This window comes from Uloborus diversus, unplaced genomic scaffold (assembly GCF_026930045.1).
Source record: "Uloborus diversus isolate 005 unplaced genomic scaffold, Udiv.v.3.1 scaffold_188, whole genome shotgun sequence".
Lineage (NCBI taxonomy): Eukaryota > Metazoa > Arthropoda > Arachnida > Araneae > Uloboridae > Uloborus > Uloborus diversus.
In genome coordinates, this window is record NW_026558338.1 from 11,962 (window position 1) to 84,050 (window position 72,089).

Sequence of the window (72,089 nt, forward strand, 5' to 3'; positions counted from 1 at the left end):
TAAACGAAGTGATGTTTTAAGCAGGGTTCCTCAGGGTTCAGTTTTAGGGCCTCTTTTGTTTATTATTTTTATGAATGACATCAATGAAAATATTCCTTTAAGACTGCATTGTTTTACTGATGATGTAAAAGTTATGGGGACCGTACAAAATGAAGAACAGGTAAAACAGCTTCAAAAGGATTTAGATCATATTACTTAGTGGGAGGATAGGTGGGGTACATCAGTTACTGTAGGGAAATGTCAAGTGCTACACTTAGGCCATGAAAATAAGCGATGGATCTATTACAAACAAATCTAGGAATATTTTTCTGCTTTTACATAGCAGTTTAGTAAGACCCCATTTGGAGTATGCTGTGCAGTTTTGGTCGCCTTATCCGATGAAAGATATTTCTGTATTGGAAAGGATTCAAAGAAGGGTAAGTAGACTAGTAAGGGGACTTTCAGATTCAGATTATGATACCAGACCTAATACGCATAGCCTGGAGCAAAGAAGGGTCAGAGGGAACATGATTCAGTTGTTTACATTTATCAAAATGAATGATGTTAATGGATTAAAATTTTGCACGGAAAGCAGGACGAGGGGTCACTGGTTTAAGCTATTCAAATCTCAGGCTAACCTGGAAATTAGGAAAAATTACTTCTTTATTGGGTCGTGGGCACTTGGAATACTTTGAGTAAGTGGGTGGATAGCTTTAACAGGGCCATTGATCTTCATTGGGAACTTATAAATTGACTGGGCCCAGCCTAGCTGAGTCCAGAGCCTGTTGCTGGTCATCACATTTTATATTGTATTTGCAAATGAAAGTGTTTAGTCCTTCGTAATCGAAGTTCAAGTAAACAGAGCCAAAACTGACCATTTATGCTCACGGAGATTGAATTCTGCCTTCACGCTCAGAGCTCATATTAGGTTTTAGAGGCACTGAAAATGAGAGTAGATTTTTTTCAATAAAAAAAAACTCTTTTTTTTTTTTTTTTAATAACACAGGAGAACAGTCGATTTGGTGCCGGGACATCTGGAACTGATTTCGTATGAATTTCGTGAGATGAATTCAAATATGACTGTGGAACTTTTGCCTTGGAGCTCAAATGTCGAAGATATAACCATGTAGTGAAATAGACTTCGCACGGATTTGAGTTACATCCATGGATCAGGCGAGGAAGAAAGAATGGATTTTTTATTAATACCGTGTTATACAAACGCTCAGAGACTGATTACGGTACAAGCCAACTGGGCCATGGAATTTTAACCCCGATTTTTAGTGCCATCAAAATGACTAAAATTTATAGATTTTTTAAAATTGTATACTATTCTTTTTTTCTTGGGCAGTGATCCCCTTAGGGCTGTGCCACTCCCCTCCCGAGTCTGTAGGCTGTGACTCGAACCCAGGGCCACTCGCTTAGCAGCCCAACGCTCTAGATATTAGGCTATTGGAGCTCTGTCCAGCGGCGTCTTAAATATAATAAAAACAAAAAATGCACCTTGGTAATTATTGATTTAAACAGTTTGATATCTACAGGTCTAATAAGTAAACTGACTCAAAATGTTCCTCCCTACATAAATAATTAATATTCGCAAAAGAAAGAAATTGGAAAAAGAAAAAGAATTTTCAAATTAGAAAATAAAAATATACTTTGAAGATTTTCGTTCCAGATGGGACTCGAACCCATGGCTACTCACTTGGAAGCCCACCGCTCTAACCATTAGGTTACCGGAGTTCTCTCTGTCGGAGTCTTAAATATAATAAAAACAAAAAATGCACCTTGGTAATTATTGGCTTAAACACTTTGAAATCTACAGGTCGAATAATTAAACTGACCAAAAAATTTCTTCCCTACATAAATGATAAATATGTGCAAAAGAAAGAAATTGAAAAAAAAAAGTTTTTAATAAGAAAAAAAATTACATTGAAGAATTGCGTTCCGGCCGGGTCTCGAACCGAGGGCCATTCGCTTGGAAGTCCAACGCTTTAGCCATTAGGCTATCGGATCTCTGTCTGGCGAAGTATTAAACATAATAAAAACAAAAATTACACCATGGTAATTATTGATTTAAACACTTTGAAATCTACACGTCAAAAAATTAAACTGACTCAGAATTTTCTTCCCTACATAAATATTTAATATTCGCAAAAGGGAAAAATTGAAAAAAAAATGAATTTTCAAATTAGAAATATACATTAAAGATTATCGTTCCGGCTTGAACTCGAACTCAGGGCCACTCGCTTAGAAGGCCACCGCTCTAGCCATTAGGCTATTGGAGTTCTCTCGGACGGAGTCTGACTGTCTGACTGAGACTGAGTGACTGTCTGACTAAGTGACTGACTGTCTGATTGACTGACGCTAATTGAGTGTTTGACTGAGTTGACTAACTGAACTGGACTTGACTGACTGACTGACAGACGGGACTGACAGGCTGGACTGACTGACTGAACTGACTGGACAGGACTGACTGACTGTACTGGACTGACTGACTGACTGACTGACTCACTGAATGACTGACTGATTGACTGACTGACTGAGACTAACTGACTGAGTGAACTGACTGACTGGACTGGACTGACTGACTGACTAACTCACTGACTGACGGACTGATACTGAGTGACTGACTGACTGTCTTACTGACTCACTGACTGACTTACTGACTGACTGAGTGAATGACTGATTTTCTTACTGAATGACTGAGACTGACTAACTGACTAAATGATTGACTGACAGATTGAGACTGAATGATTGAGACTGACTGACAGACTGAGACTGACTAACTGACTGCCTGACTGACTGAGAGAGAGAGCCTGACTGAGTGACTGACTGAGACAGACTGACTGACTGACAGAGACAGACTGATTGACTGATCGACTGACTGACTGACTGACTGAGACTGAATGATTGAGACTGAATGACTAACTGAGTCTGATTGACTAACTATGACTGACTCACTAACTGACTGCCTGACTGACAGACTGATTGAGACTGACGGACTGACTGAGACTGAATGATTGAGACTGACTGACTAACTGAGACTGACTGACTGACCGGACCGTACTGACTGACTGGACCGCACTGAGTGACTTCGCAAAAGAGGAAAAGTAAAAAAAAAGAATTACCAAATTCGAAAAAAAATATGCATTAAAGATTCTCTTTCCGGCTGGGACTCGAACCCAGGGCCACTCGCATAGATTCCCAACGCTCTCGCCAATAGGCTATCGGATCTCTGCCGACCGGGGTCTAAAATATAATTAAACAAAAAATTGCTCCTTGGTACATATTGATTCAAACATTTTGAAATCTGCAATTCGAAAAATTAAACTTACTAAGAATTTTCTTCCCTACATAAATAATCAATATTTGCAAAAGAAAGAAATTGAAAAAAAAAAAGAATTTTCAAATTAAGAAGGAAATATAGCCATTGAAGATATTCGTTCCTGCTGGGACTCGAACCCATGGCTACTCACTTGGAAGCCCACCGCTCTAACCATTAGGTTATCGGAGCTCTCTCTGTTCGAGTCTTAAATATAATAAAAACAAAAAATGCACGTTGGTAATTATTGGTTTAAACACTTTGAAATTTACAGGTTGAATAATTAAACTGACCCAGATATTTCTTCCCTACATAAAGGATAAATATACGCAAAAGAGAAAAATTTAAAAAAAATAAGAATTTTCAAAATATAAACTCAAAAGATACACTGAAGATTTTCGCTCAGGCTTGGACTCGAACCCAGGGCTTTTCGCTTGGAAGCCCAGCGCTCTAGCCATTAGTCTATCGCAGCTCTTGCGGTCGGCGTCTTAAATATAATAAAAACAAAAAATGCACCTTGGTATTTATTTATTTTTGACATCTGCAGGTCGAAAAATTAAACTGACTCAAAATTTTCTTCCCTACATAAATAATCAATATTTGCAAAAGAAAGAAATTGAAAGAAAAAAGAATTCTCAAATTAAGAAAGAAATATATACATTGAAGATATTCGTTCCTGCCGGGACTCGAACCCAGGGCTACTCACTTGGAGGCCCACCGCTCTAACCATTAGGCTATCGGAGCTCTCTCTGTTCGCGTCTTAAATATAATAAAAACAAAAAATGCAGGTTGGTAATTATTGGTTTAAACACTTTGAAATTTACAGGTTGAATAATTAAACTGACCCAGATATTTCTTCCCTACATAAAGGATAAATATACGCAAAAGAGAAAAATTTAAAAAAAAATAAGAATTTTCAAATTAGAAACAAAAAATATACACTGAAGATTTTAGCTCAGGCTTGGACTCAAACCCAGGGTTTCTCCCATGGAAGCCTATCGCAGCTCTTGAGGTCGGAGTCTTAAATATAATAAAAACGAAAAATGCACCTTGGTATTTATTTATTTAAACACTTTGACATCTGCAGGTCGAAAAATCAAACTGACTCAGAATTTTCTTCCCTACATAAATAATCAATGTTTGCAAAAGAAAGAAATTGAAAGAAAAAAGAATTCTCAAATTAGAAAAGAAATGTATATATTGAAGATATTCGTTCCGGCTGGGACTCGAACAAAGGGCCACTCGCTTGGAAGCTCAACGGTCTCGCGATTAGGCTATCGGAGCTCTGCCAGACAGAGTCTTACTGCGTGACTGAGACTGCGTGACAGACAGACTGACTGACTGACTCACTGACTGACTGACTGGACTGGACTGACCGACTGACTGACTTACAGACTGACTGAATGAGGCTGACTGACTGACTGACTGCCTGAATGAGACTAATTGATTGGACTGAATGAATCACTGACTGTCTGACTGAATGACTGACTGACTGAGACTAAAAGACTGACTGAGACTAAATGACTGACTGCTTGACTGACTGACTGAATGACTAACTCAGGAACTTAGACTGACTGACTGCTTGACTGACTGACTGAATGACTAGCTGACTGACTGAGACTGGCTGACTGACTGCTTGACTGACTGACGGACTGGACTGGACTGACCGACGGACTGACGGACTGACTGACTGAATTCGCAAAAGAGAAAAATTAAAAAAAAAAGGATTATCAAATTAGAAAAAAAATTTTCATTCAAGATTTTCTTTCCGGCTGGGACTCGATCCCTGGGCCACTCGCATGGAAGCCCAACGCTTTCGCCAATAGGCTATCGGATCTCTTTCGGTCGGTGTCTTAATTAATATTAAAAAAATGCACCTTGGTAATTATTGATTTAAGCACTTTGAAATCTACAGGTCGAATAATTAAACTGACTCGGAATTTTCTTCCCTACATCAATAATCGATATTTGCAAAAAAATGAAATTTAAAAAAAAAATGAATTTTCAAATTAGAAACTAAAAATATGGATTGCAGATTTTCGTTCAAGCTGGGACTCGAACCCAGGGCCACTCGCTTGGAAGCCCAACGGTCTAGCAAATAGGCTATTGGCGCTCTGTCTGTCGGAGTCTTACTACATGACTGAGACTGCCTCACTGACAGATTGACTGACTGACTGACTGATACTGACTGACTGACACTGACTGACTGACCGAGACTGACTGACTGACTGCCTGACTGACTGACTGACTGACTGACTGGACTGGATTGACTGACTAACTAATTGACTGACTGACTAACTGACCGACTGGACTGGACTGACCGACTGACTGACAGACTGACTGAATGAGACGGACTGAATGAGACTGACTGAATGAGACTTATTGAGTGACTGACTGCCTGACAGACTGAAAGCCTGACTGACTGACTGACTGAGTGACTTACTGACTGACTGGACTGACTGGACAGGACTGACTGACCGACTGACTGAATGACCGACTGACTGACTGAGACTGACTGACAGACTGCCTGACTGACTGACGGACTGCCTGACGGAAAGGACTGGACTGACCGACGGACTGCCTGACAGACTGAAAGCCTGACTGACTGACTGACTGAGTGACTTACTGACTGACTGGACTGACTGGACTGGACTGACTGACCGACTGACTGAATGACCGACTGACTGACTGAGACTGACTGACAGACTGCCTGACTGACTGACGGACTGCCTGACGGAATGGACTGGACTGACCGACGGACTGACTGACAGACTTCGCAAAAGAGAAAAATTTAAAAAAAAAGAATAATCAAAGTAGAAAAAAAATTTGCATTGAAGATTTTCTTTCCGGCTGGGACTCGAACCCAGGGCCACTCGCATGGAAGCCCAACGCTCTCGCCAATAGGCTTTTGGATCTCTGTTGGCCAGTGTCATAATAATAATAAAAACAAAAAATGCACCTTGGTAATTATTGATTTAAACACTTTGAAATCTATAGGTCGAATAATTAAATTGACTCAGAATTTTCTTCCCAACATAAATAATCGAGATTTGCAAAAAAAAAAAAAAAAAAAAAAAAGAAATTGAAAAAAAGGAATTTTCAAATTAGAAACTAAAAATATGGATTGAAAAATTTCGTTCAAGCTGGGACTCGAACACAGGGCCACTCGCTTGGAAGCCCAAACCTCTAACCATTAGTCTATCGGAGCTCGGTCGGTCGGAGTCTTGAATATAATAAAAACAAAAAATGTACCTTGGTCATTATTGATTCAAACACTTTGAAATTTACAGGTCGAATAATTAAACTGACTCAGAATTTTCTTCCCTACATAAATAATCAATATTCGCAAAAGAGAAAAAGAAAAAAAAATAATTTTCAAAACAGAACAGAAATATATACATTGAATATATTCGTTCCGGCTTGGACTCGAACCCATTGCCACTCGCTTGGAAGCCCAACGGGCTAGCAATTAGGCTATCGGAGCTCTGTCGGTCGGAGTCTTACTGCCTGACTGAGACTGCCTGACTGACAGATTGACTGACTGACTGACTGATACTGACTGAATGACTGATACTGACTGACTGACTGATACTGACTGTATGACTGATACTGACTGACTGACTGATACTGACAGACTGACCGACTCAGTGACTGACCGAGACTGACTGACTGACTGTCTGACTGCCTAACTGACTGACTGAGTGACTGGCTGACTGACTGGACTGGACTGGATTGGACTGGATTGGACTGACTAAGTGACTTAGTGACTGACTGAATGACAAACTGACTGACTGCTTGACTGACTGACTGTCTGACTGCCTGACAGACTGAAAGCCTGACTGACTGACTGACTGAGTGACTTACTGACTGACTGGACTGGACTGACTGACCGACTGACTGAATGACCGACTGACTGACTGAGACTGACTGACGGACTGCCTGACTGACTGACGGACTGCCTGACGGAATGGACTGGACTGACCGACGGACTGACTGACATACTTCGAAAAAGAGAAAAATTTAAAAAAAAAATGAATAATCAAATTAGAAAAAAAAATGCATTGAAGTTTTTCGTTCCGGCTGGGATTCGAACCCAGGGCCACTCGTATAGAAGCCCAAAGCTCTCGCCAATAGGCTATCGGATCTCTGTCAGTCGGTATCTTAATTATAATAAAAATAAAAATGCACCTTGGTAATTATTAATTCAAACACTTTGAAATCTGCAGGTCGTATAATTAAACTGACTCAGAATTTTCTTCCCTACATAAATAATAAATATTCGCAAAAGAGAAAAATTAAAAAAAAAAAAGAATTTTCAAATTAGAAAAGAAACATATACATTGAATATATTCGTGCCGCTGGGACTCGAACCCAGGGCCACTTGTATAGAAGCCCAAAGCTCTCGCCAATAGGCTGTCGGATCTCTGACGGTCGGTATCTTCATTATAAGTAAAACAAAAAATGCATTTGGTAATTATTAATTCAAACACTTTGAAATCTACAGGTCGTGTAATTAAACTGACTCAGAATTTTCTTCCCTACATAAATAATAAATATTCGCAAAAGAGAAAAAAAAAAAAAAAAGAATTTTCAAATTAGAAACTAAAAATATGGATTGAAAATTTTCGTTCCCGCTGGGACTCGAACCCAGGGCCACACGCTTGGAAGCCCAACGAGCTAGCAATTAGGCTATCGGATCTCTGTCTGTCGGAGTCTTACTGCCTGACTGAGACTGCCTGACTGACAGATTGACTGACTGACTGACTGATACTAACTGACTGATAGGGACTGACTGACCCACTCACTGACTGACCGAGACTGACTGACTGACTGCCTGACTGACTGCTTGACTGACTGACTGACTGACTGACTGCCTGACAGACTGAATGCCTGACTGACTGACTGACTGAGTGACTTACTGACTGACTGGACTGGACTGACTGACCGACTGACTGAATGACTGACTGACTGACTGAGACTGACTGACGGACTGCCTGACTGACTGACGGACTGGACTGGACTGACCGACGGACTGACTGACAGACTTCGCAAAAGAGAAAAATTAAAAAAAAAGAATTTTCCAATTAGAAAAGAAATATATACACTGCATGTATTCGTTCCGGCTGGGACTCGAACCCAGAGCCTCTCGTATAGAAGCCCAAAGCTCTCGCCAATACGCTGTCGGACTTCTGACCGTCGGTATCTTAATTATAATAAAAACAAAAAATGCACCTTGGTAATTATTAATTCAAACACTTTGAAATCTACAGGTCGAATAATTAAACTGACTCAGAATTTTCTTCCCTACATAAATAATCAATATTCGCAAAAGAGAAAAATTCAAAAAAAAAGAATTTTCATATTAGAAACTAAAAATATGGATTGAAAATTTTCGTTCCGGCTGGGACTCGAAGCCGTGGCCACACGCTCGGAAGCCCAACGGGCTAGCAATTAGGCTATCGGAGCTCTGTCGGTCGGAGTCTTACTGCCTGACTGACAGATTGACTGACTGTTACTGACTGAATGACTGATACTGACTGACTGACTGATACTGACAGACTGACCGACTCACTGACTGACCGAGACTGACTGACTGACTGTCTGACTGCCTAACTGACTGACTGAGTGACTGGCTGACTGACTGGACTGGACTGGATTGGACTGGATTGGATTGACTAACTGACTTAGTGACTGACTGAATGACAAACTGACTGACCGCTTGACTGACTGACTGACTGACTGCCTGACAGACTGAAAGCCTGACTGACTGACTGACTGAGTGACTTACTGACTGACTGGACTGGACTGACTGAGACTGACTGACGGACTGCCTGACGGAATGGACTGGACTGACCGACGGACTGACTGACAGACTTCGCAAAAGAGAAAAATTTAAAAAAAAAAAAAAGAATAATCAAAGTAGAAAGAAAATTTGCATTGAAGTTTTTCGTTCCGGCTGGGACTCGAACCCAGGGCCACTCGTATAGAAGCCCAAAGCTCTCGGCAATAGGCTATCGGATCTCCGTCAGTCGGTGTCTTAATTATAATAAAAATAAAAAATGCACCTTGGTAATTATTAATTCAAACACTTTGAAATCTGCAGGTCTAATAATTAAACTGACTCGGAATTTTCTTCCCTACATAAATAATCAATATTCGCAAAAGTGAAAAATTTAAAAAAAAAAAAGAATTTTCAAATTAGAAAAGAAATATATACACTGAATATATTCGTTCCGGCTGGGCTCGAACCCAGGGCCACTCGTATAGAAGCCCAAAGCTCTCGCCAATAGGCTGTCGGATCTCTGACGGTGGGTATCTTAATTATAATAAAAGCAAAAAATGCACCTTGGCAATTATTAATTCAAACACTTTGAAATCTACAGGTCGAATAATTAAACTGACTCAGAATTTTCTTCCCTACATAAATAATCAATATTCACAAAAGAGAAAAATTAAAAAAAAAAGAATTTTCAAATTAGAAAAGAAATATATACATTGAATATATTCGTGCCGCTGGGACTCGAACCCAGGGCCACACGCTTGGAAGCCCAACGGGCTAGCAATTAGGCTATCGGAGCTCTGTCTGTCGGAGTCTTACTGCCTGACTGACAGATTGACTGACTGACTGATACTGACTGACTGACAGATTGACTGACTGACTGATACTGACTGACTGACCGACTCACTGACTGACCGAGACTGACTGACTGACTGCCTGACTGCCTAACTGACTGACTGAGTGAATGACTGACTGACTGGACTGGACTGACTAACTGACTTACTGACTGACTGAATGACAAACTGACTGACTGCTTGACTGACTGACTGACTGACTGAATGAGACTGATTGATTGACTGACTGACTGACTGACTGCCTGACAGACTGAATGCCTGACTGACTGACTGACTGAGTGACTTACTGACTAACTGGACTTACTGGACGTGACTGACTGACCGACTGACTGAATGACTGACTGACTGACTGAGACTGACTGACGGACTGCCTGACTGACTGACGGACTGGACTGGACTGACCGACGGACTGACTGACAGACTTCGCAAAAGAGAAAAATTAAAAAAAAATTAATAATCAAATTAGAAAAAAAAATATGCATTGAAGTTTTTCGTTCCGGCTGGGACTCGAACCCAGGGCCACTCGTATAGAAGCCCAAAGCTCTCGCCAATAGGCTGTCGGATCTCAGACGGTCGGTATCTTAATTATAATAAAAACAAAAAATGCACCTTGGTAATTAATAATTCAAACACTTTGAAATCTACAGGTCGAATAATTAAACTGACTCAGAATTCTCTTCCCGACATAAATAATCAATATTCGCAAGAGAGAAAAATTAAAAAAAAAGAAAAAAAAAAAGAATTTTCAAATTAAAAACTAAAAATATGGATGAAAGATTTTCGTTCAGGCTGGAACTCAAACCCATGACCACTCGCTTGGAAGCCCAACACTCTAGCCATAAGTCTATCAGAGCTCTGCCGATTGGAGTCATGAATATAATAAAAACAAAAAATGCACCTTGGTAATTATTGATTCAAACACTTTGAAATTTACCGGTCGAATAATTAAACTGACTCAGAATTTTCTTCCCTACATAAATAATAAATATTCGCAAAAGAGAAAAATTAAAAAAAAAAAAAATTTAAATTAGAAACTGAAAATATTTATTGAAAATTTTCGTTCCCGCTGGGACTCGAACCCAGGGCCACACGCTTGGAAGCCCAACGGGCTAGCAATTAGGCTATCGGATCTCTGTCTGTCGGAGTCTTACTGCCTGACTGAGACTGCCTGCCTGACAGATTGACTGACTGACTGACTGATACTGACTGACTGATAGGGACTGACTGACCCACTCACTGACTGACCGAGACTGACTGACTGACTGCCTGACTGACTGCTTGACTGACTGACTGACTGACTGACTGCCTGACAGACTGAATGCCTGACTGACTGACTGACTGAGTGACTTACTGACTGACTGGACTGGACTGACTGACCGACTGACTGAATGACTGACTGACTGACTGAGACTGACTGACGGACTGCCTGACTGAGTGACGGACTGGACTGGACTGACCGACGGACTGACTGACAGACTTCGCAAAAGAGAAAAATTAAAAAAAAAAGAATTTTCCAATTAGAAAAGAAATATATACACTGCATGTATTCGTTCCGGCTGTGACTCGAACCCAGAGCCTCTCGTATAGAAGCCCAAAGCTCTCGCCAATAGGCTGTCGGACTTCTGACCGTCGGTATCTTAATTATAATAAAAACAAAAAATGCACCTTGGTAATTATTAATTCAAACACTTTGAAATCTACAGGTCGAATAATTAAACTGACTCAGAATTTTCTTCCCTACATAAATAATCAATATTCGCAAAAGAGAAAAATTCAAAAAAAAAGAATTTTCATATTAGAAACTAAAAATATGGATTGAAAATTTTCGTTCCGGCTGGGACTCGAAGCCGTGGCCACACGCTCGGAAGCCCAACGGGCTAGCAATTAGGCTATCGGAGCTCTGTCGGTCGGAGTCTTACTGCCTGACTGACAGATTGACTGACTGATACTGACTGACTGACTGATACTGACAGACTGACCGACTCACTGACTGACCGAGACTGACTGACTGACTGTCTGACTGCCTAACTGACTGACTGAGTGACTGGCTGACTGACTGGACTGGACTGGATTGGACTGGATTGGATTGACTAACTGACTTAGTGACTGACTGAATGACAAACTGAGTGACCGCTTGACTGACTGACTGACTGCCTGACAGACTGAAAGCCTGACTGACTGACTGACTGAGTGACTTACTGACTGACTGGACTGGACTGACTGAGACTGACTGACGGACTGCCTGACGGAATGGACTGGACTGACCGACGGACTGACTGACAGACTTCGCAAAAGAGAAAAATTTTAAAAAAAAAAAGAATAATCAAAGTAGAAAAAAAATTTGCATTGAAGTTTTTCGTTCCGGCTGGGACTCGAACCCAGGGCCACTCGTATAGAAGCCCAAAGCTCTCGGCAATAGGCTATCGGATCTCCGTCAGTCGGTGTCTTAATTATAATAAAAATAAAAAATGCACCTTGGTAATTATTAATTCAAACACTTTGAAATCTGCAGGTCTAATAATTAAACTGACTCGGAATTTTCTTCCCTACATAAATAATCAATATTCGCAAAAGTGAAAAATTTAAAAAAAAAAAAGAATTTTCAAATTAGAAAAGAAATATATACACTGAATATTTTCGTTCCGGCTGGGCTCGAACCCAGGGCCACTCGTATAGAAGCCCAAAGCTCTCGCCAATAGGCTGTCGAATCTCTGACGGTGGATATCTTAATTATAATAAAAACAAAAAATGCACCTTGGCAATTATTAATTCAAACACTTTGAAATCTACAGGTCGAATAATTAAACTGACTCAGAATTTTCTTCCCTACATAAATAATCAATATTCACAAAAGAGAAAAATTAAAAAAAAAAAGAATTTTCAAATTAGAAAAGAAATATATACATTGAATATATTCGTGCCGCTGGGACTCGAACCCAGGGCCACACGCTTGGAAGCCCACCGGGCTAGCAATTAGGCTATCGGAGCTCTGTCTGTCGGAGTCTTACTGCCTGACTGACAGATTGACTGACTGACTGATACTGACTGACTGACAGATTGACTGACTGACTGATACTGACTGACTGACCGACTCACTGACTGACCGAGACTGACTGCCTGACTGCCTGACTGCCTAACTGACTGACTGAGTGAATGACTGACTGACTGGACTGGACTGAATAACTGACTTACTGACTGACTGAATGACAAACTGACTGACTGCTTGACTGACTGACTGACTGACTGAATGAGACTGATTGATTGACTGACTGACTGACTGACTGCCTGACAGACTGAATGCCTGACTGACTGACTGACTGAGTGATTTACTGACTAACTGGACTTACTGGACGTGACTGACTGACCGACTGACTGAATGACTGACTGACTGACTGAGACTGACTGCTGACTGACGGACTGCCTGACTGACTGACGGACTGGACTGGACTGACCGACGGACTGACTGACAGACTTCGCAAAAGAGAAAAATTAAAAAAAAATTAATAATCAAATTAGAAAAAAAAATATGCATTGAAGTTTTTCGTTCCGGCTGGGACTCGAACCCAGGGCCACTCGTATAGAAGCCCAAAGCTCTCGCCAATAGGCTGTCGGATCTCAGACGGTCGGTATCTTAATTATAATAAAAACAAAAAATGCACCTTGGCAATTATTAATTCAAACACTTTGAAATCTACAGGTCGAATAATTAAACTGACTCAGAATTTTCTTCCCTACATAAATAATCAATATTCACAAAAGAGAAAAATTAAAAAAAAAAAGAATTTTCAAATTAGAAAAGAAATATATACATTGAATATATTCGTGCCGCTGGGACTCGAACCCAGGGCCACTCGTATAGAAGCCCAAAGCTCTCGCCAATAGGCTGTCGGATCTCAGACGGTCGGTATCTTAATTATAATAAAAACAAAAAATGCACCTTGGTAATTAATAATTCAAACACTTTGAAATCTACAGGTCGAATAATTAAACTGACTCAGAATTTTCTTCCCGACATAAATAATCAATATTCGCAAGAGAGAAAAATTAAAAAAAAAAGAAAAAAAAAAGAATTTTCAAATTAAAAACTAAAAATATGGATGAAAGATTTTCGTTCAGGCTGGAACTCAAACCCATGACCACTCGCTTGGAAGCCCAACACTCTAGCCATAAGTCTATCAGAGCTCTGCCGTTTGGAGTCATGAATATAATAAAAACAAAAAATGCACCTTGGTAATTATTGATTCAAACACTTTGAAATTTACCGGTCGAATAATTAAACTGACTCAGAATTTTCTTCCCTACATAAATAATAAATATTCGCAAAAGAGAAAAATTAAAAAAAAAAAAAAAATTCAAATTAGAAACTGAAAATATTTATTGAAAATTTTCGTTCCCGCTGGGACTCGAACCCAGGGCCACACGCTTGGAAGCCCAACGGGCTAGCAATTAGGCTATCGGAGCTCTGTCGGTCGGAGTCTTACTGCCTGACTGACAGATTGACTGACTGATACTGACTGACTGACTGATACTGACAGACTGACCGACTCACTGACTGACCGAGACTGACTGACTGACTGTCTGACTGCCTAACTGACTGACTGAGTGACTGGCTGACTGACTGGACTGGACTGGATTGGACTGGATTGGATTGACTAACTGACTTAGTGACTGACTGAATGACAAACTGACTGACCGCTTGACTGACTGACTGACTGCCTGACAGACTGAAAGCCTGACTGACTGACTGACTGAGTGACTTACTGACTGACTGGACTGGACTGACTGAGACTGACTGACGGACTGCCTGACGGAATGGACTGGACTGACCGACGGACTGACTGACAGACTTCGCAAAAGAGAAAAATTTAAAAAAAAAAAAAGAATAATCAAAGTAGAAAAAAAATTTGCATTGAAGTTTTTCGTTCCGGCTGGGACTCGAACCCAGGGCCACTCGTATAGAAGCCCAAAGCTCTCGGCAATAGGCTATCGGATCTCCGTCAGTCGGTGTCTTAATTATAATAAAAATAAAAAATGCACCTTGGTAATTATTAATTCAAACACTTTGAAATCTGCAGGTCTAATAATTAAACTGACTCGGAATTTTCTTCCCTACATAAATAATCAATATTCGCAAAAGTGAAAAATTTAAAAAAAAAAAAGAATTTTCAAATTAGAAAAGAAATATATACACTGAATATATTCGTTCCGGCTGGGCTCGAACCCAGGGCCACTCGTATAGAAGCCCAAAGCTCTCGCCAATAGGCTGTCGGATCTCTGACGGTGGATATCTTAATTATAATAAAAACAAAAAATGCACCTTGGCAATTATTAATTCAAACACTTTGAAATCTACAGGTCGAATAATTAAACTGACTCAGAATTTTCTTCCCTACATAAATAATCAATATTCACAAAAGAGAAAAATTAAAAAAAAAAAGAATTTTCAAATTAGAAAAGAAATATATACATTGAATATATTCGTGCCGCTGGGACTCGAACCCAGGGCCACACGCTTGGAAGCCCACCGGGCTAGCAATTAGGCTATCGGAGCTCTGTCTGTCGGAGTCTTACTGCCTGACTGACAGATTGACTGACTGACTGATACTGACTGACTGACAGATTGACTGACTGACTGATACTGACTGACTGACCGACTCACTGACTGACCGAGACTGACTGCCTGACTGCCTGACTGCCTAACTGACTGACTGAGTGAATGACTGACTGACTGGACTGGACTGAATAACTGACTTACTGACTGACTGAATGACAAACTGACTGACTGCTTGACTGACTGACTGACTGACTGAATGAGACTGATTGATTGACTGACTGACTGACTGACTGCCTGACAGACTGAATGCCTGACTGACTGACTGACTGAGTGATTTACTGACTAACTGGACTTACTGGACGTGACTGACTGACCGACTGACTGAATGACTGACTGACTGACTGAGACTGACTGACGGACTGCCTGACTGACTGACGGACTGGACTGGACTGACCGACGGACTGACTGACAGACTTCGCAAAAGAGAAAAATTAAAAAAAAATTAATAATCAAATTAGAAAAAAAAATATGCATTGAAGTTTTTCGTTCCGGCTGGGACTCGAACCCAGGGCCACTCGTATAGAAGCCCAAAGCTCTCGCCAATAGGCTGTCGGATCTCAGACGGTCGGTATCTTAATTATAATAAAAACAAAAAATGCACCTTGGCAATTATTAATTCAAACACTTTGAAATCTACAGGTCGAATAATTAAACTGACTCAGAATTTTCTTCCCTACATAAATAATCAATATTCACAAAAGAGAAAAATTAAAAAAAAAAAGAATTTTCAAATTAGAAAAGAAATATATACATTGAATATATTCGTGTCGCTGGGACTCGAACCCAGGGCCACTCGTATAGAAGCCCAAAGCTCTCGCCAATAGGCTGTCGGATCTCAGACGGTCGGTATCTTAATTATAATAAAAACAAAAAATGCACCTTGGTAATTAATAATTCAAACACTTTGAAATCTACAGGTCGAATAATTAAACTGACTCAGAATTTTCTTCCCGACATAAATAATCAATATTCGCAAGAGAGAAAAATTAAAAAAAAAAAGAAAAAAAAAAGAATTTTCAAATTAAAAACTAAAAATATGGATGAAAGATTTTCGTTCAGGCTGGAACTCAAACCCATGACCACTCGCTTGGAAGCCCAACACTCTAGCCATAAGTCTATCAGAGCTCTGCCGATTGGAGTCATGAATATAATAAAAACAAAAAATGCACCTTGGTAATTATTGATTCAAACACTTTGAAATTTACCGGTCGAATAATTAAACTGACTCAGAATTTTCTTCCCTACATAAATAATAAATATTCGCAAAAGAGAAAAATTAAAAAAAAAAAAAATTCAAATTAGAAACTGAAAATATTTATTGAAAATTTTCGTTCCCGCTGGGACTCGAACCCAGGGCCACACGCTTGGAAGCCCAACGGGCTAGCAATTAGGCTATCGGATCTCTGTCTGTCGGAGTCTTACTGCCTGACTGAGACTGCCTGCCTGACAGATTGACTGACTGACTGACTGATACTGATTGACTGATAGGGACTGACTGACCCACTCACTGACTGACCGAGACTGACTGACTGACTGCCTGACTGCCTAACTGACTGACTGAGTGACTGGCTGACTGACTGGACTGGACTGGACTGGACTGGACTGACTAACTGACTTACTGACTGATTGAATGACAAACTGACTGACTGCTTGACTGACTGACTGACTGACTGAATGAGACTGATTGATTGACTGACTGACTGACTGACTGTCTGACAGACTGAATGCCTGACTGACTGAGTGACTTACTGACTGACTGGACTGACTGGACTGGACTGACTGACCGACTGACTGAATGACTGAGACTGACTGACGGACTGCCTGACTGACTGACGGACTGGACTGGACTGACCGACGGACTGACTGACAGACTTCGCAAAAGAGAAAAATTAAAAAAAAAGAATTTTAAAATTAGAAAAGAAATATATACACTGAATATATTCGTTCTGGCTGGGACTTGAACCCAGAGCCTCTCGTATAGAAGCCCAAAGCTCTCGCCAATAGGCTGTCGGATCTCTGACGGTCGGTATCTTAATTATAATAAAAACAAAAAATGCACCTTGGTAATTATTAATTCAAACACTTTGAAATCTACAGGTCGAATAATTAAACTGACTCAGAATTTTCTTCCCGACATAAATAATCAATATTCGCAAGAGAGAAAAATTAAAAAAAAAAAAAAATTTCAAATTAAAAACTAAAAATATATATGGAAGATTTTCGTTCAGGCTGGAACTCAAACCCATGACCACTCGCTTGGAAGCCCAAAACACTCTAGCCATAAGTCTATCAGAGCTCTGCCGATTGGAGTCATGAATATAATAAAAACAAAAAATGCACCTTGGTAATTATTGATTCAAACACTTTGAAATTTACCGGTCGAATAATTAAACTGACTCAGAATTTTCTTCCCTACATAAATAATAATTATTCGCAAAAGAGAAAAATTAAAAAAAAAAAGAATTTTCAAATTAGAAACTAAAAATATGGATTGAAAATTTTCGTTCCCGCTAGGACTCGAACCCAGGGCCACACGCTTGGAAGCCCAACGGGCTAGCAATTAGGCTATCGGATCTCTGTCTGTCGGAGTCTTACTGCCTGCCTGACAGATTGACTGACTGACTGACTGATACTGACTGACTGATAGGGACTGACTGACCCACTCACTGACTGACCGAGACTGACTGACTGACTGCCTGACTGACTGCTTGACTGACTGACTGACTGACTGAATGAGACTGATTGATTGACTGACTGACAGACTGAATGCCTGACTGACTGAATGCCTGACTGACTGACTGACTGAGTGACTTACTGACTGACTGGACTGGACTGACTGACCGACTGACTGAATGACTGACTGACTGACTGAGACTGACTGACGGACTGCCTGACTGACTGACGGACTGGACTGGACTGACCGACGGACTGACTGACAGACTTCGCAAAAGAGAAAAATTAAAAAAAAAGAATTTTCCAATTAGAAAAGAAATATATACACTGCATGTATTCGTTCCGGCTGGGACTCGAACCCAGAGTCTCTCGTATAGAAGCCCAAAGCTCTCGCCAATAGGCTGTCGGACTTCTGACCGTCGGTATCTTAATTATAATAAAAACAAAAAATGCACCTTGGTAATTATTAATTCAAACACTTTGAAATCTACAGGTCGAATAATTAAACTGACTCAGAATTTTCTTCCCTACATAAATAATCAATATTCGCAAAAGAGAAAAATTCAAAAAAAAAAGAATTTTCATATTAGAAACTAAAAATATGGATTGAAAATTTTCGTTCCGGCTGGGACTCGAAGCCGTGGCCACACGCTCGGAAGCCCAACGGGCTAGCAATTAGGCTATCGGAGCTCTGTCGGTCGGAGTCTTACTGCCTGACTGACAGATTGACTGACTGTTACTGACTGAATGACTGATACTGACTGACTGACTGATACTGACAGACTGACCGACTCACTGACTGACCGAGACTGACTGACTGACTGTCTGACTGCCTAACTGACTGACTGAGTGACTGGCTGACTGACTGGACTGGACTGGATTGGACTGGATTGGATTGACTAACTGACTTAGTGACTGACTGAATGACAAACTGACTGACCGCTTGACTGACTGACTGACTGACTGCCTGACAGACTGAAAGCCTGACTGACTGACTGACTGAGTGACTTACTGACTGACTGGACTGGACTGACTGAGACTGACTGACGGACTGCCTGACGGAATGGACTGGACTGACCGACGGACTGACTGACAGACTTCGCAAAAGAGAAAAATTAAAAAAAAAAAAAAACAAGAATAATCAAAGTAGAAAAAAAATTTGCATTGAAGTTTTTCGTTCCGGCTGGGACTCGAACCCAGGGCCACTCGTATAGAAGCCCAAAGCTCTCGGCAATAGGCTATCGGATCTCTGTCAGTCGGTGTCTTAATTATAATAAAAATAAAAAATGCACCTTGGTAATTATTAATTCAAACACTTTGAAATCTGCAGGTCTAATAATTAAACTGACTCGGAATTTTCTTCCCTAAATAAATAATCAATATTCGCAAAAGTGAAAAATTTAAAAAAAAAAAAGAATTTTCAAATTAGAAAAGAAATATATACACTGAATATATTCGTTCCGGCTGGGCTCGAACCCAGGGCCACTCGTATAGAAGCCCAAAGCTCTCGCCAATAGGCTGTCGGATCTCTGACGGTCGGTATCTTAATTATAATAAAAACAAAAAATGCACCTTGGCAATTATTAATTCAAACACTTTGAAATCTACAGGTCGAATAATTAAACTGACTCAGAATTTTCTTCCCTACATAAATAATCAATATTCACAAAAGAGAAAAATTAAAAAAAAAAAGAATTTTCAAATTAGAAAAGAAATATATACATTGAATATATTCGTGCCGCTGGGACTCGAACCCAGGGCCACACGCTTGGAAGCCCAACGGGCTAGCAATTAGGCTATCGGAGCTCTGTCTGTCGGAGTCTTACTGCCTGACTGACAGATTGACTGACTGACTGATACTGACTGAATGACTGATACTGACCGACTGACTGATACTGACCGACTGACCGACTCACTGACTGACCGAGACTGACTGACTGACTGCCTGACTGCCTAACTGACTGACTGAGTGAATGGCTGACTGACTGGACTGGACTGGATTGGACTGGACTGACTAACTGACTTACTGACTGACTGAATGACAAACTGACTGACTGCTTGACTGACTGAATGACTGACTGAATGAGACGGATTGATTGACTGACTGACTGACTGACTGCCTGACAGACTGAATGCCTGACTGACTGACTGACTGAGTGACTTACTGACTAACTGGACTTACTGGACGTGACTGACTGACCGACTGACTGAATGACTGACTGACTGACGGACTGGACTGGACTGACCGACGGACTGACTGACAGACTTCGCAAAAGAGAAAAATTAAAAAAAAAATGAATAATCAAATTAGAAAAAAAAATATGCACTGAAGTTTTTCGTTCCGGCTGGGACTCGAACCCAGGGCCACTCGTATAGAAGCCCAAAGCTCTCGGAAATAGGCTATCGGACCTCTGTCAGTCGGTATCTTAATTATAATAAAAATAAAAAATGCACCTTGGTAATTATTAATTCAAACACTTTGAAATCTGCAGGTCGAATAATTAAACTGACTCAGAATTTTATTCCCTACATAAATAATCAATATTCGCAAAAGAGAAAAATTTAAAAAAAAAAGAATTTTCAAATTAGAAAAGAAATATATACACTGAATATATTCGTTCCGGCTGGGCTCGAACCCAGGGCAACTCGTATAGAAGCCCAAAGCTCTCGCCAATAGGCTGTCGGATCTCTGACGGTCGGAATCTTAATTATAATTAAAACAAAAAATGCACCTTGGTAATTATTAATTCAAACACTTTGAAATCTACAGGTCGAATAATTAAACTGACTAAGAATTTTCTTCACTACATAAATAATCAATATTCGCAAAAGAGAAAAATTAAAAAAAAAAAAAAAAAGAATTTTCAAATTAGAAACTAAAAATATGGATGAAAGATTTTCGTTCAGGCTGGAACTCAAACCCATGACCACTCGCTTGGAAGCCCAACACTCTAGCCATAAGTCTATCAGAGCTCTGCCGATTGGAGTCATGAATATAAAAAAACAAAAAATGCACCTTGGTAATTATTGATTCAAACACTTTGAAATTTACCGGTCGAATAATTAAACTGACTCAGAATTTTCTTCCCTACATAAATAATAAATATTCGCAAAAGAGAAAAATTAAAAAAAAAAAAAATTCAAATTAGAAACTGAAAATATTTATTGAAAATTTTCGTTCCCGCTGGGACTCGAACCCAGGGCCACACGCTTGGAAGCCCAACGGGCTAGCAATTAGGCTATCGGATCTCTGTCTGTCGGAGTCTTACTGCCTGACTGAGACTGCCTGCCTGACAGATTGACTGACTGACTGACTGATACTGACTGACTGATAGGGACTGACTGACCCACTCACTGACTGACCGAGACTGACTGACTGACTGCCTGACTGCCTAACTGACTGACTGAGTGACTGGCTGACTGACTGGACTGGACTGGACTGGACTGGACTGGACTGACTAACTGACTTACTGACTGATTGAATGACAAACTGACTGACTGCTTGACTGACTGACTGACTGACTGAATGAGACTGATTGATTGACTGACTGACTGACTGTCTGACAGACTGAATGCCTGACTGACTGAGTGACTTACTGACTGACTGGACTGACTGGACTGGACTGACTGACCGACTGACTGAATGACTGAGACTGACTGACGGACTGCCTGACTGACTGACGGACTGGACTGGACTGACCGACGGACTGACTGACAGACTTCGCAAAAGAGAAAAATTTAAAAAAAAGAATTTTCCAATTAGAAAAGAAATATATACACTGAATATATTCGTTCCGGCTGGGACTTGAACCCAGAGCCTCTCGTGTAGAAGCCCAAAGCTCTCGCCAATAGGCTGTCGGATCTCTGACGGTCGGTATCTTAATTATAATAAAAACAAAAAATGCACCTTGGTAATTATTAATTCAAACACTTTGAAATCTACAGGTCGAATAATTAAACTGACTCAGAATTTTCTTCCCTACATAAATAATCAATATTCACAAAAGAGAAAAATTAAAAAAAAAAAGAATTTTCAAATTAGAAAAAAAATATATATACATTGAATATATTCGTGCCGCTGGGACTCGAACCCAGGGCTACACGCCTGGAAGCCCAACGGGCTAGCAATTAGGCTATCGGAGCTCTGTCTGTCGGAGTCTTACTGCCTGACTGACAGATTGACTGACTGACTGATACTGACTGAATGACTGATACTGACTGACTGACTGATACTGACCGACTGACCGACTCACTGACTGACCGAGACTGACTGACTGACTGCCTGACTGCCTAACTGACTGACTGAGTGAATGGCTGACTGACTGGACTGGATTGGACTGGACTGACTAACTGACTTACTGACTGACTGAATGACAAACTGACTGACTGCTTGACTGACTGAATGACTGACTGAATGAGACGGATTGACTGACTGACTGACTGACTGACTGCCTGACAGACTGAATGCCTGACTGACTGACTGACTGAGTGACTTACTGACTAACTGGACTTACTGGACGTGACTGACTGACCGACTGACTGAATGACTGACTGACTGACGGACTGCCTGACTGACTGACGGACTGGACTGGACTGACAGACGGACTGACTGACAGACTTCGCAAAAGAGAAAAATTAAAAAAAAATGAATAATCAAATTAGAAAAAAAATATGCATTGAAGTTTTTCGTTCCGGCTGGGACTCGAACCCAGGGCCACTCGTATAGAAGCCCAAAGCTCTCGCCAATAGGCTGTCGGATCTCTGACGGTCGGTATCTTAATTATAATAAAAACAAAAAATGCACCTTGGTAATTATTAATTCAAACACTTTGAAATCTACAGGTCGAATAATTAAACTGACTCAGAATTTTCTTCCCGACATAAATAATCAATATTCGCAAGAGAGAAAAATTAAAAAAAAAAAAAAAAGAATTTTCAAATTAAAAACTAAAAATATATATGGAAGATTTTCGTTCAGGCTGGAACTCAAACCCATGACCACTCGCTTGGAAGCCCAACACTCTAGCCATAAGTCTATCAGAGCTCTGCCGATTGGAGTCATGAATATAATAAAAACAAAAAATGCACCTTGGTAATTATTGATTCAAACACTTTGAAATTTACCGGTCGAATAATTAAACTGACTCAGAATTTTCTTCCCTACATAAATAATAATTATTCGCAAAAGAGAAAAAATTAAAAAAAAAAAGAATTTTCAAATTAGAAACTAAAAATATGGATTGAAAATTTTCGTTCCGGCTGGGACTCGAACCCAGGGCCACACGCTTGGAAGCCCAACGGGCTAGCAATTAGGCTATCGGATCTCTGTCTGTCGGAGTCTTACTGCCTGCCTGAGACTGCCTGACTGACAGATTGACTGACTGACTGACTGATACTGACTGACTGATAGGGACTGACTGACCCACTCACTGACTGACTGATACTGACTGACTGATAGGGACTGCCTGACTGCCTAACTGACTGACTGAGTGACTGGCTGACTGACTGGACTGCTGCAGATTTCAAAGTGTTTGAATTAATAATTACCAAGGTGCATTTTTTATTTTTATTATAATTAAGATACCGACTGACAGAGATCCGATAGCCTATTTCCGAGAGCTTTGGGCTTCGATACGAGTGGCCCTGGGTTCGAGTCCCAGCCGGAGCGAAAAACTTCAATGCAAATTTTTTTTCTACTTTGATTATTCTTTTTTTTTTTAAATTTTTCTCTTTTGCGAAGTCTGTCAGTCAGTCCGTCGGTCAGTCCAGTCCATTCCGTCAGGCAGTCCGTCAGTCAGTCTCAGTCAGTCAGTCGGTCATTCAGTCAGTCGGTCAGTCAGTCCAGTCAGTCAGTAAGTCACTCAGTCAGTCAGTCAGTCAGGCTTTCAGTCTGTCAGGCAGTCAGTCAGTCAGTCAGTCAAGCAGTCAGTCAGTTTGTCATTCAGTCAGTCACTAAGTCAGTTAGTCAGTCCAATCCAGTCCAATCCAGTCCAGTCCAGTCAGTCAGCCAGTCACTCAGTCAGTCTGTTAGGCAGTCAGACAGTCAGTCAGTCAGTCTCGGTCAGTCAGTGAGTCGGTCAGTCTGTCAGTATCAGTCAGTCAGTCAGTATCAGTCATTCAGTCAGTAACAGTCAGTCAGTCAGTCAATCTGTCAGTCAGGCAGTCTCAGTCAGGCAGTAAGACTCCGTCCGACAGAGCTCCGATAGCCTTATTGCTAGCCTGTTAGGCTTCCAAGCGTGTGGCCCTGGGTTCGAGTCCCAGCCGGAACGAAAATTTTCAATCCATATTTTTAGTTTCTAATTTGAAAATTCTTTTTTTTTTGAATTTTTCTCTTTTGCGAATATTGATTATTTATGTAGGGAAGAAAATTCTGAGTCAGTTTAATTATTCGACCTGTAGATTTCAAAGTGTTTGAATTAATAATTACCAAGGTGCATTTTTTTTTTATGGCTGGGCTTGAACCCAGGGCCACTCGTATAGAAGCCCAAAGCTCTCGGCAATAGGCTATCGGATCTCTGTCTGTCGGAGTCTTACTGCCTGACTGAGACTGTCTGCCTGACTGACCGATACTGACTGACTGATAGGGACTGACTGACCCACTCACTGACTGACCGAGACTGACTGACTGACTGCCTGACTGCCTAACTGACTGACTGAGTGACTGGCTGACTGACTGGACTGGACTGACTAACTGACTTACTGAATGACAGACTGACTGCTTGACTGACTGACTGACTGACTGAATGAGACTGATTGATTGACTGACTGACTGACTGACTACCTTACAGACTGAATGCCTGACTGACTGACTGACTGAGTGACTTACTGACTGACTGGACTGACTGGACTGGACTGACTGACCGACTGACTGACTGACTGACTGACTGACTGAGACTGACTGACGGACTGCCTGACTGACTGACGGACTGGACTGGACTGACCGACGGAGTGACTGAAAGACTTCGCAAAAGAGAAAAATTAAAAAAAAAAGAATTTTCCAATTAGAAAAGAAATATATACACTGAATACATTCGTTCCGGCTGGGACTCGAACCCAGAGCCTCTCGTATAGAAGCCCAAAGCTCTCGCCAATAGGCTGTCGGATCTCTGACGGTCGGTATCTTAATTATAATAAAAACAAAAAATGCACCTTGGTAATTATTGATTCAAACACTTTGAAATTTACCGGTCGAATAATTAAACTGACTCAGAATTTTCTTCCCTACATAAATAATAAATATTCGCAAAAGAGAAAAATTAAAAAAAAAAAAGAATTTTCAAATTAGAAACTAAAAATATGTATTGAAAATTTTCGTTCCCGCTGGGACTCGAACCCAGGGCCACACGCTTGGAAGCCCAACGGGCTAGCAATTAGGCTATCGGATCTCTGTCTGTCGGAATATTACTGCCTGCCTGAGACTGCATGACTGACAGATTGACTGACTGACTGACTGATACTAACTGACTGATAGGGACTGACTGACCCACTCACTGACTGACCGAGACTGACTGACTGACTGCCTGACTGCCTAACTGACTGACTGAGTGACTGGCTGACTGACTGGACTGGACTGGACTGGACTGACTAACTGACTTACTGAATGACAAACTGACTGACTGCTTGACTGACTGACTGACTGACTGAATGAGACTGATTGATTGACTGACTGACTGACTGACTGCCTGACAGACTGAATGCCTGACCGACTGACTGACTGAGTGACTTACTGACTGACTGGACTGACTGGACTGGACTGACTGACCGACTGACTGAATGACTGACTGACTGACTGAGACTGACTGACGGACTGCCTGACTGACTGACGGACTGCCTGACTGACTGACAGACTTCGCAAAAGAGAAAAATTAAAAAAAAAGAATTTTCCAATTAGAAAAAAAATATATACACTGAATATATTCGTTCCGGCTGGGACTCGAACCCAGAGCCTCTCGTATAGAAGCCCAAAGCTCTCGCCAATAGGCTGTCGGATCTCTGACGGTCGGTATCTTAATTATAATAAAAACAAAAAATGCACCTTGGTAATTATTAATTCAAACACTTTGAAATCTACAGGTCGAATAATTAAACTGACTCAGAATTTTCTTCCCTACATAAATAATCAATATTCGCAAAAGAAAAAAATTCAAAAAAAAAAAGAATTTTCAAATTAGAAACTAAAAATATGGAATGAAAATTTTCGTTCCGGCTGGGACTCGAACCCAGGGCCACACGCTTGGAAGCCCAACGGGCTAGCAATTAGGCTATCGGAGCTCTGTCGGTCGGAGTCTTACTGCCTGACTGAGACTGCCTGACTGACAGATTGACTGACTGACTGACTGTTACTGACTGAATGACTGATACTGACTGACTGACTGATACTGACAGACTGACCGACTCACTGACTGACCGAGACTGACTGACTGACTGTCTGACTGCCTAACTGTCTGACTGAGTGACTGGCTGACTGACTGAACTGGACTGGATTGGACTGGATTGGACTGACTAACTGACTTAGTGACTGACTGAATGACAAACTGACTGACTGCTTGACTGACTGACTGACTGACTGCCTGACAGACTGAAAGCCTGACTGACTGACTGACTGAGTGACTTTCTGACTGACTGGACTGACTGACCGACTGACTGAATGACCGACTGACTGACTGAGACTGACTGACGGACTGCTTGACTGACTGACGGACTGCCTGACGGAATGGACTGGACTGACCGACGGACTGACTGACAGACTTCGCAAAAGAGAAAAATTAAAAAAAAAAGAATAATCAAAGTAGAAAAAAAATTTGCATTGAAGTTTTTCGTTCCGGCTGGGACTCGAACCCAGGGCCACTCGTATAGAAGCTCAAAGCTCTCGCCAATAGGCTGTCGGATCTCTGACGGTCGGTATCTTAATTATAATAAAAACAAAAAATGCACCTTGGTAATTATTAATTCAAACACTTTGAAATCTACAGGTCGAATAATTAAACTGACTCAGAATTTTCTTCCCGACATAAATAATCAATATTCGCAAGAGAGAAAAATTAAAAAAAAAAAGAATTTTCAAATTAGAAACTAAAAATATGGATGGAAGATTTTCGTTCAGGCTGGAGCTCAAACCCATGACCACTCGCTTGGAAGCCCAACACTCTAGCCATTTGTCTATCAGAGCTCTGCCGATTGGAGTCATGAATATAATAAAAACAAAAAATGCACCTTGGTAATTATTGATTCAAACACTTTGAAATCTACAGGTCGAATAATTAAACTGACTCAGAATTTTCTTCCCTACATAAATAATCAATATTCGCAAAAGAGAAAAATTAAAAAAAAAAAGAATTTTCAAATTAGAAACTAAAAATATGGATTGAAAATTTTCGTTCCGGCTGGGACTCGAACCCAGGGTCACACGCTTGGATGCCCAACAGGCTAGCAATTAGGCTATCAGAGCTCTGTCGGTCGGGATCTTACTGCCTGACTGAGACTGCCTGACTGACAGATTGACTGACTGATTTACTGATACTGACTGACTGATACTGACTGACTGACCCACTCACTGACTGACCCACTCACTGACTGACCGAGACTGACTGACTGACTGTTTGACTGCCTAACTGACTGACTGAGTGACTGGCTGACTGACTGGACTGGACTGGATTGGACTGGATTGGACTGACTAACTGACTTAGTGACTGACTGAATGACAAACTGACTGACTGCTTGACTGACTGACTGACTGACTGCCTGACAGACTGAAAGCCTGACTGACTGACTGACTGAGTGACTTACTGACTGACTGGACTGGACTGACTGACCGACTGACTGAATGACCGACTGACTGACTGAGACTGACTGACTGACTGACGGACTGCCTGACGGAATGGACTGGACTGACCGACGGACTGACTGACAGACTTCGCAAGAGAGAAAAATTAAAAAAAAAAGAATAATCAAAGTAGAAAAAAATTTGCATTGAAGTTTTTCTTTCCGGCTGGGACTCGAACCCAGGGCCACTCGCATAGAAGCCCAAAGCTCTCGGCAATAGGCTATCGGATCTCTGTCAGTTGGTATCTTAATTATAATAAAAATAAAAAATGTACCTTGGTAATTATTAATTCAAACACTTTGAAATCTGCAGGTCGAATAATTAAACTGACTCAGAATTTTCTTCCCTACATAAATAATCAATATTCGCAAAAGAGAAAAATTTAAAAAAAAAAAGAATTTTCAAATTAGAAAAGAAATATATACATTGAATATATTCGTTCCGGCTGGGCTCGAACCCAGGGCCACTCGTACAGAAGCCCAAAGCTCTCGCCAATAGGCTGTCGGATCTCTGACGGTCGGTATCTTAATTATAATAAAAACAAAAAATGCACCTTGGTAATTATTAATTCAAACACTTTGAAATCTACAGGTCGAATAATTAAACTGACTCAGAATTTTCTTCCCTACATAAATAATCAATATTCGCAAAAGAGAAAAATTAAAAAAAAAAAAGAATTTTCAAATTAGAAATTAAAAATATGGATTGAAAATTTTCGTTCCGGCTGGGACTCGAACCCAGGGCCACACGCTTGGAAGCCCAACGGGCTAGCAATTAGGCTATCGGAGCTCTGTCGGTCGGAGTCTTACTGCCTGACTGAGACTGCCTGACTGACAGATTGACTGACTGACTGACTGTTACTGACTGAATGACTGATACTGACTGATACTGACAGACTGACCGACTCACTGACTGACCGAGACTGACTGACTGACTGTCTGACTGCCTAACTGACTGACTGAGTGACTGGCTGACTGACTGGACTGGACTGGATTGGACTGGATTGGACTGACTAACTGACTTAGTGACTGACTGAATGACAAACTGACTGACTGCTTGACTGACTGACTGACTGACTGCCTGACAGACTGAAAGCCTGACTGACTGACTGACTGAGTGACTTACTGACTGACTGGACTGGACTGACTGACCGACTGACTGAATGACCGACTGACTGACTGAGACTGACTGACGGACTGCCTGACGGAATGGACTGGACTGACCGACGGACTGACTGACAGACTTCGCAAAAGAGAAAAATTTAAAAAAAAAAGAATAATCAAAGTAGAAAAAAAAATTTGCATTGAAGTTTTTCGTTCCGGCTGGGACTCGAACCCAGGGCCACTCGTATAGAAGCCCAAAGCTCTCGGCAATAGGCTGTCGGATCTCTGTCAGTCGGTATCTTAATTATGATAAAAATAAAAAATGCACCTTGGTAATTATTAATTCAAACACTTTAAAATCTGCAGGTCGAATAATTAAACTGACTCAGAATTTTCTTCCCTACATAAATAATCAATATTCGCAAAAGGGAAAAATTTAAAAAAAAAAAGAATTTTCAAATTAGAAAAGAAATATATACGTTGAATATATTCGTTCCGGCTGGGCTCGAACCCAGGGCCACTCGTATAGAAGCCCAAAGCTCTCGCTAATAGGCTGTCGGATCTCTGACGGTCGGTATCTTAATTATAATTAAAACAAAAAATGCACCTTGGTAATTATTAATTCAAACACTTTGAAATCTACAGGTCGAATAATTAAACTGACTAAGAATTTTCTTCACTACATAAATAATCAATATTCGCAAAAGAGAAAAATTAAAAAAAAAAAGAATTTTCAAATTAGAAACTAAAAATATGGATTGAAAATTTTCGTTCCGGCTGTGACTCGAACCCAGGGCCACACGCTTGGAAGCCCAACGGGCTAGCAATTAGGCTATCGGAGCTCTGTCGGTCGGAGTCTTACTGCCTGACTGAGACTGCCTGACTGACAGATTGACTGACTGACTGACTGTTACTGACTGAATGACTGATACTGACTGACTGACTGATACTGACAGACTGACCGACTCACTGACTGACCGAGACTGACAGACTGACTGTCTGACTGCCTAACTGACTGACTGAGTGACTGGCTGACTGACTGGACTGGACTGGATTGGACTAGATTGGACTGACTAACTGACTTAGTGACTGACTGAATGACAAAGTGACTGACTGCTTGACTGACTGACTGACTGACTGCCTGACAGACTGAAAGCCTGACTGACTGACTGACTGAGTGCCTTACTGACTGACTGGACTGACTGGACTGGACTGACTGACCGACTGACTGAATGACCGACTGACTGACTGAGACTGACTGACGGACTGCCTGACTGACTGACGGACTGCCTGACGGAATGGACTGGACTGACCGACGGACTGACTGACAGACTTCGCAAAAGAGAAAAATTTAAAAAAAAAAGAATAATCAGAGTAGAAAAAAAATTTGCATTGAAGTTTTTCGTTCCGGCTGGGACTCGAACCCAGGGCCACTCGTATAGAAGCCCAAAGCTCTCGGCAATAGGCAATCGGATCTCTGTCAGTCGGTATCTTAATTATAATAAAAATAAAAAATGCACCTTGGTAATTATTAATTCAAACACTTTGAAATCTGCAGGTCGAATAATTAAACTGACTCAGAATTTTCTTCCCTACATAAATAATCAATATTCGCAAAAGAGAAAAATAAAAAAAAAAAAAATGAATTTTCAAATTATAAAAGAAATATATACATTGAATATATTCGTTCCGGCTGGGCTCGAACCCAGGGTTACTCGTATAGAAGCCCAAAGCTCCCGCCAATAGGCTGTCGGATCTCTGACGGTCGGTATCTTAATTATAATTAAAACAAAAAATGCACCTTGGTAATTATTAATTCAAACACTTTGAAATCTACAGGTCGAATAATTAAACTGACTCAGAATTTTCTTCACTACATAAATAATCAATATTCGCAAAAGAGAAAAATTAAAAAAAAAAAATTTCAAATTAGAAACTAAAAATATTTACTGAAAATTTTCGTTCCCGCTGGGACTCGAACCCAGGGCCACATGCTTGGAAGCCCAACGGGCTAGCAATTAGGCTATCGGATCTCTGTCTGTCGGAGTCTTACTGCCTGACTGAGACTGTCTGCCTGACTGACTGATACTGACTGACTGATAGGGACTGACGGACCCACTCACTGACTGACCGAGACTGACTGACTGACTGCCTGACTGCCTAACTGACTGACTGAGTGACTGGCTGACTGACTGGACTGGACTGACTAACTGACTTACTGAATGACAGACTGACTGCTTGACTGACTGACTGACTGACTGAATGAGACTGATTGATTGACTGACTGACTGACTGACTACCTTACAGACTGAATGCCTGACTGACTGACTGACTGAGTGACTTACTGACTGACTGGACTGACTGGACTGGACTGACTGACTGACTGACTGAATGACTGACTGACTGACTGAGACTGACTGACGGACTGCCTGACTGACTGACGGACTGGACTGGACTGACCGACGGAGTGACTGACAGACTTCGCAAAAGAGAAAAATTAAAAAAAAAAGAATTTTCCAATTAGAAAAGAAATATATACACTGAATACATTCGTTCCGGCTGGGACTCGAACCCAGAGCCTCTCGTATAGAAGCCCAAAGCTCTCGCCAATAGGCTGTCGGATCTCTGACGGTCGGTATCTTAATTATAATAAAAATAAAAAATGCACCTTGGTAATTATTAATTCAAACACTTTGAAATCTGCAGGTCGAATAATTAAACTGACTCAGAATTTTCTTCCCTACATAAATAATCAATATTCGCAAAAGAGAAAAATTAAAAAAAAAAAAGAATTTTCAAATTAGAAAAGAAATATATACGTTGAATATATTCGTTCCGGCTGGGCTTGAACCCAGGGCCACTCGTATAGAAGCCCAAAGCTCTCGGCAATAGGCTATCGGATCTCTGTCAGTCGGTGTCTTAATTATAATAAAAATAAAAAATGCACCTTGGTAATTATTAATTCAAACACTTTGACATCTGCAGGTCGAATAATTAAACTGACTCAGAATTTTCTTCCCTACATAAATAATCAATATTCGCAAAAGAGAAAAATATAAAAAAAAAAAGAATTTTCAAATTAGAAAAGAAATATATACATTGAATATATTCGTTCACGCTGGGACTCGAACCCAGGGCCACACGCTTGGAAGCCCAACGGGCTAGCAATTAGGCTATCGGAGCACTGTCTGTCGGAGTCTTACTGCCTGACTGACAGATTGACTGACTGACTGATACTGACCGACTGACCGACTCACTGACTGACCGAGACTGACTGACTGACTGCCTGACTGCCTAACTGACTGACTGAGTGAATGGCTGACTGACTGGACTGGACTGGATTGAACTGGACTGGACTGACTAACTGACTTACTGACTGACTGAATGACAAACTGACTGACTGCTTGACTGACTGACTGACTGACTGAATGAGACTGATTGATTGACTGACTGACTGCCTGACAGACTGAATGTCTGACTGACTGACTGACTGAGTGACTTACTGACTAACTGGACTTACTGGACGTGACTGACTGACCGACTGACTGAATGACTGACTGACTGACTGAGACTGACTGACGGACTGCCTGACTGACTGACGGACTGGACTGGACTGACCGACGGACAGACTGACAGACTTCGCAAAAGAGAAAAATTAAAAAAAATGAATAATCAAATTAGGAAAAAAAATATGCATTGAAGTTTTTCGTTCCGGCTGGGACTCGAACCCAGGGCCACTCGTATAGAAGCCCAAAGCTCTCGCCAATAGGCTGTCGGATCTCTGACGGTCGGTATCTTAATTATAATAAAAGCAAAAAATGCACCTTGGTAATTAATAATTCAAACACTTTGAAATCTACAGGTCGAATAATTAAACTGACTCAGAATTTTCTTCCCGACATAAATAATCAATATTCGCAAGAGAGAAAAATTAAAAAAAAAAAAGAATTTTCAAATTAAAAACTAAAAATATGGATGGAAGATTTTCGTTCAGGCTGGAACACAAACCCATGACCACTCGCTTGGAAGCCCAACACTCTAGCCATAAGTCTATCAGAGCTCTGCCGATTGGAGTCATGAATATAATAAAAACAAAAAATGCACCTTGGTAATTATTGATTCAAACACTTTGAAATTTACCGGTCGAATAATTAAACTGACTCAGAATTTTCTTCCCTACATAAATAATAAATATTCGCAAAAGAGAAAAATTAAAAAAAAAATTTTTCAAATTAGAAACTAAAAATATGGATTGAAAATCTTCGTTCCCGCTGGGACTCGAACCCAGGGCCACACGCTTGGAAGCCCAACGGGCTAGCAATTAGGCTATCGGATCTCCGTCTGTCGGAGTCTTACTGCCTGACTGAGACTGCCTGCCTGACAGATTGACTGACTGACTGACTGATACTGACTGACTGATAGGGACTGACTGACCCACTCACTGACTGACCGAGACTGACTGACTGACTGCCTAACTGACTGACTGAGTGACGGCTGACTGACTGGACTGGACTGGACTGGACTGGACTGACTAACTGACTTACTGACTGATTGAATGACAAACTGACTGACTGCTTGACTGACTGTCTGACAGACTGAATGCCTGACTGACTGACTGACTGAGTGACTTACTGACTGACTGGACTGACTGGACTGGACTGACTGACCGACTGACTGAATGACTGAGACTGACTGACGGACTGCCTGACTGACTGACGGACTGGACTGAACTGACCGACGGACTGACTGACAGACTTCGCAAAAGAGAAAAATTAAAAAAAAAGAATTTTCCAATTAGAAAAGAAATATATACACTGAATATATTCGTTCCGGCTGGGACGCGAACCCAGAGCCTCTCGTATAGAAGCCCAAAGCTCTCGCCAATAGGCTGTCGGATCTCTGACGGACGGTATCTTAATTATAATAAAAACAAAAAATGCACCTTGGTAATTATTAATTCAAACACTTTGAAATCTACAGGTCGAATAATTAAACTGACTCAGAATTTTCTTCCCTACATAAATAATCAATATTCACAAAAGAGAAAAATTAAAAAAAAAAAGAATTTTCAAATTAGAAAAGAAATATATACATTGAATATATTCGTGCCGCTGGGACTCGAACCCAGGGCCACACGCTTGGAAGCCCAACGGGCTAGCAATTAGGCTATCGGATCTCTGTCTCTCGGAGTCCAACTGCCTGACTGACAGATTGACTGACTGACTGATACTGACTGAATGACTGATACTGACCGACTGACTGATACTGACCGACTGACCGACTCACTGACTGACCGAGACTGACTGACTGACTGCCTGACTGCCTAACTGACTGACTGAGTGAATGGCTGACTGACTGGACTGGACTGGATTGGACTGGACTGACTAACTGACTTACTGACTGACTGAATGACAAACTGACTGACTGCTTGGCTGACTGACTGACTGACTGAATGAGACTGATTGATTGACTGACTGACTGACTGACTGCCTGACAGACTGAATGCCTGACTGACTGACTGACTGAGTGACCTACTGACTAACTGGACTTACTTTACGTGACTGACTGACCGACTGACTGAATGACTGACTGACTGACGGACTGCCTGACTGACTGACGGACTGGACTGGACTGACCGACGGACTGACTGACAGACTTCGCAAAAGAGAAAAATTAAAAAAAAATGAATAATCAAATTAGAAAAAAAAATATGCATTGAAGTTTTTCGTTCCGGCTGGGACTCGAACCCAGGGCCACTCGTATAGAAGCCCAAAGCTCTCGCCAATAGGCTGTCGGATCTCTGACGGTCGGTATCTTAATTATAATAAAAACAAAAAATGCACCTAGGTAATTATTAATTCAAACACCTTGAAATCTACAGGGCGAATAATTAAACTGACTCAGAATTTTCTTCCCGACATAAATAATCAATATTCGCAAGAGAGAAAAATTTTAAAAAAAATAGAATTTTCAAATTAAAAACTTAAAATATGGATGGAAGATTTTCGTTCAGGCTGGAACTCAAACCCATGACCACTCGCTTGGAGGCCCAACACTCTAGCCATAAGTCTATCAGAGCTCTGCCGATTGGAGTCATGAATATAATAAAAACAAAAAATGCACCTTGGTAATTATTGATTCAAACACTTTGAAATTTACCGGTCGAATAATTAAACTGACTCAGAATTTTCTTCCCTACATAAACAATAAATATTCGCAAAAGAGAAAAATTAAAAAAAAAAAAGAATTTTCAAATTAGAAACTAAAAATATGTATTGAAAATTTTCGTTCCCGCTGGGACTCGAACCCAGGGCCACACGCTTGGAAGCCCAACGGGCTAGCAATTAGGCTATCGGATCTCTGTCTGTCGGAATATTACTGCCTGCCTGAGACTGCATGACTGACAGATTGACTGACTGACTGACTGATACTAACTGACTGATAGGGATTGACTGACCCACTCACTGACTGACCGAGACTGACTGACTGACTGCCTGACTGCCTAACTGACTGACTGAGTGACTGGCTGACTGACTGGACTGGACTGGACTGGACTGACTAACTGACTTACTGAATGACAAACTGACTGACTGCTTGACTGACTGACTGACTGACTGAATGAGACTGATTGATTGACTGACTGACTGACTGACTGCCTGACAGACTGAATGCCTGACCGACTGACTGACTGAGTGACTTACTGACTGACTGGACTGACTGGACTGGACTGACTGACCGACTGACTGAATGACTGACTGACTGACTGAGACTGACTGACGGACTGCCTGACTGACTGACGGACTGGACTGACTGACAGACTTCGCAAAAGAGAAAAATTAAAAAAAAAGAATTTTCCAATTAGAAAAGAAATATATACACTGAATATATTCGTTCCGGCTGGGACTCGAACCCAGAGCCTCTCGTATAGAAGCCCAAAGCTCTCGCCAATAGGCTGTCGGATCTCTGACGGTCGGTATCTTAATTATAATAAAAACAAAAAATGCACCTTGGTAATTATTAATTCAAACACTTTGAAATCTACAGGTCGAATAATTAAACTGACTCAGAATTTTCTTCCCTACATAAATAATCAATATTCGCAAAAGAAAAAAATTCAAAAAAAAAAAGAATTTTCAAATTAGAAACTAAAAATATGGAATGAAAATTTTCGTTCCGGCTGGGACTCGAACCCAGGGCCACACGCTTGGAAGCCCAACGGGGTAGCAATTAGGCTATCGGAGCTCTGTCGGTCGGAGTCTTACTGCCTGACTGAGACAGCCTGACTGACTGAGTGACTGGCTGACTGACTGGACTGGACTGGATTGGACTGGATTGGACTGACTAACTGACTTAGTGACTGACTGAATGACAAACTGACTGACTGCTCGACTGACTGACTGACTGACTGCCTGACAGACTGAAAGCCTGACTGACTGACTGACTGAGTGACTTACTGACTGACTGGACTGACTGACCGACTGACTGAATGACCGACTGACTGACTGAGACTGACTGACGGACTGCCTGACGGAATGAACTGGACTGACCGACGGACTGACTGACAGACTTCGCAAAAGAGAAAAATTAAAAAAAAAAGAATAATCAAAGTAGAAAAAAAATTTGCATTGAAGTTTTTCGTTCCGGCTGGGACTCGAACCCAGGGCCACTCGTATAGAAGCCCAAAGCTCTCGGCAATAGGCTATCTGATCTCTGTCAGTCGGTATCTTAATTATAATAAAAATAAAAAATGCACCTTGGTAATTATTAATTCAAACACTTTGAAATATACAGGTCGAATAATTAAACTGACTAAGAATTTTCTTCACTACATAAATAATCAATATTCGCAAAAGAGAAAAATTTAAAAAAAAAAGAATTTTCAAATTAGAAAAGAAATATATACATTGAATATATTCGTTCCGGCTGGGCTCGAACCCAGGGCCACTCGTATAGAAGACCAAAGCTCTCGCCAATAGGCTGTCGGATATCTGACGGTCGGTATCTTAATTATAATTAAAACAAAAAATGCACCTTGGTAAATATTAATTCAAACACTTTGAAATATACAGGTCGAATAATTAAACTGACTAAGAATTTTCTTCACTACATAAATAATCAATATTCGCAAAAGAGAAAAATTTAAAAAAAAAAGAGTTTTCAAATTGGAAACTAAAAATACGGATTGAAAATTTTCGTTCCCGCTGGGACTCGAACCCAGGGCCACACGCTTGGAAGCCCAACGGGCTAGCAATTAGGCTATCGGAGCTCTGTCTGTCGGAGTCTAACTGCCTGACTGACAGATTGACTGACTGACTGATACTGACTGAATGACTGATACTGACCGACTGACTGATACTGACCGACTGCCGACTCACTGACTGACCGAGACTGACTGACTGACTGCCTGACTGCCTAACTGACTGACTGAGTGAATGGCTGACTGACTGGACTGGACTGGATTGGACTGGACTGACTAACTGACTTACTGACTGACTGAATGACAAACTGACTGACTGCTTGGCTGACTGACTGACTGACTGAATGAGACTGATTGAATGACTGACTGACTGACTGACTGCCTGACAGACTGAATGCCTGACTGACTGACTGACTGAGTGACCTACTGACTAACTGGACTTACTTTACGTGACTGACTGACCGACTGACTGAATGACGGACTGACTGACGGACTGCCTGACTGACTGACGGACTGGACTGGACTGACCGACGGACTGACTGACAGACTTCGCAAAAGAGAAAAATTAAAAAAAAATGAATAATCAAATTAGAAAAAAAAATATGCATTGAAGTTTTTCGTTCCGGCTGGGACTCGAACCCAGGGCCACTCGTATAGAAGCCCAAAGCTCTCGCCAATAGGCTGTCGGATCTCTGACGGTCGGTATCTTAATTATAATAAAAACAAAAAATGCACCTTGGTAATTATTAATTCAAACACCTTGAAATCTACAGGTCGAATAATTAAACTGACTCAGAATTTTCTTCCCGACATAAATAATCAATATTCGCAAGAGAGAAAAATTTAAAAAAAAAAAATAGAATTTTCAAATTAAAAACTAAAAATATGGAATGAAAATTTTCGTTCCGGCTGGGACTCGAACCCAGGGCCACACGCTTGGAAGCCCAACGGGCTAGCAATTAGGCTATCGGATCTCTGTCTGTCGGAATATTACTGCCTGCCTGAGACTGCATGACTGACAGATTGACTGACTGACTGACTGATACTAACTGACTGATAGGGACTGACTGACCCACTCACTGACTGACCGAGACTGACTGACTGACTGCCTGACTGCCTAACTGACTGAATGAGTGACTGGCTGACTGACTGGACTGGACTGGACTGGACTGACTAACTGACTTACTGAATGACAAACTGACTGACTGCTTGACTGACTGACTGACTGACTGAATGAGACTGATTGATTGACTGACTGACTGACTGACTGCCTGACAGACTGAATGCCTGACCGACTGACTGACTGAGTGACTTACTGACTGACTGGACTGACTGGACTGGACTGACTGACCGACTGACTGAATGACTGACTGACTGACTGAGACTGACTGACGGACTGCCTGACTGACTGACGGACTGGACTGACTGACAGACTTCGCAAAAGAGAAAAATTAAAAAAAAAGAATTTTCCAATTAGAAAAGAAATATATACACTGAATATATTCGTTCCGGCTGGGACTCGAACCCAGAGCCTCTCGTATAGAAGCCCAAAGTTCTCGCCAATAGGCTGTCGGATCTCTGACGGTCGGTATCTTAATTATAATAAAAAAAAATGCACCTTGGTAATTATTAATTCAAACACTTTGAAATCTACAGGTCGAATAATTAAACTGACTCAGAATTTTCTTCCCTACATAAATAATCAATATTCGCAAAAGAAAAAAATTCAAAAAAAAAAAGAATTTTCAAATTAGAAACTAAAAATATGGAATGAAAATTTTCGTTCCGGCTGGGACTCGAACCCAGGGCCACACGCTTGGAAGCCCAACGGGCTAGCAATTAGGCTATCGGAGCTCTGTCGGTCGGAGTCTTACTGCCTGACTGAGACTGCCTGACTGACAGATTGACTGACTGACTGACTGTTACTGACTGAATGACTGATACTGACTGACTGACTGATACTGACAGACTGACCGACTCACTGACTGACCGAGACTGACTGACTGACTGTCTGACTGCCTAACTGTCTGACTGAGTGACTGGCTGACTGACTGGACTGGACTGGATTGGACTGGATTGGACTGACTAACTGACTTAGTGACTGACTGAATGACAAACTGACTGACTGCTTGACTGACTGACTGACTGATTGCCTGACATACTGAAAGCCTGACTGACTGACTGACTGAGTGACTTACTGACTGACTGGACTGACTGACCGACTGACTGAATGACCGACTGACTGACTGAGACTGACTGACGGACTGCTTGACTGACTGACGGACTGCCTGACGGAATGGACTGGACTGACCGACGGACTGACTGACAGACTTCGCAAAAGAGAAAAATTAAAAAAAAAAGAATAATCAAAGTAGAAAAAAAATTTGCATTGAAGTTTTTCGTTCCGGCTGGGACTCGAACCCAGGGCCACTCGTATAGAAGCCCAAAGCTCTCGGCAATAGGCTATCTGATCTCTGTCAGTCGGTATCTTAATTATAATAAAAATAAAAAATGCACCTTGGTAATTATTAATTCAAACCCTTTGAAATCTGCAGGTCGAATAATTAAACTGACTCAGAATTTTCTTCCCTACATAAATAATCAATATTCGCAAAAGAGAAAAATTTTAAAAAAAAAAGAATTTTCAAATTAGAAAAGAAATATATACATTGAATATATTCGTTCCGGCTGGGCTCGAACCCAGGGCCACTCGTAAAGAAGACCAAAGCTCTCGCCAATAGGCTGTCGGATATCTGACGGTCGGTATCTTAATTATAATTAAAACAAAAAATGCACCTTGGTAAATATTAATTCAAACACTTTGAAATATACAGGTCGAATAATTAAACTGACTAAGAATTTTCTTCACTACATAAATAATCAATATTCGCAAAAGAGAAAAATTTAAAAAAAAAAGAGTTTTCAAATTGGAAACTAAAAATACAGATTGAAAATTTTCGTTCCCGCTGGGACTCGAACCCAGGGCCACACGCTTGGAAGCCCAACGGGCTAGCACTTAGGCTATCGGAGCTCTGTCTGTCGGGGTCTTACTGCCTGACTGACAGATAGACTGACTGACTGATACTGACTGAATGACTGATACTGACTGACTGACTTATACTGACCGACTCACTGACTGACCGAGACTGACTGACTGACTGCCTGACTGCCTAACTGACCGACTGAGTGAATGGCTGACTGACTGGACTGGACTGGATTGGACTGGACTGACTAACTGACTTACTGACTGACTGAATGACAAACTGACTGACTGCTTGACTGACTGACTGACTGACTGAATGAGACTGATTGATTGACTGACTGACTGACTGACTACCTGACAGACTGAATGCCTGACTGACTGACTGACTGAATGACTTACTGACTAACTGGACTTACTGGACGTGACTGACTGACCGACTGACTGAATGACTGACTGACTGACTGAGACTGACTGACGGACTGCCTGACTGACTGACGGACTGGACTGGACTGACCGACGGACTGACTGACAGACTTCGCAAAAGAGAAAAATTTAAAAAAAAGAATTTTCCAATTAGAAAAGAAATATATACACTGAATATATTCGTTCCGGCTGGGACTCGAACCCAGAGCCTCTCGTATAGAAGCCCAAAGCTCTCGCCAATAGGCTGTCGGATCTCTGACGGACGGTATCTTAATTATAATAAAAACAAAAAATGCACCTTGGTAATTATTAATTCAAACACTTTGAAATCTACAGGTCGAATAATTAAACTGACTCAGAATTTTCTTCCCTACATAAATAATCAACATTCACAAAAGAGAAAAATAAAAAAAAAAAAAAGAATTTTCAAATTAGAAAAGAAATATATACATTGAATATATTCGTGCCGCTGGGACTCGAACCCAGGGCCACACGCTTGGAAGCCCAACGGGCTAGTAATTAGGCTATCGGAGCTCTGTCTGTCGGAGTCTAACTGCCTGACTGACAGATTGACTGACTGACTGATACTGACTGAATGACTGATACTGACAGACTGACTGATACTGACCGACTGACCGACTCACTGACTGACCGAGACTGACTGACTGACTGCCTAACTGACTGACTGAGTGAATGGCTGACTGACTGGACTGGACTGGATTGGACTGGACTGACTAACTGACTTACTGACTGACTGAATGACAAACTGACTGACTGCTTGGCTGACTGACTGACTGACTGAATGAGACTGATTGATTGACTGACTGACTGACTGACTGCCTGACAGACTGAATGCCTGACTGACTGACTGACTGAGTGACCTACTGACTAACTGGACTTACTTTACGTGACTGACTGACCGACTGACTGAATGACTGACTGACTGACGGACTGCCTGACTGACTGACGGACTGGACTGGACTGACCGACGGACTGACTGACAGACTTCGCAAAAGAGAAAAATTAAAAAAAAATGAATAATCAAAGTAGAAAAAAAATTTGCATTGAAGTTTTTCGTTCCGGCTGGGACTCGAACCCAGGGCCACTCGTATAGAAGCCCAAAGCTCTCGGCAATAGGCTATCGGATCTCTGTCAGTCGGTATCTTAATTATAATAAAAATAAAAAATGCACCTTGGTAATTATTAATTCAAACCCTTTGAAATCTGCAGGTCGAATAATTAAACTGACTCAGAATTTTCTTCCCTACATAAATAATCAATATTCGCAAAAGAGAAAAATATAAAAAAAAAAAGAATTTTCAAATTAGAAAAGAAATATATACATTGAATATATTCGTTCACGCTGGGACTCGAACCCAGAGCCACACGCTTGGAAGCCCAACGGGCTAGCAATTAGGCTATCGGAGCTCTGTCGGTCGGAGTCTTACTGCCTGACTGAGACTGCCTGACTGACAGATTGTCTGACTGACTGACTGTTACTGACTGAATGACTGATACTGACTGACTGACTGATACTGACAGACTGACCGACTCACTGACTGACCGAGACTGACTGACTGACTGTCTGACTGCCTAACTGTCTGACTGAGTGACTGGCTGACTGACTGGACTGGACTGGATTGGACTGGATTGGACTGACTAACTGACTTAGTGACTGACTGAATGACAAACTGACTGACTGCTTGACTGACTGACTGACTGACTGCCTGACAGACTGAAAGCCTGACTGACTGACTGACTGAGTGACTTACTGACTGACTGGTTTGACTGACCGACTGACTGAATGACCGACTGACTGACTGAGACTGACTGACGGACTGCTTGACTGACTGACGGACTGCCTGACGGAATGGACTGGACTGACCGACGGACTAACTGACAGACTTCGCAAAAGAGAAAAATTAAAAAAAAAAGAATAATCAAAGTAGAAAAAAAATTTGCATTGAAGTTTTTCGTTCCGGCTGGGACTCGAACCCAGGGCCACTCGTATAGAAGCCCAAAGCTCTCGGCAATAGGCTATCGGATCTCTGTCAGTCGGTATCTTAATTATAATAAAAATAAAAAATGCACCTTGGTAATTATTAATTCAAACCCTTTGAAATCTGCAGGTCGAATAATTAAACTGACTCAGAATTTTCTTCCCTACATAAATAATCAATATTCGCAAAAGAGAAAAATTTTAAAAAAAAAGAATTTTCAAATTAGAAAAGAAATATATACATTGAATATATTCGTTCCGGCTGGGCTCGAACCCAGGGCCACTCGTATAGAAGACCAAAGCTCTCGCCAATAGGCTGTCGGATCGCTGACGGTCGGTATCTTAATTATAATTAAAACAAAAAATGCACCTTGGTAAATATTAATTCAAACACTTTGAAATATACAGGTCGAATAATTAAACTGACTAAGAATTTTCTTCACTACATAAATAATCAATATTCGCAAAAGAGAAAAATTAAAAAAAAAAAAGAGTTTTCAAATTGGAAACTAAAAATACGGATTGAAAATATTCGTTCCCGCTGGGACTCGAACCCAGGGCCACACGCTTGGAAGCCCAACGGGCTAGCACTTATGCTATCGGAACTCTGTCTAACGGGGTCTTACTGCCTGACTGACATATTGACTGACTGACTGATACTGACTGAATGACTGATACTGACTGACTGATACTGACCGACTCACTGACTGACCGAGACTGACTGACTGACTGCCTGACTGCCTAACTGACCGACTGAGTGAATGGCTGACTGACTGGACTGGACTGGATTGGACTGGACTGGACTGACTAACTGACTTACTGACTGACTGAATGACAAACTGACTGACTGCTTGACTGACTGACTGAAGGAGACTGATTGATTGACTGACTGACTGACTGACTGCCTGACAGACTGAATGCCTGACTGACTGACTGACTGAGTGACTTACTGACTGACTAGAATGGACTGACTGACCGACTGACTGAATGACTGACTGACTGACTGAGACTGACTGACGGACTGCCTGACTGACTGACGGACTGGACTGGACTGACCGACGGACTGACTGACAGACTTCGCAAAAGAGAAAAATTAAAAAAAAATGAATAATCAAATTAGAAAAAAAAATATGCATTGAAGTTTTTCGTTCCGGCTGTTACTCGAACCCAGGGCCACTCGTATAGAAGCTCAAAGCTCTCGCCAATAGGCTGTCGGATCTCTGACGGTCGGTATCTTAATTATAATAAAAACAAAAAATGCACCTTGGTAATTATTAATTCAAACACTTTGAAATCTACAGGTCGAATAATTAAACTGACTCAGAATTTTCTTCCCGACATAAATAATCAATATTCGCAAGAGAGAAAAATTAAAAAAAAAAAGAATTTTCAAATTAGAAACTAAAAATACGGATGGAAGATTTTCGTTCAGGCTGGAACTCAAACCCATGACCACTCGCTTGGAAGCCAACACTCTAGCCATTTGTCTATCAGAGCTCTGCCGATTGGAGTCATGAATATAATAAAAACAAAAAATGCACCTTGGTAATTATTGATTCAAACACTTTGAAATTTACCGGTCGAAAAATTAAACTGACTCAGAATATTCTTCCCCTACATAAATAATCAATATTCGCAAAAGAGAAAAATTTAAAAAAAAAAAAGAATTTTCAAATTTGAAAAGAAACATATACATTGAATATATTCGTTCCGGCTGGGATTCGAACCCAGGGCCACTCGTTCAGAAGCCCAAAGCTCTCGCCAATAGGCTGTCGGACCTCTGACGGTCGGTATCTTAATTATAATAAAAACAAAAAATGCACCTTGGTAATTATTAATTCAAACACTTTGAAATCTACAGGTCGAATAATTAAACTGACTCAGAATTTTCTTCCCTACATAAATAATCAATATTCGCAAAAGAGAAAAATTTAAAAAAAAAAGAATTTTCAAATTAGAAACTAAAAATATGGATTGAAAATTTTCGTTCCGGCTGGGATTCGAACCCAGGGCCACACGCTTGGAAGCCCAACAGGCTAGCAATTAGGCTATCAGAGCTCTGTCGGTCGGGATCTTACTGCCTGACTGAGACTGCCTGACTGACAGATTGACTGACTGATTTACTGATACTGACTGACTGATACTGACTGACTGACCCACTCACTGACTGACCCACTCACTGACTGACCGAGACTGACTGACTGACTGTTTGACTGCCTAACTGACTGACTGAGTGAATGGCTGACTGACTGGACTGGTCTGGATTGGACTGGACTGACTAACTGACTTACTGTCTGACATTATGACAAACTGACTGACTGCTTGGCTGACTGACTGACTGACTGAATGAGACTGATTGATTGACTGACTGACTGACTGACTGCCTGACAGACTGAATGCCTGACTGACTGACTGACTGAGTGACCTACTGACTAACTGGACTTACTTTACGTGACTGACTGACCGACTGACTGAATGACTGACTGACTGACGGACTGCCTGACTGACTGACGGACTGGACTGGACTGACCGACGGACTGACTGACAGACTTCGCAAAAGAGAAAAATTAAAAAAAAATGAATAATCAAATTAGAAAAAAAAATATGCATTGAAGTTTTTCGTTCCGGCTGGGACTCGAACCCAGGGCCACTCGTATATAAGCCCAAAGCTCTCGCCAATAGGCTGTCGGATCTCTGACGGTCGGTATCTTAATTATAATAAAAACAAAAAATGCACCTTGGTAATTATTAATTCAAACACCTTGAAATCTACAGGTCGAATAATTAAACTGACTCAGAATTTTCTTCCCGAAATAAATAATCAATATTCGCAAGAGAGAAAAATAAAAAAAAAAAATAGAATTTTCAAATTAAAAACTAAAAATATGGATGGAAGATTTTCGTTCAGGCTGGAACTCAAACCCATGACCACTCGCTTGGAAGCCCAACACTCTAGCCATAAGTCTATCAGAGCTCTGCCGATTGGAGTCATGAATATAATAAAAACAAAAAATGCACCTTGGTAATTATTGATTCAAACACTTTGAAATTTACCGGTCGAATAATTAAACTGACTAAGAATTTTCTTCCCTACATAAATAATAAATATTCGCAAAAGAGAAAAATTAAAAAAAAAAAGAATTTTCAAATTAGAAACTAAAAATATGTATTGAAAATTTTCGTCCCCGCTGGGACTCGAACCCAGGGCCACACGCTTGGAAGCCCAACGGGCTAGCAATTAGGCTATCGGATCTTTGTCTGTCGGAATATTACTGCCTGCCTGAGACTGCCTGACTGACAGATTGACTGACTGACTGACTGATACTGACTGACTGATAGGGACTGACTGACCCACTCACTGACTGACCGAGACTGACTGACTGACTGCCTGACTGCATAACTGACTGACTGAGTGACTGGCTGACTGACTGGACTGGACTGGACTGGACTGACTAACTGACTTACTGAATGACAAACTGACTGACTGGTTGACTGACTGACTGACTGACTGAATGAGACTGATTGATTGACTGACTGACTGACTGACTGCCTGACAGACTGAATGCCTGACTGACTGACTGACTGAGTGACTTACTGACTGACTGGACTGACTGGACTGGACTGACTGACCGACTGACTGAATGACTGACTGAGACTGACTGACGGACTGCCTGACTGACTGACGGACTGGACTGACTGACAGACTTCGCAAAAGAGAAAAATTAAAAAAAAAGAATTTTCCAATTAGAAAAGAAATATATACACTGAATATATTCGTTCCGGCTGGGACTCGAACCCAGGGCCACTCGTATAGAAGCCCAAAGCTCTCGCCAATAGGCTGTCGGATCTCTGACGGTCGGTATCTTAATTATAATAAAAACAAAAAATGCACCTTGGTAATTATTAATTCAAACACCTTGAAATCTACAGGTCGAATAATTAAACTGACTCAGAATTTTCTTCCCGACATAAATAATCAATATTCGCAAGAGAGAAAAATTTAAAAAAAAAAATAGAATTTTCAAATTAAAAACTAAAAATATGGAATGAAAATTTTCGTTCCGGCTGGGACTCGAACCCAGGGCCACACGCTTGGAAGCCCAACGGGCTAGCAATTAGGCTATCGGATCTCTGTCTGTCGGAATATTACTGCCTGCCTGAGACTGCATGACTGACAGATTGACTGACTGACTGACTGATACTAACTGACTGATAGGGACTGACTGACCCACTCACTGACTGACCGAGACTGACTGACTGACTGCCTGACTGCCTAACTGACTGAATGAGTGACTGGCTGACTGACTGGACTGGACTGGACTGGACTGACTAACTGACTTACTGAATGACAAACTGACTGACTGCTTGACTGACTGACTGACTGACTGAATGAGACTGATTGATTGACTGACTGACTGACTGACTGCCTGACAGACTGAATGCCTGACCGACTGACTGACTGAGTGACTTACTGACTGACTGGACTGACTGGACTGGACTGACTGACCGACTGACTGAATGACTGACTGACTGACTGAGACTGACTGACGGACTGCCTGACTGACTGACGGACTGGACTGACTGACAGACTTCGCAAAAGAGAAAAATTAAAAAAAAAGAATTTTCCAATTAGAAAAGAAATATATACACTGAATATATTCGTTCCGGCTGGGACTCGAACCCAGAGCCTCTCGTATAGAAGCCCAAAGTTCTCGCCAATAGGCTGTCGGATCTCTGACGGTCGGTATCTTAATTATAATAAAAAAAAATGCACCTTGGTAATTATTAATTCAAACACTTTGAAATCTACAGGTCGAATAATTAAACTGACTCAGAATTTTCTTCCCTACATAAATAATCAATATTCGCAAAAGAAAAAAATTCAAAAAAAAAAAGAATTTTCAAATTAGAAACTAAAAATATGGAATGAAAATTTTCGTTCCGGCTGGGACTCGAACCCAGGGCCACACGCTTGGAAGCCCAACGGGCTAGCAATTAGGCTATCGGAGCTCTGTCGGTCGGAGTCTTACTGCCTGACTGAGACTGCCTGACTGACAGATTGACTGACTGACTGACTGTTACTGACTGAATGACTGATACTGACTGACTGACTGATACTGACAGACTGACCGACTCACTGACTGACCGAGACTGACTGACTGACTGTCTGACTGCCTAACTGTCTGACTGAGTGACTGGCTGACTGACTGGACTGGACTGGATTGGACTGGATTGGACTGACTAACTGACTTAGTGACTGACTGAATGACAAACTGACTGACTGCTTGACTGACTGACTGACTGATTGCCTGACATACTGAAAGCCTGACTGACTGACTGACTGAGTGACTTACTGACTGACTGGACTGACTGACCGACTGACTGAATGACCGACTGACTGACTGAGACTGACTGACGGACTGCTTGACTGACTGACGGACTGCCTGACGGAATGGACTGGACTGACCGACGGACTGACTGACAGACTTCGCAAAAGAGAAAAATTAAAAAAAAAAAGAATAATCAAAGTAGAAAAAAAATTTGCATTGAAGTTTTTCGTTCCGGCTGGGACTCGAACCCAGGGCCACTCGTATAGAAGCCCAAAGCTCTCGGCAATAGGCTATCTGATCTCTGTCAGTCGGTATCTTAATTATAATAAAAATAAAAAATGCACCTTGGTAATTATTAATTCAAACCCTTTGAAATCTGCAGGTCGAATAATTAAACTGACTCAGAATTTTCTTCCCTACATAAATAATCAATATTCGCAAAAGAGAAAAATTTAAAAAAAAAAAGAATTTTCAAATTAGAAAAGAAATATATACATTGAATATATTCGTTCCGGCTGGGCTCGAACCCAGGGCCACTCGTAAAGAAGACCAAAGCTCTCGCCAATAGGCTGTCGGATATCTGACGGTCGGTATCTTAATTATAATTAAAACAAAAAATGCACCTTGGTAAATATTAATTCAAACACTTTGAAATATACAGGTCGAATAATTAAACTGACTAAGAATTTTCTTCACTACATAAATAATCAATATTCGCAAAAGAGAAAAATTTAAAAAAAAAAGAGTTTTCAAATTGGAAACTAAAAATACAGATTGAAAATTTTCGTTCCCGCTGGGACTCGAACCCAGGGCCACACGCTTGGAAGCCCAACGGGCTAGCACTTAGGCTATCGGAGCTCTGTCTGTCGGGGTCTTACTGCCTGACTGACAGATAGACTGACTGACTGATACTGACTGAATGACTGATACTGACTGACTGACTGATACTGACCGACTCACTGACTGACCGAGACTGACTGACTGACTGCCTGACTGCCTATCTGACCGACTGAGTGAATGGCTGACTGACTGGACTGGACTGGATTGGACTGGACTGACTAACTGACTTACTGACTGACTGAATGACAAACTGACTGACTGCTTGACTGACTGACTGACTGACTGAATGAGACTGATTGATTGACTGACTGACTGACTGACTACCTGACAGACTGAATGCCTGACTGACTGACTGACTGAATGACTTACTGACTAACTGGACTTACTGGACGTGACTGACTGACCGACTGACTGAATGACTGACTGACTGACTGAGACTGACTGACGGACTGCCTGACTGACTGACGGACTGGACTGGACTGACCGACGGACTGACTGACAGACTTCGCAAAAGAGAAAAATTTAAAAAAAAGAATTTTCCAATTAGAAAAGAAATATATACACTGAATATATTCGTTCCGGCTGGGACTCGAACCCAGAGCCTCTCGTATAGAAGCCCAAAGCTCTCGCCAATAGGCTGTCGGATCTCTGACGGACGGTATCTTAATTATAATAAAAACAAAAAATGCACCTTGGTAATTATTAATTCAAACACTTTGAAATCTACAGGTCGAATAATTAAACTGACTCAGAATTTTCTTCCCTACATAAATAATCAACATTCACAAAAGAGAAAAATAAAAAAAAAAAAAGAATTTTTAAATTAGAAAAGAAATATATACATTGAATATATTCGTGCCGCTGGGACTCGAACCCAGGGCCACACGCTTGGAAGCCCAACGGGCTAGTAATTAGGCTATCGGAGCTCTGTCTGTAAGAGTCTAACTGCCTGACTGACAGATTGACTGACTGACTGATACTGACTGAATGACTGATACTGACAGACTGACTGATACTGACCGACTGACCGACTCACTGACTGACCGAGACTGACTGACTGACTGCCTAACTGACTGACTGAGTGAATGGCTGACTGACTGGACTGGACTGGATTGGACTGGACTGACTAACTGACTTACTGACTGACTGAATGACAAACTGACTGACTGCTTGGCTGACTGACTGACTGACTGAATGAGACTGATTGATTGACTGACTGACTGACTGACTGCCTGACAGACTGAATGCCTGACTGACTGACTGACTGAGTGACCTACTGACTAACTGGACTTACTTTACGTGACTGACTGACCGACTGACTGAATGACTGACTGACTGACGGACTGCCTGACTGACTGACGGACTGGACTGGACTGACCGACGGACTGACTGACAGACTTCGCAAAAGAGAAAAATTAAAAAAAAATGAATAATCAAATTAGAAAAAAAAATTTGCATTGAAGTTTTTCGTTCCGGCTGGGACTCGAACCCAGGGCCACTCGTATAGAAGCCCAAAGCTCTCGCCAATAGGCTGTCGGATCTCTGACGGTCGGTATCTTAATTATAATAAAAACAAAAAATGCACCTTGGTAATTATTAATTCAAACACTTTGAAATCTACAGGTCGAATAATTAAACTGACTCAGAATTTTCTTTCCTACATAAATAATCAATATTCGCAAAAGAAAAAAATTCAAAAAAAAAAGAATTTTTAAATTAGAAACTAAAAATATGGAATGAAAATTTTCGTTCCGGCTGGGACTCGAACCCAGAGCCACACGCTTGGAAGCCCAACGGGCTAGCAATTAGGCTATCGGAGCTCTGTCGGTCGGAGTCTTACTGCCTGACTGAGACTGCCTGACTGACAGATTGTCTGACTGACTGACTGTTACTGACTGAATGACTGATACTGACTGACTGACTGATACTGACAGACTGACCGACTCACTGACTGACCGAGACTGACTGACTGACTGTCTGACTGCCTAACTGTCTGACTGAGTGACTGGCTGACTGACTGGACTGGACTGGATTGGACTGGATTGGACTGACTAACTGACTTAGTGACTGACTGAATGACAAACTGACTGACTGCTTGACTGACTGACTGACTGACTGCCTGACAGACTGAAAGCCTGACTGACTGACTGACTGAGTGACTTACTGACTGACTGGTTTGACTGACCGACTGACTGAATGACCGACTGACTGACTGAGACTGACTGACGGACTGCTTGACTGACTGACGGACTGCCTGACGGAATGGACTGGACTGACCGACGGACTAACTGACAGACTTCGCAAAAGAGAAAAATTAAAAAAAAAAGAATAATCAAAGTAGAAAAAAAATTTGCATTGAAGTTTTTCGTTCCGGCTGGGACTCGAACCCAGGGCCACTCGTATAGAAGCCCAAAGCTCTCGGCAATAGGCTATCGGATCTCTGTCAGTCGGTATCTTAATTATAATAAAAATAAAAAATGCACCTTGGTAATTATTAATTCAAACCCTTTGAAATCTGCAGGTCGAATAATTAAACTGACTCAGAATTTTCTTCCCTACATAAATAATCAATATTCGCAAAAGAGAAAAATTTTAAAAAAAAAGAATTTTCAAATTAGAAAAGAAATATATACATTGAATATATTCGTTCCGGCTGGGCTCGAACCCAGGGCCACTCGTATAGAAGACCAAAGCTCTCGCCAATAGGCTGTCGGATATCTGACGGTCGGTATCTTAATTATAATTAAAACAAAAAATGCACCTTGGTAAATATTAATTCAAACACTTTGAAATATACAGGTCGAATAATTAAACTGACTAAGAATTTTCTTCACTACATAAATAATCAATATTCGCAAAAGAGAAAAATTTAAAAAAAAAAAGAGTTTTCAAATTGGAAACTAAAAATACAGATTGAAAATTTTCGTTCCCGCTGGGACTCGAACCCAGGGCCACACGCTTGGAAGCCCAACGGGCTAGCACTTAGGCTATCGGAGCTCTGTCTGTCGGGGTCTTACTGCCTGACTGACAGATAGACTGACTGACTGATACTGACTGAATGACTGATACTGACTGACTGACTGATACTGACAGACTGACCGACTCACTGACTGACCGAGAGTGACTGACTGCCTGACTGCCTAACTGACTGACTGAGTGACTGGCTGACTGACTGGACTGGACTGGAGTGACTAACTGACTTACTGACTGACTGAATGACAAACTGACTGACTGCTTGACTGACTGACTGACTGACTGAATGAGACTGATTGATTGACTGACTGACTGACTGACTGCCTGACAGACTGAATGCCTGACTGACTGACTGACTGAGTGACTTACTGACTGACTGGACTGACTGGACTGGACTGACTGACCGACTGACTGAATGACTGACTGACTGACTGAGACTGACTGACGGACTGCCTGACTGACTGACGGACTGGACTGGACTGACCGACTGACTGACTGACAGACTTCGCAAAAGAGAAAAATTTAAAAAAAAGAATTTTTAAATTAGAAAAGAAATATATACACTGAATATATTCGTTCCGGCTGGGACTCGAACCCAAAACCTCTCGTATAGAAGCCAAAAGCTCTCGCCAATAGGCTGTCGGATCTCTGACGGTCGGTATCTTAATTATAATAAAAACAAAAAATGCACCTTGGTAATTATTAATTCAAACACTTTGAAATCTACAGGTCGAATAAATAAACTGACTCAGAATTTTCTTCCCTACATAAATAATCAATATTCGCAAAAGAGAAAAATTCAAAAAAAAAAGAATTTTCAAATTAGAAACTAAAAATATGGATTGTAAATTTCCGTTCCGGCTGGGACTCGAACCCAGGGCCACACTCTTGGAAGCCCAACGGGCTAGCAATTAGGCTATCGGAGCTCTGTCTGTCGGAGTCTTACTGCCTGACTGACAGATTGACTGACTGACTGATACTAACTGAATGACTGATACTGACTGACTGACTGATACTGACAGACTGACCGACTCACTGACTGACCGAGACTGACTGACTGACTGCCTGACTGCCTAACTGACAGACTGAGTGAATGGCTGACTGACTGGACTGGATTGGACTGGACTGGACTGGACTGACTAACTGACTTACTGAGTGACTGAATGACAAACTGACTGCCTGCTTGACTGACTGACTGACACTGATTGATTGACTGGCTGACTGACTGACTGCCTGACAGACTGAATGCCTGACTGACTGACTGACTGAGTGACTTACTGACTAACTGGACTTACTGGACGTGACTGACTGACCGATTGACTAAATGACTGACTGACTGACTGAGACTTACTGACGGACTGCCTGACTGACTGACGGACTGGACTGGACTGACTGACGGACTGACTGACAGACTTCGCAAAAGAGAAAAATTTTTAAAAAAATGAATAATCAAATTAGAAAAAAAAATATGCATTGATGTTTTTCGTTCCGGCTGGGACTCGAACCCAGGGCCACTCGTATAGAAGCCCAAAGCTCTCGCCAATAGGCTGTCGGATCTCTGACGGTCGGTATCTTAATTATAATAAAAACAAAAAATGCACCTTGGCAATTATTAATTCAAACACTTTGAAATCTACAGGTCGAATAATTAAACTGACTCAGAATTTTCTTCCCTACATAAATAATCAATATTCGCAAAAGAAAAAATTAAAAAAAATTTTTTTTCAAATTAGAAAAGAAATATATACATTGAATATAATCGTTCCGGCTGGGACTCGAACCCCCGGCCACTCGTATAGAAGCTCAAAGCTCTCGCCAATAGGATATCGGATTTCTGTCCGTCGGTATCATAATTATAATAAAAACAAAAAATGCACCTTGGTAATAATTAATTCAAACACTTTGAAATCTGGAGGTCGAATAATTAAACTGACTCAGAATTTTCTTCCCGACATAAATAATCAATATTCGCAAAAGAGAAAAATTTGAAAAAAGAATTTTCAAATTAGAAACTAAAAATATGGATGGAAGATTTTCGTTCAGGCTGGGACTCGAACCCATGGCCACACGCTTGGAAGCCCAACACTCTAGCCATTAGTCTATTAGAGCTTTGCGGATTGGAGTCATTAATATAATTAAACAAAAAATGCACCTTGGTAATTATTGATTCAAACACTTTGAAATTTACTGGTCGAATAATTAAACTGACTTAGAATTTTCTTCCCTACATAAATAATCAATATTCGCAAAAGAGAAAAAATTTTTAAAAAAAAAGAATTTTCAAATTAGAAAAGATACTTATACATTGAATATATTCGTTCCGGCTGGGACTCGAACCCAGGGCCACTCGTATAGAAGCCCAAAGCTCTCGCCAATAGGCTGTCGGATCTCTGACGGTCGGTATCTGCATTATAATTAAAACAAAAAATTCACCTTGGTAATTATTAATTCAAACACTTTGAAATCTACAGGTCGAATAATTAAACTGACTCAGAATTTTCTTCCCTACATAAATAATTAATATTCGCAAAAGAGAAAAATTTAAAAAAAAAAGAATTTTCAAATTAGGAACTAAAAATATGGATTGAAAATTTTCGTTCCCGCTGGGACTCGAACCCTGTTCCACACGCTTGGAAGCCCAGCGGGCTAGCAATTAGGCTATCGGATCTCTGTCTGTTGGAGTCTTACTGCCTGACTGAGACTGCCTGACTGACAGATTGACTGACTGACTGACAGATACTGACTGAATTACTGATACTGACTGAATTACTGATACTGACTGACTGACTGATACTGACAGACTGACTGACCGAGACTGACTGACTGACTGCCTGACTGCCTAACTGACTGACTGAGTGAATGGCTGACTGACTGGACTGGACTGGATTGGACTGGACTGAACTGACTAACTGACTTACTGACTGACTGAATGACAAACTGACTGACTGCTTGACTGACTGACTGAAGGAGACTGATTGATTGACTGACTGACTGACTGTCTGCCTGACAGACTGAATGCCTGACTGACTGACTGACTGAGTGACTTACTGACTGACTGGACTGGACTGACTGACCGACTGATTGAATGACTGACTGACTGACTGAGACTGACTGACGGACTGCCTGACTGACTGACAGACTGGACTGTACTGACCGACGGACTGACTGACAGACTTCGCAAAAGAGAAAAATTTAAAAAAAAAGAATAATCAAATTAGAAAAAAAATATGCATTGAAGTTTTTCGTTCCGGCTGGGACTCGAGCCCAGGGCCACTCGTATAGAAGCCCAAAGCTCTCGCCAATAGGCTGTCGGATCTCTGACGGTCGGTATCTTAATTATAATAAATACAAAAAATGCACCTTGGTAATTATTACTTCAAACACTTTGAAATCTACAGGTCGAATAATTAAACTGACTCAGAATTTTCTTCCCGACATAAATAATCAATGTTCGCAAAAGAGAAAAATTAAAAAAAAAAATTTTTCAAATTCGAAAGGAAATATATACACTGAATATACTCGTTCCGGCTGGGACTCGAACCCAGGGCCACTCGTTCAGAAGCTCAAAGCTCTCGCCAATAGGCTGTCGGATCTCTGACGGTCGGTATCTTAATTATAATAAAAACAAAAAAATGCACCTTGGTAATTATTATTTCAAACACTTTGAAATCTACAGGTCGAATAATTAAACTGACTCAGAATTTTCTTCCCTACATAAATAATCAATATTCGCAAAAGAGAAAAATTAAAAAAAAAAAGAAATTTTCAAATTAGAAACTAAAAATATGGATTGAAAATTTTCGTTCCGGCTGGGACTCGAACCCAGGGCCACACGCTAGGAAGCCCAACGGGCTAGCAATTAGGCTATCGGAGCTCTGTCGGTCAGAGTCTTACTGCCTGACTGAGACTGCCTGACTGACAGATTGACTGACTGACTGACTGATACTGACTGAATAACTGATACTGACTGACTGACTGATACTGACTGACTGACCGACTCACTGACTGACCGAGACTGACTGACTGACTGCCTGTCTGCCTAACTGACTGACTGAGTGACTTACTGACTGACTGGACTGACTGGACTGGACTGACTGACCGACTGACTGAATGACTGAGACTGACTGACGGACTGCCTGACTGACTGACGGACTGGACTGGACTGACCGACGGACTGACTGACAGACTTCGCAAAAGAGAAAAATTAAAAAAAAAGAATTTTCCAATTAGAAAAGAAATATATACACTGAATATATTCGTTTCGGCTGGGACTCGAACCCAGAGCCTCTCGTATAGAAGCCCAAAGCTCTCGCCAATAGGCTGTCGGATCTCTGACGGACGGTATCTTAATTATAATAAAAACAAAAAATGCACCTTGGTAATTATTAATTCAAACACTTTGAAATCTACAGGTCGAATAATTAAACTGACTCAGAATTTTCTTCCCTACATAAATAATCAATATTCACAAAAGAGAAAAATTAAAAAAAAAAAAAAAAAATTTTCAAATTAGAAAAGAAATATATACATTGAATATATTCGTGCCGCTGGGACTCGAATCCAGGGCCACACGCTTGGAAGCCCAACGGGCTAGCAATTAGTCTATCGGAGCTCTGTCTGTCGGAGTCTAACTGCCTGACTGACAGATTGACTGACTGACTGACTGACTGCCTGACAGACTGAATGCCTAACTGACTGACTGACTGAGTGACTTACTGACTAACTGGACTTACTTTACGTGACTGACTGACCGACTGACTGAATGACTGACTGACTGACGGACTGCCTGACTGACTGACGGACTGGACTGGACTGACCGACGGACTGACTGACAGACTTCGCAAAAGAGAAAAATTAAAAAAAAATGAATAATCAAATTAGAAAAAAAAATATGCATTGAAGTTTTTCGTTCCGGCTGGGACTCGAACCCAGGGCCACTCGTATAGAAGCCCAAAGCTCTCGCCAATAGTCTATCGGATCTCTGTCAGTCGGTATCTTAATTATAATGAAAATAAAAAATGCACCTTGGTAATTATTAATTCAAACACTTTGAAATCTGTAGGTCGAATAATTAAACTGACTCAGAATTTTCTTCCCTACATAAATAATCAATATTCGCAAGAGAGAAAAATTAAAAAAAAATAGAATTTTCAAATTAAAAACTAAAAATATGGATGGAAGATTTTCATTCAGGCTGGAACTCAAACCCATGACCACTCGCTTGGAAGCCCAACACTCTAGCCATAAGTCTATCAGAGCTCTGCTGATTGGAGTCATGAATATAATAAAAACAAAAAATGCACCTTGGTAATTATTGATTCAAACACTTTGAAATTTACCGGTCGAATAATTAAACTGACTCAGAATTTTCTTCCCTACATAAATAATAAATATTCGCAAAAGAGAAAAATTAAAAAAAAAAAAGAATTTTCAAATTAGAAACTAAAAATATGTATTGAAAATTTTCGTTCCCGCTGGGACTCGAACCCAGGGCCACACGCTTGGAAGCCCAACGGGCTAGCAATTAGGCTATCGGATCTCTGTCTGTCGGAATATTACTGCCTGCCTGAGACTGCCTGACTGACAGATTGACTGACTGACTGACTGATACTGACTGACTGATAGAGACTGACTGACCCACTCACTGACTGACCGAGACTGACTGACTGACTGTCTGACTGCCTAACTGTCTGACTGAGTGACTGGCTGACTGACTGGACTGGACTGGATTGGACTGGATTGGACTGACTAACTGACTTAGTGACTGACTGAATGACAAACTGACTGACTGCTTGACTGACTGACTGACTGACTGCCTGACAGACTGAAAGCCTGACTGACTGACTGACTGAGTGACTTACTGACTGACTGGTTTGACTGACCGACTGACTGAATGACCGACTGACTGACTGAGACTGACTGACGGACTGCTTGACTGACTGACGGACTGCCTGACGGAATGGACTGGACTGACCGACGGACTAACTGACAGACTTCGCAAAAGAGAAAAATTAAAAAAAAAAGAATAATCAAAGTAGAAAAAAAATTTGCATTGAAGTTTTTCGTTCCGGCTGGGACTCGAACCCAGGGCCACTCGTATAGAAGCCCAAAGCTCTCGGCAATAGGCTATCGGATCTCTGTCAGTCGGTATCTTAATTATAATAAAAATAAAAAATGCACCTTGGTAATTATTAATTCAAACCCTTTGAAATCTGCAGGTCGAATAATTAAACTGACTCAGAATTTTCTTCCCTACATAAATAATCAATATTCGCAAAAGAGAAAAATTTTAAAAAAAAAGAATTTTCAAATTAGAAAAGAAATATATACATTGAATATATTCGTTCCGGCTGGGCTCGAACCCAGGGCCACTCGTATAGAAGACCAAAGCTCTCGCCAATAGGCTGTCGGATATCTGACGGTCGGTATCTTAATTATAATTAAAACAAAAAATGCACCTTGGTAAATATTAATTCAAACACTTTGAAATATACAGGTCGAATAATTAAACTGACTAAGAATTTTCTTCACTACATAAATAATCAATATTCGCAAAAGAGAAAAATTTAAAAAAAAAAGAGTTTTCAAATTGGAAACTAAAAATACAGATTGAAAATTTTCGTTCCCGCTGGGACTCGAACCCAGGGCCACACGCTTGGAAGCCCAACGGGCTAGCACTTAGGCTATCGGAGCTCTGTCTGTCGGGGTCTTACTGCCTGACTGACAGATAGACTGACTGACTGATACTGACTGAATGACTGATACTGACTGACTGACTGATACTGACAGACTGACCGACTCACTGACTGACCGAGAGTGACTGACTGCCTGACTGCCTAACTGACTGACTGAGTGACTGGCTGACTGACTGGACTGGACTGGAGTGACTAACTGACTTACTGACTGACTGAATGACAAACTGACTGACTGCTTGACTGACTGACTGACTGACTGAATGAGACTGATTGATTGACTGACTGACTGACTGACTGCCTGACAGACTGACTGCCTGACAGACTGAATGCCTGACTGACTGACTGACTGAGTGACTTACTGACTGACTGGACTGACTGGACTGGACTGACTGACCGACTGACTGAATGACTGACTGACTGACTGAGACTGACTGACGGACTGCCTGACTGACTGACGGACTGGACTGGACTGACCGACTGACTGACTGACAGACTTCGCAAAAGAGAAAAATTTAAAAAAAAGAATTTTTAAATTAGAAAAGAAATATATACACTGAATATATTCGTTCCGGCTGGGACTCGAACCCAAAACCTCTCGTATAGAAGCCAAAAGCTCTCGCCAATAGGCTGTCGGATCTCTGACGGTCGGTATCTTAATTATAATAAAAACAAAAAATGCACCTTGGTAATTATTAATTCAAACACTTTGAAATCTACAGGTCGAATAAATAAACTGACTCAGAATTTTCTTCCCTACATAAATAATCAATATTCGCAAAAGAGAAAAATTCAAAAAAAAAAGAATTTTCAAATTAGAAACTAAAAATATGGATTGTAAATTTCCGTTCCGGCTGGGACTCGAACCCAGGGCCACACTCTTGGAAGCCCAACGGGCTAGCAATTAGGCTATCGGAGCTCTGTCTGTCGGAGTCTTACTGCCTGACTGACAGATTGACTGACTGACTGATACTAACTGAATGACTGATACTGACTGACTGACTGATACTGACAGACTGACCGACTCACTGACTGACCGAGACTGACTGACTGACTGCCTGACTGCCTAACTGACAGACTGAGTGAATGGCTGACTGACTGGACTGGATTGGACTGGACTGGACTGGACTGACTAACTGACTTACTGAGTGACTGAATGACAAACTGACTGCCTGCTTGACTGACTGACTGACACTGATTGATTGACTGGCTGACTGACTGACTGCCTGACAGACTGAATGCCTGACTGACTGACTGACTGAGTGACTTACTGACTAACTGGACTTACTGGACGTGACTGACTGACCGATTGACTAAATGACTGACTGACTGACTGAGACTTACTGACGGACTGCCTGACTGACTGACGGACTGGACTGGACTGACTGACGGACTGACTGACAGACTTCGCAAAAGAGAAAAATTTTTAAAAAAATGAATAATCAAATTAGAAAAAAAAATATGCATTGATGTTTTTCGTTCCGGCTGGGACTCGAACCCAGGGCCACTCGTATAGAAGCCCAAAGCTCTCGCCAATAGGCTGTCGGATCTCTGACGGTCGGTATCTTAATTATAATAAAAACAAAAAATGCACCTTGGCAATTATTAATTCAAACACTTTGAAATCTACAGGTCGAATAATTAAACTGACTCAGAATTTTCTTCCCTACATAAATAATCAATATTCGCAAAAGAAAAAATTAAAAAAATTTTTTTTTCAAATTAGAAAAGAAATATATACATTGAATATAATCGTTCCGGCTGGGACTCGAACCCCCGGCCACTCGTATAGAAGCTCAAAGCTCTCGCCAATAGGATATCGGATTTCTGTCCGTCGGTATCATAATTATAATAAAAACAAAAAATGCACCTTGGTAATAATTAATTCAAACACTTTGAAATCTGGAGGTCGAATAATTAAACTGACTCAGAATTTTCTTCCCGACATAAATAATCAATATTCGCAAAAGAGAAAAATTTGAAAAAAGAATTTTCAAATTAGAAACTAAAAATATGGATGGAAGATTTTCGTTCAGGCTGGGACTCGAACCCATGGCCACACGCTTGGAAGCCCAACACTCTAGCCATTAGTCTATTAGAGCTTTGCGGATTGGAGTCATTAATATAATTAAACAAAAAATGCACCTTGGTAATTATTGATTCAAACACTTTGAAATTTACTGGTCGAATAATTAAACTGACTTAGAATTTTCTTCCCTACATAAATAATCAATATTCGCAAAAGAGAAAAAATTTTTAAAAAAAAAGAATTTTCAAATTAGAAAAGATACTTATACATTGAATATATTCGTTCCGGCTGGGACTCGAACCCAGGGCCACTCGTATAGAAGCCCAAAGCTCTCGCCAATAGGCTGTCGGATCTCTGACGGTCGGTATCTGCATTATAATTAAAACAAAAAATTCACCTTGGTAATTATTAATTCAAACACTTTGAAATCTACAGGTCGAATAATTAAACTGACTCAGAATTTTCTTCCCTACATAAATAATTAATATTCGCAAAAGAGAAAAATTTAAAAAAAAAAGAATTTTCAAATTAGGAACTAAAAATATGGATTGAAAATTTTCGTTCCCGCTGGGACTCGAACCCTGTTCCACACGCTTGGAAGCCCAGCGGGCTAGCAATTAGGCTATCGGATCTCTGTCTGTTGGAGTCTTACTGCCTGACTGAGACTGCCTGACTGACAGATTGACTGACTGACTGACAGATACTGACTGAATTACTGATACTGACTGAATTACTGATACTGACTGACTGACTGATACTGACAGACTGACTGACCGAGACTGACTGACTGACTGCCTGACTGCCTAACTGACTGACTGAGTGAATGGCTGACTGACTGGACTGGACTGGATTGGACTGGACTGAACTGACTAACTGACTTACTGACTGACTGAATGACAAACTGACTGACTGCTTGACTGACTGACTGAAGGAGACTGATTGATTGACTGACTGACTGACTGTCTGCCTGACAGACTGAATGCCTGACTGACTGACTGACTGAGTGACTTACTGACTGACTGGACTGGACTGACTGACCGACTGATTGAATGACTGACTGACTGACTGAGACTGACTGACGGACTGCCTGACTGACTGACAGACTGGACTGTACTGACCGACGGACTGACTGACAGACTTCGCAAAAGAGAAAAATTTAAAAAAAAAGAATAATCAAATTAGAAAAAAAATATGCATTGAAGTTTTTCGTTCCGGCTGGGACTCGAGCCCAGGGCCACTCGTATAGAAGCCCAAAGCTCTCGCCAATAGGCTGTCGGATCTCTGACGGTCGGTATCTTAATTATAATAAATACAAAAAATGCACCTTGGTAATTATTACTTCAAACACTTTGAAATCTACAGGTCGAATAATTAAACTGACTCAGAATTTTCTTCCCGACATAAATAATCAATGTTCGCAAAAGAGAAAAATTAAAAAAAAAAATTTTTCAAATTCGAAAGGAAATATATACACTGAATATACTCGTTCCGGCTGGGACTCGAACCCAGGGCCACTCGTTCAGAAGCTCAAAGCTCTCGCCAATAGGCTGTCGGATCTCTGACGGTCGGTATCTTAATTATAATAAAAACAAAAAAATGCACCTTGGTAATTATTATTTCAAACACTTTGAAATCTACAGGTCGAATAATTAAACTGACTCAGAATTTTCTTCCCTACATAAATAATCAATATTCGCAAAAGAGAAAAATTAAAAAAAAAAAGAATTTTTCAAATTAGAAACTAAAAATATGGATTGAAAATTTTCGTTCCGGCTGGGACTCGAACCCAGGGCCACACGCTAGGAAGCCCAACGGGCTAGCAATTAGGCTATCGGAGCTCTGTCGGTCAGAGTCTTACTGCCTGACTGAGACTGCCTGACTGACAGATTGACTGACTGACTGACTGATACTGACTGAATAACTGATACTGACTGACTGACTGATACTGACTGACTGACCGACTCACTGACTGACCGAGACTGACTGACTGACTGCCTGTCTGCCTAACTGACTGACTGAGTGACTTACTGACTGACTGGACTGACTGGACTGGACTGACTGACCGACTGACTGAATGACTGAGACTGACTGACGGACTGCCTGACTGACTGACGGACTGGACTGGACTGACCGACGGACTGACTGACAGACTTCGCAAAAGAGAAAAATTAAAAAAAAAGAATTTTCCAATTAGAAAAGAAATATATACACTGAATATATTCGTTTCGGCTGGGACTCGAACCCAGAGCCTCTCGTATAGAAGCCCAAAGCTCTCGCCAATAGGCTGTCGGATCTCTGACGGACGGTATCTTAATTATAATAAAAACAAAAAATGCACCTTGGTAATTATTAATTCAAACACTTTGAAATCTACAGGTCGAATAATTAAACTGACTCAGAATTTTCTTCCCTACATAAATAATCAATATTCACAAAAGAGAAAAATTAAAAAAAAAAAAAAAAGAATTTTCAAATTAGAAAAGAAATATATACATTGAATATATTCGTGCCGCTGGGACTCGAATCCAGGGCCACACGCTTGGAAGCCCAACGGGCTAGCAATTAGTCTATCGGAGCTCTGTCTGTCGGAGTCTAACTGCCTGACTGACAGATTGACTGACTGACTGACTGACTGCCTGACAGACTGAATGCCTAACTGACTGACTGACTGAGTGACTTACTGACTAACTGGACTTACTTTACGTGACTGACTGACCGACTGACTGAATGACTGACTGACTGACGGACTGCCTGACTGACTGACGGACTGGACTGGACTGACCGACGGACTGACTGACAGACTTCGCAAAAGAGAAAAATTAAAAAAAAATGAATAATCAAATTAGAAAAAAAAATATGCATTGAAGTTTTTCGTTCCGGCTGGGACTCGAACCCAGGGCCACTCGTATAGAAGCCCAAAGCTCTCGCCAATAGTCTATCGGATCTCTGTCAGTCGGTATCTTAATTATAATGAAAATAAAAAATGCACCTTGGTAATTATTAATTCAAACACTTTGAAATCTGTAGGTCGAATAATTAAACTGACTCAGAATTTTCTTCCCTACATAAATAATCAATATTCGCAAGAGAGAAAAATTAAAAAAAAATAGAATTTTCAAATTAAAAACTAAAAATATGGATGGAAGATTTTCATTCAGGCTGGAACTCAAACCCATGACCACTCGCTTGGAAGCCCAACACTCTAGCCATAAGTCTATCAGAGCTCTGCTGATTGGAGTCATGAATATAATAAAAACAAAAAATGCACCTTGGTAATTATTGATTCAAACACTTTGAAATTTACCGGTCGAATAATTAAACTGACTCAGAATTTTCTTCCCTACATAAATAATAAATATTCGCAAAAGAGAAAAATTAAAAAAAAAAAAGAATTTTCAAATTAGAAACTAAAAATATGTATTGAAAATTTTCGTTCCCGCTGGGACTCGAACCCAGGGCCACACGCTTGGAAGCCCAACGGGCTAGCAATTAGGCTATCGGATCTCTGTCTGTCGGAATATTACTGCCTGCCTGAGACTGCCTGACTGACAGATTGACTGACTGACTGACTGATACTGACTGACTGATAGAGACTGACTGACCCACTCACTGACTGACCGAGACTGACTGACTGACTGCCTGACTGCCTAACTGACTGACTGAGTGACTGGCTGACTGACTGGACTGGACTGACTAACTGACTAACTGACTTACTGAATGACAAACTGACTGACTGCTTGACTGACTGACTGACTGACTGAATGAGACTGATTGATTGACTGACTGACTGACTGACTGCCTGACAGACTGAATGCCTGACTGACTGACTGACTGAGTGACTTACTGACTGACTGGACTGACTGGACTGGACTGACTGACCGACTGACTGAATGACTGACTGACTGAGACTGACTGACGGACTGCCTGACTGACTGACGGACTGGACTGACTGACAGACTTCGCAAAAGAGAAAAATTTAAAAAAAAAAAAAGAATTTTCAAATTTGAAAAGAAACTTATACATTGAATATATTCGTTCCGGCTGGGATTCGAACCCGGGGCCACTCGTTCAGAAGCCCAAAGCTCTCGCCAATAGGCTGTCGGACCTCTGACGGTCGGTATCTTAATTATAATAAAAACAAAAAATGCACCTTGGTAATTATTAATTCAAACACTTTGAAATCTACAGGTCGAATAATTAAACTGACTCAGAATTTTCTTCCCTACATAAATAATCAATATTCGCAAAAGAGAAAAATTGAAAAAAAAAAGAATTTTCAAATTAGAAACTAAAAATATGGATTGAAAATTTTCGTTCCGGCTGGGACTCGAACCCAGGGTCACACGCTTGGAAGCCCAACGGGCTAGCAATTAGGCTATCAGAGCTCTGTCGGTCGGAGTCTTACTGCCTGACTGAGAATGCCTGACTGACAGATTGACTGACTGACTGACTGTTACTGACTGAATGACTGATACTGACTGACTGACTGATACTGACTGACTGACTGTCTGACTGCCTAACTGACTGACTGAGTGACTGGCTGACTGACTGGACTGGACTGGATTGGACTGACTAACTGACTTAGTGACTGACTGAATGACAAACTGACTGACTGCTTGACTGACTGACTGACTGACTGCCTGACAGACTGAAAGCCTGACTGACTGACTGACTGAGTGACTTACTGACTGACTGGACTGGACTGACTGACCGACTGACCGACTGACTGACTGAGACTGACTGACGGACTGCCTGACTGACTGACGGACTGCCTGACGGAATGGACTGAACTGACCGACGGACTGACTGACAGACTTCGCAAAAGAGAAAAATTAAAAAAAAAAGAATAATCAAAGTAGAAAAAAAATTTGCATTGAAGTTTTTCGTTCCGGCTGGGACTCGAACCCAGGGCCACACGCTTGGAAGCCCAACGGGCTAGCAATTAGGCTATCGGAGCTCTGTCGGTCGGAGTCTTACTGCCTGACTGAGACTGCCTGACTGACAGATTGACTGACTGACTGACTGTTACTGACTGAATGACTGATACTGACTGACTGACTGATACTGACAGACTGACCGACTCACTGACTGACCGAGACTGACTGACTGACTGTCTGACTGCCTAACTGTCTGACTGAGTGACTGGCTGACTGACTGGACTGGACTGGATTGGACTGGATTGGACTGACTAACTGACTTAGTGACTGACTGAATGACAAACTGACTGACTGCTTGACTGACTGACTGACTGATTGCCTGACATACTGAAAGCCTGACTGACTGACTGACTGAGTGACTTACTGACTGACTGGACTGACTGACCGACTGACTGAATGACCGACTGACTGACTGAGACTGACTGACGGACTGCTTGACTGACTGACGGACTGCCTGACGGAATGGACTGGACTGACCGACGGACTGACTGACAGACTTCGCAAAAGAGAAAAATTAAAAAAAAAAAGAATAATCAAAGTAGAAAAAAAATTTGCATTGAAGTTTTTCGTTCCGGCTGGGACTCGAACCCAGGGCCACTCGTATAGAAGCCCAAAGCTCTCGGCAATAGGCTATCTGATCTCTGTCAGTCGGTATCTTAATTATAATAAAAATAAAAAATGCACCTTGGTAATTATTAATTCAAACCCTTTGAAATCTGCAGGTCGAATAATTAAACTGACTCAGAATTTTCTTCCCTACATAAATAATCAATATTCGCAAAAGAGAAAAATTTTAAAAAAAAAAGAATTTTCAAATTAGAAAAGAAATATATACATTGAATATATTCGTTCCGGCTGGGCTCGAACCCAGGGCCACTCGTAAAGAAGACCAAAGCTCTCGCCAATAGGCTGTCGGATATCTGACGGTCGGTATCTTAATTATAATTAAAACAAAAAATGCACCTTGGTAAATATTAATTCAAACACTTTGAAATATACAGGTCGAATAATTAAACTGACTAAGAATTTTCTTCACTACATAAATAATCAATATTCGCAAAAGAGAAAAATTTAAAAAAAAAAGAGTTTTCAAATTGGAAACTAAAAATACAGATTGAAAATTTTCGTTCCCGCTGGGACTCGAACCCAGGGCCACACGCTTGGAAGCCCAACGGGCTAGCACTTAGGCTATCGGAGCTCTGTCTGTCGGGGTCTTACTGCCTGACTGACAGATAGACTGACTGACTGATACTGACTGAATGACTGATACTGACTGACTGACTGATACTGACCGACTCACTGACTGACCGAGACTGACTGACTGACTGCCTGACTGCCTATCTGACCGACTGAGTGAATGGCTGACTGACTGGACTGGACTGGATTGGACTGGACTGACTAACTGACTTACTGACTGACTGAATGACAAACTGACTGACTGCTTGACTGACTGACTGACTGACTGAATGAGACTGATTGATTGACTGACTGACTGACTGACTACCTGACAGACTGAATGCCTGACTGACTGACTGACTGAATGACTTACTGACTAACTGGACTTACTGGACGTGACTGACTGACCGACTGACTGAATGACTGACTGACTGACTGAGACTGACTGACGGACTGCCTGACTGACTGACGGACTGGACTGGACTGACCGACGGACTGACTGACAGACTTCGCAAAAGAGAAAAATTTAAAAAAAAGAATTTTCCAATTAGAAAAGAAATATATACACTGAATATATTCGTTCCGGCTGGGACTCGAACCCAGAGCCTCTCGTATAGAAGCCCAAAGCTCTCGCCAATAGGCTGTCGGATCTCTGACGGACGGTATCTTAATTATAATAAAAACAAAAAATGCACCTTGGTAATTATTAATTCAAACACTTTGAAATCTACAGGTCGAATAATTAAACTGACTCAGAATTTTCTTCCCTACATAAATAATCAACATTCACAAAAGAGAAAAATAAAAAAAAAAAAAGAATTTTTAAATTAGAAAAGAAATATATACATTGAATATATTCGTGCCGCTGGGACTCGAACCCAGGGCCACACGCTTGGAAGCCCAACGGGCTAGTAATTAGGCTATCGGAGCTCTGTCTGTAAGAGTCTAACTGCCTGACTGACAGATTGACTGACTGACTGATACTGACTGAATGACTGATACTGACAGACTGACTGATACTGACCGACTGACCGACTCACTGACTGACCGAGACTGACTGACTGACTGCCTAACTGACTGACTGAGTGAATGGCTGACTGACTGGACTGGACTGGATTGGACTGGACTGACTAACTGACTTACTGACTGACTGAATGACAAACTGACTGACTGCTTGGCTGACTGACTGACTGACTGAATGAGACTGATTGATTGACTGACTGACTGACTGACTGCCTGACAGACTGAATGCCTGACTGACTGACTGACTGAGTGACCTACTGACTAACTGGACTTACTTTACGTGACTGACTGACCGACTGACTGAATGACTGACTGACTGACGGACTGCCTGACTGACTGACGGACTGGACTGGACTGACCGACGGACTGACTGACAGACTTCGCAAAAGAGAAAAATTAAAAAAAAATGAATAATCAAATTAGAAAAAAAAATTTGCATTGAAGTTTTTCGTTCCGGCTGGGACTCGAACCCAGGGCCACTCGTATAGAAGCCCAAAGCTCTCGCCAATAGGCTGTCGGATCTCTGACGGTCGGTATCTTAATTATAATAAAAACAAAAAATGCACCTTGGTAATTATTAATTCAAACACTTTGAAATCTACAGGTCGAATAATTAAACTGACTCAGAATTTTCTTTCCTACATAAATAATCAATATTCGCAAAAGAAAAAAATTCAAAAAAAAAAGAATTTTTAAATTAGAAACTAAAAATATGGAATGAAAATTTTCGTTCCGGCTGGGACTCGAACCCAGAGCCACACGCTTGGAAGCCCAACGGGCTAGCAATTAGGCTATCGGAGCTCTGTCGGTCGGAGTCTTACTGCCTGACTGAGACTGCCTGACTGACAGATTGTCTGACTGACTGACTGTTACTGACTGAATGACTGATACTGACTGACTGACTGATACTGACAGACTGACCGACTCACTGACTGACCGAGACTGACTGACTGACTGTCTGACTGCCTAACTGTCTGACTGAGTGACTGGCTGACTGACTGGACTGGACTGGATTGGACTGGATTGGACTGACTAACTGACTTAGTGACTGACTGAATGACAAACTGACTGACTGCTTGACTGACTGACTGACTGACTGCCTGACAGACTGAAAGCCTGACTGACTGACTGACTGAGTGACTTACTGACTGACTGGTTTGACTGACCGACTGACTGAATGACCGACTGACTGACTGAGACTGACTGACGGACTGCTTGACTGACTGACGGACTGCCTGACGGAATGGACTGGACTGACCGACGGACTAACTGACAGACTTCGCAAAAGAGAAAAATTAAAAAAAAAAGAATAATCAAAGTAGAAAAAAAATTTGCATTGAAGTTTTTCGTTCCGGCTGGGACTCGAACCCAGGGCCACTCGTATAGAAGCCCAAAGCTCTCGGCAATAGGCTATCGGATCTCTGTCAGTCGGTATCTTAATTATAATAAAAATAAAAAATGCACCTTGGTAATTATTAATTCAAACCCTTTGAAATCTGCAGGTCGAATAATTAAACTGACTCAGAATTTTCTTCCCTACATAAATAATCAATATTCGCAAAAGAGAAAAATTTTAAAAAAAAAGAATTTTCAAATTAGAAAAGAAATATATACATTGAATATATTCGTTCCGGCTGGGCTCGAACCCAGGGCCACTCGTATAGAAGACCAAAGCTCTCGCCAATAGGCTGTCGGATATCTGACGGTCGGTATCTTAATTATAATTAAAACAAAAAATGCACCTTGGTAAATATTAATTCAAACACTTTGAAATATACAGGTCGAATAATTAAACTGACTAAGAATTTTCTTCACTACATAAATAATCAATATTCGCAAAAGAGAAAAATTTAAAAAAAAAGAGTTTTCAAATTGGAAACTAAAAATACAGATTGAAAATTTTCGTTCCCGCTGGGACTCGAACCCAGGGCCACACGCTTGGAAGCCCAACGGGCTAGCACTTAGGCTATCGGAGCTCTGTCTGTCGGGGTCTTACTGCCTGACTGACAGATAGACTGACTGACTGATACTGACTGAATGACTGATACTGACTGACTGACTGATACTGACAGACTGACCGACTCACTGACTGACCGAGAGTGACTGACTGCCTGACTGCCTAACTGACTGACTGAGTGACTGGCTGACTGACTGGACTGGACTGGAGTGACTAACTGACTTACTGACTGACTGAATGACAAACTGACTGACTGCTTGACTGACTGACTGACTGACTGAATGAGACTGATTGATTGACTGACTGACTGACTGACTGCCTGACAGACTGAATGCCTGACTGACTGACTGACTGAGTGACTTACTGACTGACTGGACTGACTGGACTGGACTGACTGACCGACTGACTGAATGACTGACTGACTGACTGAGACTGACTGACGGACTGCCTGACTGACTGACGGACTGGACTGGACTGACCGACTGACTGACTGACAGACTTCGCAAAAGAGAAAAATTTAAAAAAAAGAATTTTTAAATTAGAAAAGAAATATATACACTGAATATATTCGTTCCGGCTGGGACTCGAACCCAAAACCTCTCGTATAGAAGCCAAAAGCTCTCGCCAATAGGCTGTCGGATCTCTGACGGTCGGTATCTTAATTATAATAAAAACAAAAAATGCACCTTGGTAATTATTAATTCAAACACTTTGAAATCTACAGGTCGAATAAATAAACTGACTCAGAATTTTCTTCCCTACATAAATAATCAATATTCGCAAAAGAGAAAAATTCAAAAAAAAAAAAGAATTTTCAAATTAGAAACTAAAAATATGGATTGTAAATTTCCGTTCCGGCTGGGACTCGAACCCAGGGCCACACTCTTGGAAGCCCAACGGGCTAGCAATTAGGCTATCGGAGCTCTGTCTGTCGGAGTCTTACTGCCTGACTGACAGATTGACTGACTGACTGATACTAACTGAATGACTGATACTGACTGACTGACTGATACTGACAGACTGACCGACTCACTGACTGACCGAGACTGACTGACTGACTGCCTGACTGCCTAACTGACAGACTGAGTGAATGGCTGACTGACTGGACTGGATTGGACTGGACTGGACTGGACTGACTAACTGACTTACTGAGTGACTGAATGACAAACTGACTGCCTGCTTGACTGACTGACTGACACTGATTGATTGACTGGCTGACTGACTGACTGCCTGACAGACTGAATGCCTGACTGACTGACTGACTGAGTGACTTACTGACTAACTGGACTTACTGGACGTGACTGACTGACCGATTGACTAAATGACTGACTGACTGACTGAGACTTACTGACGGACTGCCTGACTGACTGACGGACTGGACTGGACTGACTGACGGACTGACTGACAGACTTCGCAAAAGAGAAAAATTTTTAAAAAAATGAATAATCAAATTAGAAAAAAAAATATGCATTGATGTTTTTCGTTCCGGCTGGGACTCGAACCCAGGGCCACTCGTATAGAAGCCCAAAGCTCTCGCCAATAGGCTGTCGGATCTCTGACGGTCGGTATCTTAATTATAATAAAAACAAAAAATGCACCTTGGCAATTATTAATTCAAACACTTTGAAATCTACAGGTCGAATAATTAAACTGACTCAGAATTTTCTTCCCTACATAAATAATCAATATTCGCAAAAGAAAAAATTAAAAAAAATTTTTTTTCAAATTAGAAAAGAAATATATACATTGAATATAATCGTTCCGGCTGGGACTCGAACCCCCGGCCACTCGTATAGAAGCTCAAAGCTCTCGCCAATAGGATATCGGATTTCTGTCCGTCGGTATCATAATTATAATAAAAACAAAAAATGCACCTTGGTAATAATTAATTCAAACACTTTGAAATCTGGAGGTCGAATAATTAAACTGACTCAGAATTTTCTTCCCGACATAAATAATCAATATTCGCAAAAGAGAAAAATTTGAAAAAAGAATTTTCAAATTAGAAACTAAAAATATGGATGGAAGATTTTCGTTCAGGCTGGGACTCGAACCCATGGCCACACGCTTGGAAGCCCAACACTCTAGAAACTTTGAAAATAACTTTGAAATTTACTGGTCGAATAATTAAACTGACTTAGAATTTTCTTCCCTACATAAATAATCAATATTCGCAAAAGAGAAAAAATTTTTAAAAAAAAAGAATTTTCAAATTAGAAAAGATACTTATACATTGAATATATTCGTTCCGGCTGGGACTCGAACCCAGGGCCACTCGTATAGAAGCCCAAAGCTCTCGCCAATAGGCTGTCGGATCTCTGACGGTCGGTATCTGCATTATAATTAAAACAAAAAATTCACCTTGGTAATTATTAATTCAAACACT